At 33.5% G+C, this 62,580-nt stretch overlaps 3 protein-coding genes across 3 annotated transcripts; 1 reads left to right on the top strand and 2 right to left on the bottom strand.

Annotated features, from left to right (window-relative positions):
* Positions 1 to 15,114: 15,114 nt before the first annotated feature.
* Positions 15,115 to 15,939, bottom strand: LOC106102957 (mpv17-like protein). The gene has a single exon (XM_013282578.1). The coding sequence runs from the start codon at positions 15,875 to 15,877 to the stop codon at positions 15,233 to 15,235; it is 645 nt and encodes a 214-aa protein (XP_013138032.1). The 5' UTR covers positions 15,878 to 15,939; the 3' UTR covers positions 15,115 to 15,232.
* Positions 15,940 to 20,264: 4,325 nt separating this feature from the next.
* On the bottom strand, positions 20,265 to 21,645 carry LOC106102936 (homeobox protein Nkx-2.1-like). The gene is made up of 2 exons (XM_013282556.1): positions 21,045 to 21,645; positions 20,265 to 20,812 (listed from the first exon to the last, which is right to left on the bottom strand). Exons 1-2 carry the CDS (start codon positions 21,643 to 21,645, stop codon positions 20,265 to 20,267), a joined length of 1,149 nt encoding a protein of 382 aa, XP_013138010.1.
* A 14,389-nt stretch (positions 21,646 to 36,034) lies between these two features.
* On the top strand, positions 36,035 to 39,591 carry LOC106102958 (homeobox protein bagpipe-like). Its single transcript, XM_013282579.1, has 2 exons — positions 36,035 to 36,345; positions 38,604 to 39,591. Exons 1-2 carry the CDS (start codon positions 36,072 to 36,074, stop codon positions 39,518 to 39,520), a joined length of 1,191 nt encoding a protein of 396 aa, XP_013138033.1. The 5' UTR covers positions 36,035 to 36,071; the 3' UTR covers positions 39,521 to 39,591.
* Positions 39,592 to 62,580: the final 22,989 nt, after the last annotated feature.

The following is a 62,580-nucleotide window of genomic DNA, read 5'->3' as shown; positions in this document are numbered from 1 at the left end:
CTTCATTAACCAACCAGAGGCTGAGTACTGCTGTATTTATTGTCCAAGAGTATCTAATTACATGGACTTGTAAAAAACAACAAAGAAAAAAGTACAGACAACTAGTAATTACTGGAACTGTCTAGAACTTTCTAAATGTCCATCACTTTTGATCAATTCTCCTATTCCCCTTTGAATTCTTTTTACTTTAATCTAAGAGATTCTTTTCTGTTCGTACCATTACAACGAAAAGTCGTGAAAGTTTATAATAAAAACTTAATTGCCACACATTTAAGACGTCGAAAGATTTGATAATCGGATCACAAGAATACCATTTTACATCCAACGAAAATGGCGTCGAAACAATAAATACGATTAAAATAAGCGATCGCGGCATAATTAGCGGCCAAAACGGAATGGTGCATTCAGAAATATGTCCTCCGGAGACCCATAAATCCAATTACAGCTGAATTAATTCAAGTAATACGCGACTGGTTTTTTTTTATAGAAATAAACAAATGACAGAACGCCGCGCGGGTTTGAGGGAGTTTGTTTTTTAAGAACTGGCCGAAAGGCTACGGAACTCGCCTAATTGGGATTGTATAATGCGGCCAGACGAAAACAAAATGTTGAACTTTATGGAGTATTTTCATGTTGTGTGACTTTTGTTGAGCGAAAGTTCATTAGTTAGTTTGAAAATTATAAACTTCTTCAGCCTTACAAATAAACTGACTATCAGCAAATATTGGTACAAAAGTTCACTGGTAATTAGTTGCGTTTACCGACTGAACATAGATTCACTCAGCAAATTATGAATCCTGGATTATTATGTGTTGTTAATTTTGATTTGAACATAAAAAATTTGAAAATCTTCCCTTTTATATTTACAATTTTGAACCATTATAAAAAGGAGAACATTTTATTTTTGTATGTATTCGATTCACGTAAAAACTGGGCCGATTTTAAAAATTCCTTCATCATTAGAAAGATAATTTATCTGTGAGTAACATAGGCTATATTTTATTATTACTAATGTTTAGGAACTATTAACAAAGAGTGTGTTTCTAGATTTATACATCCATACAAAAAAAACTTCAATGATCGTTATCATTAATAGATTAACATTTTCGGAAATTTTAAAACGTTTATTGACATTTAACTATATAAAGTATCCTTGACTTTTTTCTTAATTCGTGCCGTAGAATGCAGGTAAAATATATCGACGGTCGTGTCCCCTATAAATACTGGCTACTGGTTAATTGAAACATTATGAAAAAGATCTTATCTCGCTTCGGAGCAAAGACACCGCGCGGTATACGCTACCTTGTTTTAGGAACTTGATGTCTTCTTTTTTTTTGTTTTTAATTTATTATACAAGACGTTTTCATTCGAAAAACTCGAAGTGTAGAAAACAAATTAACGATTTTAAAATTTGGAGAGGTTAAGTTGGAATACGTTGTTTTTGAATTAAGCAACCGCAATTTTAAAACGTCACTTTTGCTTAAAAATGCAAATAAACCAAGCTGACTAAAAGACTTAACATTCTTGTTTAGAGAGTCTTAAAACCTATTCGTCACCTAATCACGGATTAAAAGAAGAGAAAAGAAGAAACGGAAGATATCAATTTTAAACATAATTCGAAACAGGAAGAGAATGAAACAAGAGGACTGGAAATAACTCCATCGATAAAAACAAACATAGTAATTAAGTGAGAGAGATTATAAACACCGTAATCATTTTTATATACAGTAGGACCTCGATAAGTTAAAGTCTAAGGGAAACACAAAATATTTTAAGTTATTGAGGTTTTAAGTTATCAAGGGTCTATGTTAGTGATAGGTTTATATAGAAGTAGGTACATATGTATGTAACCTTGTTCCTTGTTTACTCGAATGCGTCAGATTGATTGGTTGATACTGAAATTTGACAATCATTTTTAATTATTTACATTGCACATTGCAGATTTCTACTTAAAAAAGTCTGTGATTTTTTTTTTGTTTTAAACAATTAACAGTTTTTAAATCGATTTGATTTTCAATGACAAATAGAGAGAATACATTATCTTTTATGTTGTTACATTGATCTATCATACTTCATACTAATATTATAAATGCGAAAGTTTAGATGGATGTTTGTTAGAGTTTGTAGTCTAAACGCCTGAACGGATTTCGATTATATTTGGCATAGATGTAGGGAATAGTCTGGAAGAACACATAGGCTATTCAATTTTCTTTTTTTTTTATTTCAAGCTAGTAAATTATAAATACCGAAACCTTTTGTTTTACACACTCGTTGTAAATGACTCATTGACACACAGTTTTATGTTTTAGAGGTCGTGGAAACATTTCTTTAAGTTACTGAGGCCTACAGAGATTACTTCTTTAAGTTAAAGAGATTGCGTATTTTAAGTTGTTAAGGTTTTGAGGCTCTGATGAGAATGGAACATGCCATACGTTATACTATTTTTTATAAGATATGAGAGCAAACGAGCATTATCATAAAGGAGCCAGATGCGTTAAAGTTCTTTATATTAACGACCTTTTTAAACACCCACCTACTAAAACACGAAGTCAATAGGTAACAAACGCAAAGCACCAAGTAACAAGAAATCACAACAAAAACAATGTGTACCTCTCCTAACAAGCCACCGTGCGAAACATACCATAACTATACAGTCTACATAAACTTTATTACGTTGTAATAAAAGCGATTATCAACTAAACGAAATGAAAATAGATATTTGATGTTCCATTCTCATAACCAAAGACACTGTCACTATCAAAAGCATGTAGTGCAAGTTGCAGGGAGAGTCAAGTTACGCTGGTTATAATTGTGTTTGAGATAGAATGGCGCAGGCTTCGGCGCGAGGAGTCTCGCAGTATTCTAATAGGCTATTAACATATAATGCCGCTGATTGGACGGATGTGAAGCGGCAGATGTGACGTCATATGCTGCACAGAGGTTGCCAACATTTAAACTGCAGTGATGCATTTATTCATATTTTGGTGTCGTTTTTGAAACGAAAATGACAGGAAAGAAAATGTGCCCACACCAGTATTAAGTCAGTGAAGTTATTTTAAAAGAAGTTGATGATGTTTTTCGCGCGTATGTAAGTTTTATTTTATTTTTGTGGGTTTGTTATGTAAATTCGAATGTGACAGCCTAGAGCCTAAACGACTGAAACGATTTTGACGAATGACGAATTAATCAATTCGTCTTCTTCCCTGGAGTGTCAGGGTATATTATAACTGCACAAAACTATTACAAAGGACGTGAGAATTAATATCTCACTGGCCATAACTTTTTTAGGTTCTAAATCTTTTTTAAAAGTAGAAGTACATTAAATTCAGTCAATCGGTTATTTTTTTAATTAACGTTAGTCTTTCTTTTGTTTGTTGACATAATTTGTAGGGAAGGGAAGGTTGGTGTTCGGCATAATTTTTAAACTTTGGTGACTATCTTCGGTCAAAACATTCAAAACAAGCTTTATATTGCCCTCTTTTTTAGTTGTCATTAATGACAAAATTTAATTGATTTAAAAACCAAATAAAACACTGTAAAAAGGTTAGGATTCCGTTAAATCGATACGGTAAACGTTTTATAGGCAGATTATACGAAATATTTTATAGTTTTGCGGCATTGAACAACTATTTATCTATGTTATAAAAATGGCTGCGCATTAGCGTAAAATCTTTTATAGGTTATAAATGTGTAATAAAATTATATCAAACATGATTTCACTTTAATTCGTTTAGGATATATTTAATTATAACGATGTATTACAAACGGGAATGACAGATGGTGTGTATTTTTTATTTATTACCCACAATATTTATTTAATGATGATTTTAATTGTACCTTTTTAACTTGTCGACATAACATGAATTGGTACAAGTTTTTTTATAGTATAAGGTGGCAAACGAGTATGTAGTCAACTAAATTCGCCGAAAAAGCAACTACCTAACCACAGTAGATGCGTTACCTACCTTTGTTTAGTAGTGTGGACACATATTTTTATTATCTTTTTAAACACATATGCAACATTACGACACAAACAGATAAACATTATTAAACAATAATTATAGTAATAAACAAAATTAAATATAAATTCTTAAAGCAAGTCCGAGGCAGCAGAGATCCGTAGCTATTGGATATTTGGGTGTAACTGCTGTCTAGACGAAGAGCTTTGTAGCTATACTAGGACTAAAATTAAATTAGGGACACATAGAAAGAGAATATATCTTAATATATGTTATGTCCTGACTTCAAGTAGATTCACCTCTCTTCATCGTCCGTATTAGATAAGGGGGAAATGGTAGAGGACTAAAATTTGGCCTCTCGTAGACATACTGTTTCCAGACAAAAACCGGAATTACAACCATTTCACACATGTTGTTGTATGGAGAGTGTATTTCTTGCATCAGCTATTGCTGCTGTAGATTAAGCGTGTTTATTAAAGTGATGCTACTTGTGCCAAATGTTGCACATCCCTGTTTTGCGATGGTGCGCGATACGGTAGCAAATAGCGCTACTTTCCAGCGATTCACGTTACCTCACACCAGCTAGTTTCCGAATTAACCTTCCCTACGTCTTTCAAAGATAATACAATCGAAATTAAACCCTATTTACAATAGCGTACAATTTAAATTACTTGTACACAACGACAATTGTTAAGTCGATTTAATAGGAACTCAATTTACAATCTCTAAATCGCTACACTATATACGAAAAGTCCTTCGTCTTGTACAACATTAAGTAAATTTGAATCTTAACATAAAGAAATAAAGATGAGTTTAAAACTTCAGAAGTTTTGCAAACACATCTGTAGTAAGCTGAAGAAAATTGTAAAAGTTAAGGGAATTGTATACTTATTTCTTTGCAGTTATAGTTCAATTTCGAATAGAGAAGGGCTAGAGAGATTATACGTTGTTTCGACATAAATAGATGCATGAAAAGCGACACAAACTGCACAGTTTGGTGCACCACGCTTTTGTTGTTCGAATAGGGGACGGTTGGATTGTATGGAAAAAGAATCAGCAGATATTTGAATTCTTTACAATAACAAAAATTACAGTCCGTGTTCAATAATGAAATTTAAGCAAAATATCCCGCGAACTCTTTTTATAACGTCTATAATTTCATAAAATCTTAATAGTTTTGACATTTATTATCAACCTAATTAGGGTAGGATGAGGTGTGGCGACACGTCATGGGCGCCGAATATAAAAGGCGCCTTAAAAGGCGCCTCTTCGGCTTATATTGCAGTAAGGAGGCGCCTTAGACATACGCCTAGAGCTCTGTTTATGCTAAAATCGGCCCTGCGTATCATTAAAGATTCATTTTTAATTTTATAACACCAAAAGATTTAAGTAAAAAAAAATCCTACATTTGAAGTCATGTTTAATTCGCAGATCTCTACATTTTTAGGTTATGTTTCCACATTGAAAGACTGGTATTAAACTAACATAAATCTCTAATTTAAATTAAAAAAACAACTTCGTAGATGCAAAATCATCACTTAAACCCGGTTAAGCCTGAGGTATATGTGCTATAAAAGGCAATAATAATTTCTAATTACAAAACCCGATTGGAATTAAACAAGTACGGCAATTATCGACTTGTACATTTGTAATTGGTTATAAATTAATATCTTAGCTGTAAATAGCATTGCAATGCTCACAGAATGTATAATCACTTGTTAGCCTGTGGTATTTTAATTGATCGAGTATGTTTGTGATACTAAATTAATTCAATATCAACGATTCAGCCTTTGTTAGGAATCTCTATTTTATTGTTTACTTCCTTCTAGAATTGTCTTTCAATTAACTAATAGAATCGAGAGAATGTATCAAAAAACTGTGACTTATCAAAAGTTATTGTCAGTTCTTATATTTTTTATCTTTCGATGAGCGATAGCGATAATCGAATGTTACTTTATCTTAGGAAGTTGATTTTTTTTCAATCTAAATATTTCGTACTTTGTCCATAAACGTTCGCATTTGATGCGTTGCAAACCAATAAACAACATAAGGGACACACAAAAAACGCATATTTCCCTTACCTATACGTCCAAGAAAGCAGGACACTTCCCCTTCCATTTGATATATAAAAAGATCCATCTCCATACTGTGAGGCCATTTGGAAGCGCATCGTGTGGGACTGAAATAATAGGCTCGCCTACAGGGAGGTATTGAGACATCAGCCTGTACTAACTGCCTCGTGCCACCCCGCGACCCCACGCCCCTCCACCCTCCGCAAAGCGAACCTCGTTAGGGGACCCTCCGAATAAGGAAGCTACGACTTAATTTCACACTAGGACAGAACAGCAATGTAGAGCAATATACAGTGCAGTACTGCCAGTGAACATCTACAACAGAATCTCTACTATTGCTATACATCTTATTCAAACATTCGTTCCTTAACAATATACCCATAATTACTTGAATGTATATATAGTTACAATTTCCGCTGAGTCTGTTTTGATAGTAACTATGTATTTGAAAATTAGTACTGCATAATGCTACTCTACATTGCTGTTCTGTTCTAGTGTTAAACTAATATTACATAGAATTAGGTCTTGTTCGAATGTAATTGCGCTGTCAATGATCGTCTGCGATTTAAATTGCTTAATAAATTAATTAATTAAGATAACAAACGCTATACACGACTATGTTAGGGTTATGCGATTACTTTAGTAATAATACTGAACGTTTTTAAATTATGAGACATCGAACTTGATTGAAGTCATAAAAAAAGTTACAGCGGCAAATGTTTTTGTCACCATTACTTAATCAAAATTAGTACCGAGACGTTTGGCAAAACTTTAAAACGCTGCTAATTTTGAGCGTAAGCGCATCTGAAACAAAATTATCGCACAACTGTTTAGTCGCGCTATGATTCCTATGAGCTTATATGCGCACACTACTCGATTTTTAGTTGTGCAACTAAACAGTTGAATTGGCTGCTAAACAATCGACAATCGAGCAACGGTTGCCGCAATAGTTCAGTCAAAGGAATAATGAATTACAATAACGAATCACAACAACAAATTATAATAATAGCGGCGTGATACAAAAACTAGATAGAACTGTTATCAATATAGTTTCTAATCGAATATACTCGGAATCGAAAATCGATTTACAATTGACATATAAATCGATTAACCTGCACCCAAACGTCTCAATTCCGAGTGTTAATTATTCAAAAGCCATTAAGCTCTCTTAAGAGCCACTAATCGCTTGGTTTCCGCCACCGGCTGGGCAATTATCGACGGTCTTAAACACGACGTTTTTTATACACTGTTTTAATACGATTTATTTCGTGGGTTTTTTCTAGCTAGCACAAGCGTGAGTGCATAAGAGTTGGCTTACATACCGTCTTAAATAATTATACAATTTAGGAATAAGCTTAACTTTTCTATAAAGAGCCTTTTGTCCACACTCATAGAGATAAATGGTTACTTAAATCAAAATGGTTAGTAGTTCAAAATGGTCTAAACAGTTATTTTTTCATACTAAGTTTACATTGTAGGTATCCCTTAGCGAGTGCTTAATGAGATTGAGGCAATGAAAATTACTGCAACTTTTTTTTTATATGAGAAGGGGGCATACGAGCGGCGGGAACACAGAGGCGGTCAACGACGCCCATGGTCATCCGCAACACCAGAGCAACTATAATGCGTTGCTGGCCTTTGAGGAAATTGTAGGCTCGCTTCTTGAAGGACCCTAAGTCGTATTGGTTTGGACAACTTAATACAAAAACCGATATTACATTTTCTGTCTTTACCAATCAAGAAAACTAGAGAATATTTTTGTGTACTTTTTCAGCTGCATGTAATCCCAGCGTATATCTATTAAGGCGCTAACAGCATTAGTGAAACGGCTTAAATATATCCGTTTTGACAAAAAGCGCACGAGTGGCGCCCCCACTAAGCGCTTTGTTCTAAACATAGCATTACTAGATATATCGCTTCCTCTAAATACAAATCCGTTCATCATTAACTTTAGCTTTTGTCTATGGTATAATGAAAGGGCGCATAAAGATCTGTCAAAATGTTCCTACGATTTACATGTGTCATTTTTTTTTAATTCTGTAAATGTGTTTTTCTTTCCTGCCCTGTTTTTATCTGTTTATTATTTTTTATATAGTTCCTCTGTAACTTATTCAGATATAATTATATGGTTATGATTTTGTCCCTTGTTTGTCCTTTACTTTTGCATATAAGAGTAAGGGACAGACTGAAGTATTCAATCAAAGATCATGGACGCCCATCCTCAACACAACACCACATAGTTTTTAGTATTATAAAATAGTATTAGGAATTTTGTGATAATAGAGTAATTTAAATGTGATATTAGATTGTAATAGTAGTAGTAAGTAGTAGTAAATATTTTGGATAAAAACCCTTAAGTAGGAAAGAGACCATAAGTTGCTGCCAACATCAATTGAGCAAGTTTGTAGTACACAATTATAACAAGTAAACAATAAAATTAAATTTTCATAATTTCATGCAGATGAAGCCACACAGCTAGTGAAGAAATAAAGTCGTACCCAAAATTCCTGATCCCACAAGTCTGGGGTACAAGAGGGCGGCATGGTGCCGCTCAAAAAAAACACCATAGGAAATTTTATTTGTAGAACCTTGTACTGCTGGTATAGAAACAGAAATTATTTAAAACTAGCTTTCGCCGGTGACTTCGTCCGCGTGGTATTATAAAACATACGAACTATACCAATAACAAAAAGCTACGTATCCCTCGGGAACCGGACATTTCTCGGGATGAACCTTATCCTATGTGTACTCCGGTCTTTGTTTTATATTTGTGCCAAATTTCATTGAGATATGTTGAACCGTTGCAGAATGATCGAGTAAACATTAAAAATCTAAATAAATGAATCTCGCAGGAACGGTAACTATTCCCGGGATAAAAGGTAACCTATGTGTTCTTCCAGACTATGTTCTAAACCTGTGTCAAATTTCATGGAGATCCGTACAGCCGTTTATTCTACAAAACAAATATTTGGAAAGACTATATGAACACTATGATAACGCTTTACCCTATTAAAAAAGTTATAAAAAATCTTGTCTGTGCTATCCATACGTTAACCATATCGCTGTGTCAAGTCCTATCGTGAAACGAATCAACGTTATTTAATGGCCGTATTACTTTTCATTACAGTTATAACGATTAGAAACAGTTTTCGTAAACGAGTCGACCTATCGTCACCTAATCGTTCGATGTAGTGCCGTTAAACCTTTGACTTTTAAGAGACACGAACTGTCACGCATATCGATTACATCAAGTAAAAACGATTTGTAACTAAATTCTAAAGTTTTTGCCTGATTTTTTCATTTTAATTCCGATTTGCGGCTGTACAATTATGCCATCGCTTTTCATAAACCAATAGAGAGCTATTAAATTGACATGTCCTTTATGAATAGAAATCCAAAATAAGTAAAAGAAAAACTTATTAACTTTGTTACTTATGTGCTCTTAATGTGAGTAATTTTGAATAAATACGCATCAAGTTTACATACATGTGATCTTTATCCTACCACGAAGATTAGCTTAATTTATTTAGCTTATTTGGCTCTGCTTAGTCCGTATCTCTATAGTCAAAGTTAAACATAAAGCAGTTAAACGGAAAAACGACACGCGTAAAATGAAACGTCTCCGTTTATGACCGTGTTTGACCGCTGACTGACAGCGCGGTGACATGTGACAGTGACAATTAACGCGCGCTAATGACGTCACGGATGTAGTGATGTACCGGACACTTGTCAACGATGTTCTGAAAGATCGGTGACGATTCAAAAGATGCAAGGAAAGATTTATTTATGGATAAACACAGCGCCTGTTACTAAATGTCTTTATTCCATTTTTTTTATTTTAAACTACGCTTTAATATTCTCTTTCACTCGAAAATTAATAGATTAATATGGTAACTAAAAAAAAATATCACCACAGACCTTGTAAAATTATAATTATGAAATTATAAAATTCACATAGGCCATTAGGTCATTATTTTGAAAACATAAAATGTTGACGTTTTTCAAATTCAATTTCAAATTAATTACATAAAATGATTTATTAAAACCAATTTGCCAAAAGCAATCACAATAATTTTTATTTTTAATTATAGTCTACGTCATCCCCGAAACAAGGGTATAGATGAAATGTAATAATTGAATGCAAAGAAAACATTACTGTTCATATAAAATTCATTCACCTTATTCAAATAGAAATATGGCTTAAAATCGTTTGACATATACTTTTTTAAAATGGTTTAATAACTTGGCAGAACACAATAACGTTATTTGTCAGGTAACTGGCCGGTAACACCCACTTTAAAAAAAGAAAATCTTGATTAATGTTTTAGTTTTTATTATTATGAGAACGAGATTGCCGAACGATAGCGGCTACCTATTTGAAAATTTAAAAAAAAAACTTGGTTTTGTTTTTGTGAACAATAAAAAAGGAGACTTGGGTTATTACGGAATGTGAATTTTATGATTTACCAATCGTAAAATGTCTGCATTTTATTTTAAATAGAATCTAAAAACCTAAATAGGATGTATTAAAACCAAGTATTATCAAACTAATTGAAATACAAAAAAAAACATACAGACGACTTGAGTACCTCCTTCTTTTGGGAAGTCGAAGTCGAAGCGATCAAAATTATTTATTGTTTTTCGTTTTTTAACAACAAATTAATCTAAAAAATCCATTAAATTCAACTAAATTAATTTCAATTAAAAATAAAACTCAACACAAGCACACTAAAGATCCATGGTTCATGTTATTTAATATTTACTTGTGGGAACAAAATTTACGATTCTCGCAAAACCGCATCGAGAAAGTACTTATTTTATTACACGCATTAACTTTATTTATTCATAAGCAAGACGACTGGTACCAATCTTAATGGCAATTAAAAACGTATTCTGAATTGAGTTGTCAATACGTAGCCCTAATTGAGATATTGACTTTTGTTTTTAAAAAATAAAATCTCTCTAAATGTTTGCTTCGGGAGTGAGTAATTTTTATAATTTAACTTAAGGCGAAGCATAATTTGGATAACATCTTTGATATGGTTTTGATTAAAATATAAAGTAAGTTACGTTAACATTTAAAGTTTATGTTCATTTTTAATGAGTTAAGATTCAAATGATAGTTGATAAGTTTTTTTAATTATGTTTTAAGAGGTTAAGTGCACTTGATTAGGCCACCTGGGAACCGGATAAAACCTCTCTCAAAACGAAGATCATTTATCTATCTTTCTCATTTTTATCTTTGAAAAGATTGAGATAGCAATAGTTATATTTTTATACGGGGACAATATATATCAACTTTATACTAAGCTTTCTAACATCTATTTTAAGACTTGATCAAAAATATTTACAGTTTACAGCCGCCAGGTTTGTTTAGGGCTGCCACGCTTTCTTATTCCTTGTGGGATCCACTTTAGGGCCTCCCTGGGAATGTGACTGGGATCCCGGCGAAGCGTATGGCCAATCCATAACTTGCGGCGTTTTATTTGCTGGCCGATCGGCTGCTCTCTACAACGTGTTAGGAGTTGTTCGTTGCGTATCGTTGTATTTCCTGATAGTACCAATGTTAATTTAGAATATCACTGTCCATTATTGTATTAATACATATTAATACGTATTCTTCGTTTATGTTTATGTTAACTATTGCATTTGCAATTCAAACGGAGTATAGTCGCCTTAACATCGTAAAGTTTATAATGGCCGCGTGTTTATATTAAGAATTGCATCTCTGAAGTCGGATTTTAAACTTTGAATTTAGTAAATTGATCATAAAACAAGCATTATTGTTGCCTCCGGGTGCCCATTTCGGTCTTTTATTGCCCACACCGTGTACACTTGTGTTGTAATTATCATTTCGTGGTAAAACCATTCCGATATTGTCTTTACGCCGTCTTAATTTGATCGTTATATACTCTTATCCACTAATTTTGTCATTTAAAACATCTTTTAAAAACAGGATACGAGGCGTGGTATTGTGCGCATTTGATTTTCACCGTTTGGCGCTGATGGTTACGTTTCGCGGTGGTGAGAATCCGAACTAATAATAGAGATTTGAATTGCCAGTATTAACTACGCGTTTAAATCGACACGAAGCAAGGAATTTTATCCATTTAGTACATAGATAAATGTTTTATTGTCTTCAATTGCATTCAAATATTTTTATTGATATGTTTTGTCCCTGTTGTTGTCAACGAGATTGTAAGAGATGACATTAATGACAAAAGAAGAGTGCTGTTTTTTTTTCTGCTTTTTTTTAACATCTTAACATGACCCCATGACCCCTCCCCCTGCCCCTAGATCCGTCGTTTTATTGAAGTGTCTATACTTATGCAATTAAAAAACTGTGCGCAAATCCGCCTTCTTTTCGGATAATCTCCGAAACGGGTGAACCGATTTTGACAGGAATTTTACTGGTATGTAAGGGAGTAATTCAGACTACTTTCCTGTACAAGAAGCAGGCGGGGATATAATTGTCCAAAAAATTAAAGCATCTATTTGAAACAAAACAGTTTAAAAACATAATTACGCCTATTTTCTGATCTGAATTCCGAATTGACAATACATATATGTGAGGGAGTAAGGCTTACTTGTGGTGTGTTGTAAAAATCCAAATTATGCGAAACTATTTCTTTGTTCGACGTTCGTATCAAAAATCTCTTGAGATATTCTTTTCATTATCAAAAAGCATGGAAAATCATATTTCACGGTAATTATAAAACGTCAAGGATCGAATCCATTACTCAAGCTACCCGTACTAAAATCAGCGACCGTGTGTTTTTTTTAAACTAAATAACAATAAATAATGTGTCACAGCAGGTGAGGAAAGGTCTTTTTGTACGTTTGTTCGTCCGGGGACGGAAAAAAACGCGCGTCTTGTGATTCTGGTCAATGTTATCTTTTAACAAAATATAGTCCTATCCTGTAGCGTGAAATAGTTCATTTATGTAATCATATAGAGCTGCCACTACACACGAATAAATTAAAAACAGCATATCATCAACATCATCCTGTCAAAAGTTCTCTTCATACATCTTTATCAATAATTAAAAATAAAAATAAAATACACTTTAATTTATCAAACCAGTTGCACAATAATCATTGGGCTCTGCTTTCTGAGCTAGGTGAGGACCTATATTACAGGAAGCAAGACCTTCTTCACAGTCTACTTTCATAGTAATTTTGTAAAAAAACAAGAATATTTGCCCTTTTAAAAATATGATATTTCTTCAAAGTTACTATGTCTACAGTATTCTTCTAATAACAATTTAAATTTAAAAATTTAAAAATGCTGTGTGAAAATAATTTCTAGTGGTAATACAACTCTATGTTAGATATCTCTCTTGCATCAGGTATAGGAGGTGTTTTTTAGCAATTTTTTTGGTAGCGAACGATGCGAGCGCAATCGTTAAGTGAAAAAGGACCTGTTTCGGCGCTTTTGTTCCCAAACTTCGAGCGACGGTAGCGGACGACCGTACAACATATTATCGCACTAATTAATCGTTATATGTTTTTTCACGGGCCAATTTGGATCTATATATCGAAAGGACTATAGGTGTTCTTCTCAGATCTGCCGGAAACATATTTTGATTAAAAAACAGCCAATAAAAGAAGCAATCACTAAGTGTACTTGATTGTACATGACAATTGAATAAGGGTATACAGGAATTCGCCGAAATAGCGAAATGAATGCTGCTCATATTCATACATTCTCAGTAGCGTATTTCAGAACACCTAAACATCAAAGATGTTGCTTCGTGTGAATGTTTCGTCAATGAAAACGATAGTTTATTAAAAAACAAATGAACCCCGACCCCATATCGTTGACAAAAAATGATTAATGACCTCAATAAAAATCTCTCATAAAAATTCATTCACATTATTAATTCTAATGCTCATAATTCTTTTTGTTGTTTTTTATTCGAGAATCATGAAGAACGCGTCGAACAACGCTGGAGGCCTTTTTTATGTAATTTATGTTGAATACTATTATGAGAAACGGTCGACGGTGTCTCGCTATATCGATTTAACTTTATTTGTATTAATGAACATGTCATCATCATCATCATCATCATCATCATCATCATCATCATCATCATCATCATCATCACCGGCAGCAGCAGCCTTTATCTGCCCAGTGCTGGACATAGGCCTTTCCCAATGCCTTCCATAATGCGGACATCCGCTTTACGCATCCAACGATTAAACATGTAAAAAGTAAATATTAGTGCATTTCGATTCTGTCGAGACAACGATAACGTTGAATTCTACGGTTAAACTGTTACTAGCTGTTGCTCGCGACTTCGTCCTCGTAAAATAAAAAAAAAACAATAAAAAAGATGGCGTTTACTCAGTGGTACCATAGCTATTTAATGGTGCAAGAATTTTTAAAATTAGTGTACTATTTTTAGATATTTCAATACATAAAAAAACTCACAAATACAAATCTTTGTTCTTTATAATATTAGTTTATATAAAAGCGAAAGATGGATGGATGAATGTTATCTCCAAAACAGCTTAATGAATCTCGATAAATTTAATAGAGACGTAGTATGTGGAAAGCATAGACCACTTACATTTTTTAATTCCCCGCAATCACTGGAAAAATCTATAACACTTCTAAAAAGAGAACAATAAGTTTTTATCACATTATTTTGGCTGCTGTTCTCCTAATAAACTAAAATAAATAACAGTTTCTAGAATAAATGGTGTGAAAACCTATGTACTTATTTATTACTAGCTGTTCCCGTGCGGCTTCATCCGCATGAAATTAGGACATGACAAGCCTTAGCAATCTTACTTTCTTGATGTTGGCAGCAACTTATGGTCTCTTTCCCACATTAGGGATTTTATCCAAAATATTTACCCCCTAAATTTATGGCGTGAAAATATATAGCCTCAAGCGTGACGTAAGTGCAGGGTTTTTTATTAAAAAGAGAATCATTCAAAAATATGCTGTAATTGCTGACAACTTAGGCAACAAAGAAGTGTGTGTTTACGCTTTATTATAATAGTATAGATAATATAGATTAATGTATACTATTTAATAATGTTATTTTAATAATAAAACAAGTTAAATTATCCAAGTATGTTTTTGTATAATGAGTTATAAATCACATAAAAATCTTATAAAAATAACGTTCTGTGAATAATTGAATGTGGAAGCAAGAGATGTAGGCCAGGACCGTTAAGTCCCTGGTCTGCCTACCCCTCTGGATTACGGACGAGTGTCGATATGTTTTGTTGCTTTCTTTGTTTTTGTGGCATAATAATTTCATCAGTCAATTCAATTTCTTGAACATCAGGTTCAATAAATTTATTTCTAGATTTCACATGAGCTAGGTACACAGTCCAGACGAAGCTAGCAGCGCTTACAAATACTATACGATTCTTCTCCGATATGAAGTAGAAATTAATAGTTTGCGTTGTCGGCCAAAAGAGGGCGCCGATCTTATAAGTCGGCCAGAATTTCTCTCTTACTTCATCAACGCATTCATTATAAGATTTCCCTTCTAAAGCACTCATACCGAAGAAGAAATAAGCCATAGCTAATGGGGAATACGATATTTGTTCAATAACGGCTCTTGTGATAGCTGTTATTAACGTTTTCCCCTTGAAGAATCTACTCGTATATTTCATCCAGTTGTAAAATACAGGAGCCATGAAAAACGTTCCAAATATGCCATATCTAGCTGCTCTGTTTTTGTCAGCGTTTTCTATACTTGTACCATGTTCCAAATACTCCTGTACTATGCTGCAAGTGGGCCATATGATGGCGTATGACACCATGCCTCGTAATAAAGGAAATTGCACCGGCAATCTACATACTTTAGTTATTATGCCGCTCATTATAATTATTTCTGAATAATATTTTATTTTAGCATTATTGTTTTTCTATCACTGTTTTGTCATTGTCAATTTTTTGATATAGATTATAAAGAAAAAAACATCATTTAAAGATAAGAAAAATTGTAATTAGTTTTAAACAATGGAAGAAACTTGTTGACCATACTTTTGGACGCGCGGGACGCGGTAATACGGCATTTTATTCAAGCTTCTACGTGAATTATCGTATGTTTGAAATATTAATATAATAGACAACTAAAATTTACTTTTCTATCAAACGTTATTTCCAAATTCTTGCGAAAATTAGTACAGTAAAACCTCGATAAGTTAAAGTCCAAGGGAAGCATAAAATATTTTAAGTTATCAAGGGTCTATGTTGTAGAGGTTTTGGGCTCTGTTGGGAAGGGAGCATATTATTTTTTGAAGTCATAGAGGTTTTTAAGTAACCGAGGTTTGAGTTATCGAGGTTCTGCTGTAATAATAAAGTTAATTTAATAAACATAAAACAAGGAATAATCGCAAACTGTGACTTGAAATCTAAGCGTGTCAAGCCAACTTGTCTGTTATATATATTTTTTTAATCTTAGGTAAAGGAGGATTTTTGTCTTGGGAGAGACATGTCAATCCAATAGTGTCAAACTTATAGTAGACTTTAAGAAACGAGCTGTCATAATCTGGCATAATCGTACAGCCGCTTGAGATGCTGGCTCAGCCAATATTGACATGATTATGCCGACGGGTTGAGCTTTAACTCCCGGAAAAGTAGCTCGCGCTCCCAGTCTATATAAGTATAATTTATAACTGCTTCGAAACTGTGGTATTTAATACTAATATCTTCAATTTAAACGCAATTTTTTAAATGATCTATTTAGTATAATCTAGGCGTGCAATCGGCCACCCACAGCGAAGCGCTAAGAACAATAGAATACTTTTAGTTATTAATCGAATAATTCGGTCATTATTCGATTATTTAGCTCGGGTGAATCGATTCGGAGATCGCTTTGTGATAGATGACGTTGCAACATCTCGCGTGAGGTCCGCTCACGTGATCATTCAATTGGACACAAATTAGCTCCAGATGTATACTTTAACCGTTAGGATTTGAAAACTTTAAAAATTGTTGGCGCATATTGAAAGTGAATATAAATAAAAAGGCGAGTAAAACTCTAGCATTCTAATGAAATAAAACAAATTAAAATAGGCCCGTTGATTTCCCAAAGTACCCATTCACACATTTTGTCAAAACAAATTTTGCAACTTTATAAATAAATTTTTCATTATTAATAAATATTAAAAAAAAAAATATTTTATTGGTTGGTTTTTCACTCTTCATGGTTCTTGCCATTACACTTATATAGTTAATAATACTTTTAAATAAAGTCTCATAAAAAATTTGTTAGATAATCCATAAAGCGCCATCTATTAATTTAACGACGCCTTTTGTCAGTAGGGAAAACAAGCTTTGTGCACAAATGTGTCAAATAACGAAAACAGTCCCACATAGATGGCGCTATAACATAAACCATTTTTTAATACTGCTACTCACCACAAGATGGCGATTATCACCCTCGTAGTAAAGCTTTTGTTTTGAATAAGTTTGGTGAAAATAGTTACAAACCATTGTAATGTAGAAAAATAAATTAGGTCACATAAAATAAACAGGTTACTGTTACTTAATTAGAAAAGTTACTTAATTTAATTCAGCAACTTTAAAAAAAATATTATGAAGAAAAGATAATAGTTTTTATTCATTATTTGATAATTAATAAATTATTACATTAATTCCGATGTCTTTAAAAAGCCAGATGAGAGCTTTTTAAAAGTCATTTAAATCTTTACGACTTTAAAAAACCTAATGATTTTATCATAAAAATCTTTAACTGCGTCGAAATTTTAAAAAGTTAATAAAAAATACAGTATAGAAGTAATAAAGCTTTTAGAAACAGGTGGCGTGCTTTCCCATAATACAGGTTCCCTATTCCCATATTTGAGTATATCGGGACACGTGTTTGGGGATCAATATCTCATATTGGCGCCGGCGCCTGCGCCCGACAGATAGGGGATGGCTTACACTAACGAGCGGTTGAAACGTCGCGTTTCGAACGCTGCGTTTTTATAACACATTATTCCGTCATTTAAATTTACATATGTATAAGACTCTTTTAAATTCACACAGTAAAACTAGGAATTTTGTTTTATTTTTTTCGATTATATAAATTGCTCATGCTTAATTTCTAAAAAAGTAGTTTTTTATATTTGTTTATAGTATTGTTGTATTCCATATATCTTTTATAATAATAAAAAAAAATTGATAACAAGTAAATCCTTAAACACAGAGCTATTTAGTAAAACATATTTCAGTAATAAAAAAGGGAAAAAACAAGTATAGAGTAAGCGTGTAAACGTTCGTTTGTGTGACCCCACCCTCAGCGAGGTATGGTAGCAATTCAGATAAAAGCGATCTTTACAAATTGAACTGAAAAACTGTAACGCAGCTCTCATGTAGACGTTTTTTGTTTCACTCGCAGGACTAATTTTAGTACATTGAACGTATACAATAAAAATCTGATAATTTAAAAAGTACGAATCTGTACACTAGCGTATACTAATATTACAAAGAAAAGGTTTGTATTTTTGTATGTATTGAAAGAACTCAAAAACTACTGGGACGATTTCAAAATTTCTTTCACCATTAAAAAACTACGTTATGAATAACATAAAGAAAAAAAATGTTTTTTTTTTTAATTACAGCTAGTCTAAAACATTTTTATGAAAATATATTATAAAATTTAAAACCATAAGGATTTACTTAAATTTCGATTCGAATACCTTTGTTGTAATTTCATAGCCAAAGTGTACAAGCGAATATTATGTGTATTTGTACACGTAATTCATTCAAATGGCATAGATAGTATTATCTTGTAGCTTCGTTCCTTAGAAATTCTGTATTAATTCATATTAGTTAACTATATTGTTTACAAGAAACTAAAATTTCGATTAGACAAAATATAGCTGTCGTCCGCGATTTGTTCCTGAGAGTAATCTATCACTGCCCCAGATTTTATTCAGATATGTTCAGCCGTATTAAGTTATCTGCTAACAAACATCCATCCAAAGATTCGCATTTACATTATTAATAAATTAATTATCTATACTAATAAAATAAAGAGGAAAGCTTTGTATATTTTGTATGGATTGAAATAACTCAAAAACTACTGGGGCAATTTTGAAAATTCTTTCAACATTAAAAACCTACGTTATCAGTAAGTAACATAGGCTATAGTTTTTTTTAATATCACGCGGGCATTAATAAAAAAAGAAAACATTGTCAGACACTTACAGAAAGACAACCAACCGAAATATATTTAACATATTAAAATTTAAATTATATAACTAGCTTTCGCCCGCGACTCCGTCCGCGTGGTATTAAAAAAAAACAAAACCAAGTAGCATATATGTTCTTCCAGACTAACCTTTACATCCATGCCAAATTTAATTGAAATCGGTTTAGCAATTTAGGCTACAAACTACTACGACTAATATTTTTATAATATCAGTATGATAAATGTGACAAAACGTTTTACACTAATCGAATTTTGTTAACAAATGTAGGATAAGAAAGAAGATTAATCGCCCTTGTGCCTAGTCACTCTATGGAGCGTCCACTCAAGCGATCTAAGAGCTCGGTGGCATCCCAATCCGGTAATCATAACTAGTAACAGCTCGTACCGAGGCTTCTTAGGGAGCCCACGAGCTCAGTTACTCATAAACGAGGTTTAGGCTAAGCGCCATCTGACTCGGCCACCTCAAGCCCGGTTAATCTATAAATGCCTCTTCAAGGCAAACAGTGACTTATTAGTAAAAAAAAAAAGAAAATTGAATATTAGCAATTGTCTGAGGTAAATAAAACCCATTTTAGGTAATACTCTTTATTTACAAATTACTGACTAACTTAATTTAAAAAAAAAAAAACTTATGTGAAAATATATAAATTGCACGGAGCGCAGTCGAAACTATTTTTTTATTTCAATAACAATAATACTCTTTGGTTATCAGTCTATTTGTATATAGAAACAAAGAGATTCAAAAAACATAGAGGAGGCAAGTTGACATTTGAAACACTTTTTTCACACTAACGATATCTATTTATAGATCCTCAAAACTACATTTCAATATAATTTATTGTATTTAAATTAACAGTTTAATTTATTCATCACTCTTTAGTTTATTTAAAAAAAAATGTAAAATGTTTTATTACATGTCAATATGCACACGAGATGGCGTTGAACTAAACAACTGATTTAGTAATTTCCAAAGAAAGTACCGGATGGAAAATTTTTGTTCATTGCCTCCTCTATTTATTTTTCAATCTCTTTGTATACATCGTTTATCAACAAACATAATTCATAGTATAAAATTTCTTAATATCATTTTGTTCCGTGTAATCTGTTTCTCTAACATTCGTGTAATTCGATGTTATTTCAACATTCTGTTCCAAATTTGAATTTCTATAATATTTATCATCTACATTATCATAATTTAGACTATCGTCGAAATAAATCGGCATATTCGTATCACAAATTGTAGATTCAGTTTTCGTAGTTTCATAATTTTCTAGTTTAATTTGATTCACTTCAGTCTCTGGTTTGTATAACTTTCGTCCAGTGGAACTTTTGCTTGGCTTCGCATCAGTTGATGTTGACACTTCTGGTGCAATTACTCTTTTACTTTTGTACCTTCTATTTTGAAACCATATCTTCACTTGTGTTGGTGATAGATTTAAAGTTTTTGCTAATTGCTCCCTTTCTGGCGCTGTTAAATATTTTTGTGTACGAAAACGTATCTCCAAAGCATGAACTTGTGTTTGAGAGAAGAGAATTCTGGGTTTTCTTTTCGTATTCTTATCCTTTTTGTCTGTTTTCCCGTTAGGTACTGCCTCTGTAAATTAGATAACACTGGTTAAAAAAGTAAACAATAAAAAATTATCACTGTTTCTTAAAAGGACTAGAGATTGTCTTTGGTAAATTAAAGTCAAGATTCATTACAAACCAATAGTCTACCATCTTCTAACATAAATTTAAGTTTTTTTTATAAAAATTTAGTACCAAAAACAATTTTCGAATAGGATATTTTTTTAATGTACAAATACGTAAATAGACTGAAACCTTACTTGTTTTCCTCGATATAGCGGTGAAATTTTCTAATACATCCGTTTTTGGGTAGTTATTGAAATTCTGAATTATTGGTTGTTGAATTTTGTCTGATACTGGAGCTAAAGGCATCACACTGGGAGGGTTTCTCTCAACACTATCATGTTTCGAACTTTCTCCTGTATGAGATATTGTTGGTACTTCTTGATATTCATGAGGATAGAAGTTGTGGTAATACTGATTATAATTGTAATATTCATCTCCTTTATGCTCGTATACTTCTGTATTCCAATAATCCATGTTATGTCCTGGTATGTTATGGTACACTTGCGTGACGTAATCCGGGCAATATTGGTTCTGATGGTATACAGGTTCGAAGTCACCAACTCGATTTTCTCTTCCATTCTTCCACATATCGTTTCGTTCGTAGTAATTTTGATTTATATTTAATATATCTTTCACTGAGAATGGTGTTGTTAAATTAGTACTATCGTCTATTTTCAATCTGTAATTTGAATCGTCAGTTTTTTGAGTTTTCGAATTTGTTTCTTGATAATTGTAGAAATCGTTTTTTAATTCGTATTTCAAATTGTTGTTGTAAGCTTGTTCGTAGGACTCCATAGTTTAATTCACTAACACTTATTCATTATTCACTGTGACAAATGGATTTAGGGTGCGCCTGGTATAGGTTGGTGTTTAAACGACTTTCAATGGAAGACTGATGGTGCTAAAGATTGTACTTCCAAACCAATCCACGCCCGTTGTGGGCGGAGCTTTCGGTTATATTGTTGTCCTTTTCTTTCACATGAAACATGCTTGTATATCCTTCCCGCTTTAGCATGTCTGTTTACTACGCGGCGTAAATAAACGGGTGAGTGATTTCATTTGGCGGGTGTTCGATCCCTTTTCTCTGATTTGGATGACGTCATTTTATTATTGGTCTTAACTCGTTCATTTGTTTATTTTGCGGCTTAAATTGTTTTTAAATGGATTTGAAACAACCAATCAAATAAAATAAACAATGTAATACTTTTTACAACGTTTTTTGCGTTAAGATGGAATCAAAATTCTTTGTAATACGTACATATCTTTTAATACTCTATTAGAAACGTAATAAAAAAAAACAAATAGGGCATAAGAAAAGGCCTCTAGAGGCTATATTAAAAAAAAAACTAATAATCACCGAACACTGGAATTCAAATTATGTTTACCTATTATATCCACGGTGGTGAAACCGTATAAACAACTTCATAGTTCTGTCAACGTGCGTTCAAGTACTGCGTCGGCAGCTCAATCACCTCAAACCGATGACAAAACGTCTATACAAAATTATTCACACCTTTTAAATTGACTTAGGTAAATAAACAGATAAAAAAACTTACTCTTTATAAAATAAATTCCTTCCTTCAGTTTGATAAAGAAATAACAATTATAATAAACTAATTGTTACTGGCGACTGGGTAAGGAATTAAAAAAATTGCCAATGTTACTCGTTACTGACCTTTTTAATGGTGAAAGAATTTTTGAAATCGGCCTAGTAGTTTTTGAGTTATTTCAATTATATTTTTAACCGTGCACACAGTATTAACTTATCGATAAAACGAAGATTTCTTCCCCAAATAGTTAAAAACACATTTTATCGTTTCAAGATTAGTTTGAGCCCGCGACTCCGTTCGCGCAGAATTAAAAAAATCAAAGTAAGTAGCCACGTGTTCTTCCAGACTATTCTCTGCTTACGTCTATGCAGAATTTCATCTAAATCAGTTCAACATTTTAGGCTACAAACTCTAACAAACATCCATCCATCTAAACTTTTTTTATTTATAAAATTAGTAAGATTACTATCATGCAAAAAAACGCATCAACTGTTCCAATTCGTATCTGTCAAAGCGTAGACATAAAACCGAAGAGACAGTGGTAAAAACATTTTTTTCTACATTTCTTTTACATTTTTTTCTAACATTGTCCGCCACTGGAGGTCATAAAACCCGAACACTTCCGTACGGAAACCCGACACTTCTACACTGTCTGTAACACGAGATATTTGTAACAAAGAACTATTTTGTTGATACAAAATACATTTCTAAGACACGTGGCGCTTGTTCTATATCTCGTGGTACATATGCCAGTCGCTGGCACACTTGTATGTAAGCTACTGGCAAATGCCATGCAAGTAGCTGGCACGATTTGTGATATTGTGACAGATAGGGCCAATTAACGTCCCTCATAACACTATAGCTAGGGTAATCCCGCCTTTATAACCCCACTTATTAGCCACTAAGGGAGATCCTTAGTGTAGGTGATTTGTTTTATATCTCTACCTAAAAATAGTTAACTAAAAAATATTTATTATCTTTACACATAGTTTAACTGATCTAAATCTGATTGTATTCAAAATTCAGTAATCAATACTAGTAAGTAATTACTGAATAAAATGGAAAGAATACTGGTATTATTTTCCTTCTAGAAACATCTGAATGCAAACTGTTTTATCGACATCTGTGACGTCATTCGATGATTTATGAAGTGTAATTAATTTGAAACTGAGCACGCAAATAGTGTCTGGCTGGAACGGGGTCCCCTCCACCATATTACGTATTAAAACAAATAATTTATGATGCAAGCAGTTTAGAAACACAAATATAGAATAACTAGCTATCGATTTGATCTATGAGTGGAATTAAAAGAAAAGTTCACCAATACTCTATGCTTTCCCCCAAACCATTACGTATATTTAAAAATAAACAATTTTGAAAAAAGTCATAATGTTACAATAAAATATATTACAAAATTGACTAGTAAGTTAATTGACTTCTTTGCGATTAAAATAAGTGTTTATGCTTAGTGACATTTTAGTAAACAACAATAAAATGTTAAGCACTAGTTTGTCACACCATAAATTATATACTAAATATCCACAATTTTTAAGTGGCAACTTTAATGTTTTTTAAAGTTACGGGTTTAAAAAATGTCATTTCAGTAATAAACTTGAGAGTTTATGGGAAGACTCGTGTTTTTAAAAGTGGACAATTTCGGGAAAATATTTTTTTAAGTTCTAAAATGTTTTGTTTTTGTTTCATTTAAGATTTATGTAACTACTAGCTTTCGCCCGCTACTCCGTCCGCGCGGAATTAAAAAAAATCAAAAGCAAGTAGCCTATGTGTTCTTCCAGACTATCCTCTACATCTATGCCAAATTTCATCGAGATCCCTTCAGCCGTTTAGGCTACAAACTCTAACAAACATCCATCCATCTAAACTTTCTCATTTGTAATACTAGTTTAGGATACAAACTTTTTTTTTTATATAACAAGGTGGCAAACGAGCAAGCGACCACCTGAAACCGCCAAAATGGCGAAGCGACCGCTGCCCATAGACATCCGCAATTGCAGATGCGTTGCCTACCCTTATACGACGGAGGAGGAGATGCACATATAGAGGATATTTCCCCTTCCTACGCATCTCCTCCACCGTCAAATCCACTTCCTCTTCCCAACCTCTCCTTATAAGAAAAGGGTGGTAAAGAGAAAGGGACTTAAATTAGGCCTCCTGCACCACACTCATCAGACGAAACACGGAATTGCTCCTATTTCACGCCTGTCTTCTGTGTGGTCGTGGTATTACACCGGGCGTACCGGCCCATTCGTGCTAAGATGTTAAAGCGGGCACTACCACTGTTAAGTTAAGTTACAAACTCTAACAAACATCCATCCATCCATCCATCTAAACTTTCTAATTTATAATACTAGTAAGTTTAGCTTTCGCCCGAGAATAAATAACCTATGTGTTCTTTCAGACTATTACATATACATTTTTTTATAAGAGAATGAAAATTATTTTTTAATTTCAGGCAACGAAGTCGCGAGCTTGCAGTCGAGATATTTATTGCGATTAGAGAAAACTTTGTAGGAACGGCGCCTAAACAGAGTTGGTTTTGCTCATTGGAAATAGATTGAGCCCGTCTCGTCCGTCCGTCCGTCTGTGATGAATGTAGTGCACGTGGGTGTTTGATGTATTAATATTGGTAGTGCTTTTAAGGTTATCTCTGTATAGAAGGTGATCTGGCCCGATAGTCCGATACCGTGCCACCCGCGAGTACACTCGCTCGAAACTCGTGTTTGAATAGTCATTTTTATTTAATTTATTTCAACAGTGTCACAATTTTGTAATAAAAGGTAAATGCAACTATAAGTATTAAAAACAAAATAATAGGTTGTATTGAAAATACGTTTTTATTACAAACTAGGTTTCGCCAGCGACTCCGTCAGCGTGGAATTAAAAAAAAGAAAAGTGAATAGCCTATGGGTTCATCCAGACTATATTCTACATCTGTACCAAATTTCATCGGAATCAGTTTAGCCGTTTAGGCTACAAACTCTAACAAACATCCATCCATCTAAACTTTCGCATTTATAATATTAGCAAGAGTAAGATGTTTCACAAACAAAAACTTAAATATCGCACAATTGACTAGTTGATGAACATACTATTGAAATTTAATAACTTCTTTAAGAAAAATAATACAAGAGCAACGGACAAAATGTATAGATTTTTTAAAGTTTCTAAATAATACATGTAAAATTATTATAATTTGACTGCATTGCGACCGTCTGTACACCATTACTAAGCCCGCGCAGTACGCACTCGTTAGCTTTTATTTGGACGCCGGACTCCTGTTCCAGCGTCTGTACACTTAAGAGCAACTTTATTGGGCATTTCTTACTAAGCATAATAAATGAGAAATGTAGCTCAATCTTTATAAAACAAACAGTATAGAAACACTTTTATTGAGTTAATAACAATTTTTAAAAGCATAATCCCTATTTAAATTATAACACGGCTAAACTCACGTGATAAAATTCGGTGTAGGCACCGACAGTTTATACAGTTTATCCGTGTTATAATTTAAATAATATAATGTCTCACGAAAGCTTTAATAACATAATGTTTTTTTTGCATAATTTGTAATAAACTGGTAATAAAGAAATAAATCAATTAACACTAATATTATTGTACTAGCATTAAAATATTTTGCATCTTTATCGATTTAAATTATTCATAAAGTTTCTTCAACATTTTAAAAAACATACTAACTACTTATTAAAACAAAATAATTCTGTATATTTCAATTCATATTAGAAGACGTTGAGATTTAATTCAATTCGAATTTTTAAAAATAAATGCATGTACCATTATTTTGTCCTAGAGTGTAGGAGGGAATCTTTCTCAGTGCGTTATCAGTGTTCAGTACATGTGCACAGTTTAATGTTCCCATTCTGTTTTATTCAATTAATTGCCGGCGGGCCGATGATGTGGCTCACAAACGTATAAAATTAATTCATTATCCATACAAATAGATGTTTCTTAGTCATTTTTACATGAAAAAAAACTACTTCAGTCTTGATATGTGGCAGATTTGTTGTGTGAATCAGAATTAGGGAATTTATTTGGAGTGAAAAATATGAAATCTATTTTAACCATCATCAGCTCACTAAATGTCTCCACTACTTCTCCACTACTACTCCACCACCACTCCACTACTCCACCCTAGGATAAGGTGACTATAGTCAACCACGCTGCACTGCGGGTTGACTTCACACATATGTTTGTATTTCTTCGCCGATATGTGCAGGCATCACGATGTTTTCCTTTACTGTAAGAACGTCTGGTAAAAATATGTACCAAATAGTCCCTATTTGGTACATATTTTTATAACCTATTTGTGTGTCTTTTGTAAGCGTAAAAATATGATAAAACAGAATATATTTTGTAACAACAAATAAAATCGATATATTTAACATGTTTAAGAACTTCAGTTTGTACTTTATACGTGTTTATTTTACTGATATTTTAATGTGAAAGTTTGGATGGACAGATGTTTGTTAGAGTTTGTAGCCTAAAAGGCTAAACGGATCTGGATTAAATTTGGCACAGATTTTTTTTTTATTAAAATTATTAGTAGATTTTTGTTAATTTACTATTATTTTCTTTAACCATTCCAACTAAGCTCTAGACTTATGCTAGGATATGGTTCACGACAATAGTCGAAAGAAGATTCGAACCCTCGACCGCAAGACCGGTAGTCCGTACCCCAAACCATTGACTATTGGCGCTTTAAATATATGTAAATGATAGTCTGAAAGATCACATAGGCCACTTTGTTTTGTTTTTACTTTAATTCCACGCGGATGAAGTTTTGGACAAAGGGTAGTTTTAATCATAAAATATCTTTTTTATAAAAGTAATAACGCTAATGGCACTAGACCACTTTCACACTAACAAAAATAGTTGAAACCGTTTTTTAAACCGAAATAAAATACGAAACCTATGTATTTGGGAACCTTATCGACGCATTGACAAATCTGGGGCCCCCATCTATCGGCGGTTGGCAAAAAAACCGGCGCCTGCACGCTAATAAATAACATTGGCCGCGTCAACATCCCGCCTACTACGCCCCATGGCAAAAAACGCACAAATTTGTTTAGATAAAACACGACCGTGAACTTAAGGGGTGGGCAGAATTAACGAACTCTGCGACATAACCACATTTCTACTCCCTTACTTACGTTATGCATTTTTGCAAGTTAGAACAATTACTAAGGTCCAGTCCCACCACTGGCTGATAGACTCAGATAGCTTAAAAATGACGTCACTGTCAGATAAGGTAACAAAAACTGATATTTACATTGCATATTTTACACGTTGGATTGTTATAAGACCATTTACAACTCGGTAGGACAGGCCCTAATTGTTTTTAATTTGATGTGTAACTTTTAGTATGTCAGTTTCAATTGCTGAAAACGTACTAAAACTATTGTTATCTCATTTTTTAAAATAGATCTAAGAGGGATGTCATGATTGTTTTGCCACGTAGTTAGGTATAATTACTACACCTAAATATTTGTCCGAGTAACATGCAATAGAAAGAAAAATAAAGTAATAAAAAAGAATTACCAAAATCGGTCCACTGGCGGCGGAGTTATGCCGTAACACATATAAAAAAAAAACAAAAAAAATATATCGACGAATTGAGTACCTCCTTCTTTTGGCAAGTCGGTCAAAACTATAACAAATAAATATGGATGGATGTTTGTTGCCACGTATCTTCAAATTTGGCCCAGATGTATGGTCTGGAAGAACACACACGGACAAAGTCCTGGATAAAACCTAGTTAATAATAAAATTTACAGATATGAATCAATATTAGAGAAATCTATACTAAAAAAAGCGTAATCACACAGTACTTTGTGGCGTAAGATGTCTGTAATCACAGCATATTTATGAATAATTCTTTCTTTGATAAAAAAGCCTTGCACTTACGACACGTTTTAGGCTATATATGTTCACGCTATCAAACTTAGGGGGTTAATAAATTGAAAAAACCTTTGTGTGGGAAAGAGACCATAAACTACAAGCTGCTAACATTAAGGAAGCAAGGTTATTATGGTAACGGTAATTTTGACATTTGCAATTGAGAATTTGACAAATGTAAACAATTAAATAATTATAATTTCATGCGGATGAAGCCGCACGGGAACAGCTAGTATTAAAAAAAATCGAAACTAAAACCAACAAACCACGAACCTTTTCTATATTGCAAGAATGAAGGAAATAAAAAAAAATGCCTAAGGGTCATGCTGTGAGGTGACAAAAAGTTGAAGGGTCAGGGTCTAAGTGACATGTATTGCGTAAAATTTGGCAATGAGTTATGCGAGCCATGCGGCGACCGAGGCACGGTGGCGCCACCGAGTGGTGACAACCGAAAATGTGCAAAAAAACATACCGAATTTCATGCACTATTTGACATTTTAAATATCTTAAAGAGTTACCTGTTTTAATAAATTTGTATACCTAACTAGTTTTAGCTCGCGATTCCGTCCGCGTGGAATTAAAACAACACTTAAGTAAGTAGCCTATGTTTTCTTCCAGACTATCTTATACATCTATACCAAATTTCATTAAGATCCGTTAAGCCGTTTAAGCGACAAACTCTAACAAAGATCCATCTACCATCCGTCTAAACTTGTACATCTATCTCGATATGACATGCGTAAAAAGTCCTAAAACCGACTAGACTGGTTTCATCTTTTTTCTCGTACTTATTTTCTCAAACATTAATCAATACTATTCTATCCTAATATTATAAAGAGGAAAGATTTGTATTTTTGTATGTATTGAAATAACTCAAAAACTACTGGGACGATTCAAAATTCTTTCACCATTAAAAAACTACGTTATTGAGTAACATAGGCTATTATTTTTTTATTGTTTTTTTAATTTCAAAGGGACGAAGTCGCAACAGCTAGTAAATTATAAATTAACATAGAATAGAAAACTGTCCGGAAAAACACATACCTATGCTATCTAACATTTTTTTTCCGCGCGGAGGAACCGCAAGCAAAGGTAGTATTATAGAGTTTTAATTAGTTAGAGAAAGAGAGTATTAATTTTAGCAAATCCGAGTAGCTTTTGTTTTACTAAATACACTTTGTTACTTTAATATAATCTAAATATACTGGTATATGTACTTGTAATTTGATATGACGAGGCTATATATTCGCAACCAACTCTTAAAAGATCGATGACCTCAAAATTATGCCACGAAGTTTAATGAGGTCACATGTTCAAGGTCACCGGGTCCTGTGACGTGTGATGACGTCACAGACCACTTCACGCCTTCGCCACTATCGACAGTTATCAAATTTATTCGGCGATCATTAAACTATTTAATAGCGATAGAATTTTATAGCAGAACCGTCTTGTCTATACGATTTTAGGTGGCTATTCAGAGTTCTTAAGATTTATTAGAAGCCAGTTTTATTGAGAAAAAAGAAAATAAAAAAGAAAATTACCCTGTGTGTATTTAATTCGTGATTTCTGCCAATGCGCGCTAAAATATTATTTTGTTGTTTAAATGTGTCAGGTTATCAATTGCATATGTCAAAATTTTATTGTGACAATGTACATTTTATTTTGTAATGGAGAATGAGTTTGTTTTGTGTAAAACATGTGTGCCATCTATTTTAAAAGCCACGGAAGATCAGCACATATGCTGAGTGGTTATCACCAATTAATAAATAAAAAAATAAATAAAATAACAATATTAGGGACAGTGGCATAATACATTTTCATTGTCTGGCAAAAGTTTAAAACTACTGGCTAGTAACGATTTTTTCCAAAACGTTTCTTTTTTGTTTTGAATGTTTTCTTTAAGGGCCTGTCCCACCACTGGCTGATAGAGGCTAAGATAGCTTAAAAATGTCACTGTCATAGAGTAACAAATCCGATATATCCATCACACATTTTACTCGTTCCATTGTTATGACTATTTACAATTTGATCGGACGGGCCCCGTTTTAAATTACAACAAGACGTAATAAATAATATATTTCTTAATATCAAATATCAATACAGTACATGGATATTTCTCACCGCAATCACTGCTCCGAGCTCCAAATAAACGCATTTAACATTAAGCGATTATCGTATCAATTACTCTGAGATCGAACCCGCGTCCGATCTGACGGACGACATGTGGTTCGTATCAAACTGAGGGTGCAAGCCCACCTTGAATAAGACGAGTCATCTCATAAAAATATACCTTAAACGATTACAACGAAAGCTATGTCATATCAACTCTAAGCAAGGTTCATGTCTCTCTTTTGTACAGTCAGAGAATTTGACAGTGTTCGAAACAGTCGTTGGATTTCATACGCATTGACACTACGTGAAATAACAACCAATAGCACGCTGCTTTTTGCAAAAAAGAGTGGTCTTCTAACGTTCTCGGTTAATAGATTTTTATTATTACCCCGTCGTTTCCCTTATCGATACCTAATATGTTATTTGTAAGACGCAAAGATCTCGTTTCAAGAAACAAGGTAACTATTCTATTAGTGTGCACCGCAAATTTCTGCGACTGTACCTCTTTACAATCATGTTTTGTTCTCTAGGTTACAATATGCCAACAAAATGTACACCTATGGTGCCCGTTTGTCCCGTAATATCATAAACTTGGCAAATTGAAAATCATGTTAAACTAAATAAAAGTGACGTTTTTGCTAAATATAAATGTTTCATATAAGTTTATAAATTACAATTTAAAAGCTCGTACAGAAATTATTTACTTGTTTCTAATTCACTCACGACATCTGTCGTTCAGTTTCCCAAATAATTTCTCAAGACAGAGCCATCTATTGTCCGAAAGCATTATGTTGTCTAAGCAATGTTTTTTTTATTTTACTGAACTATATAATTGTTTTCCCTAAAAAATAGAAACACCCGAATTATTTGAAAGTTAATAAAAACTGTTCAAAAGTTATTATTTAATCTAATAAAAAAAATGACTTCGTCTTTAAAATCAGCGCCATCTACAGTGCAGTAGCGTTATTTAAATACTAAGAATGAAAACAGTGCCATCTATGTTAAACATCATTAACTAATACAAAATTAGCCATTTAAAAATTAACTTTGGAACGGTTTGAAAGAGATATTGACATCACTCATACTGTAAATATTGTTTTTTTTTAAATTTCATCTTCTCCCAAATCTTATCTGATTTAAACACATAAAAATAAATGGTTACTTTTACATCGAACTTATAAATTGCCTTAGTTTAAAAAACAAAAAGATGGCCATTTTATTTGGCAATAGTCCCATTGACGCGGTCAAGGGCCTTAACTCGTGCCCTTGTTACGTCGCTCGTCGTACAAGACACAATTAAATTCAATCGTTCAATCCAAACCGCATTAACACAATTATAAACCAATATTACTTCAGGTAGACATAACATATTTTAGACAGGAAAAATAATAAAAAACATAGGACATGAAACAACAAACAGATAGTTCAAACATCTTACTAATGTTATAAATGCGTAAGTTTAGATGGATGGATTTATCTTTGTAGCCTAAACGGCTGAACGGGTCTCGATGTAATTTGGCATTACGTAGCGTATGGTCTGGAAGAACACATAGGCTACTTAGTTTTTTTTTAATTCCACGCGAACGGAGTCTTGGGCGAAAGCTAGTTAGTTTTAAATAGCTTTCGCCCGCGGTTTCGTCTTCGTAGAATTAAATAAAACACAAGAGTAAGTAGACAATATGTTCTTCCAGACTATCCTCTACATCTATGCCAAATTATCGAGATCCGTGCAGCAGTTTAGACCTCAAACTCAAACAAACATCCATCCACCTAAACTTTCGCATTTAGGTACCTTTGATTTATTTTTGACTATTTGAAAATTGAAATACAATCAATTTTATGCTGTAAAAAATATACATTGAGTGTGGATTCGTCAAATACACATGACTACATAATTTGAAAATTCAGGTGACCGTTTGCTCATTTCTCATCAAATAAAAAAGACGTGTCTAAAATATTCTTAAGTCTACACTATAGCACTTTAGTTATGAGCTCTTTCATGTTAAGTGGCTCCTTCTGTTACGTTTGTAAACAGCCGCCGCTTTGATTGTAAAGCGATCGGAAAATCATTCGGTTAATAATAAATCGATTAATGATCGATTAGTGATCCAATACGTTCTCTTTATTCGTTTTTTTTATTTCAGAATAAATGCGCTTTGTAAACAATTATAAAAACAACAGTAATTTTTCTCATCAAAATATAATGTTTCCAACACAATTTTCATACAATGAGATGGGTGGGAAGGAACGTTGGAAGTTGGAATACCACTTTTCTGTACATCCCCTCCTCTGTACAGCAACGCAGCTCCTTTGACTTTAGCACACTAAAGCAGGGCTTCATAGGCTTTTTTAGTAATATCTGGTAACCGCTCTCTTATTAAATAACAACTGTACAAAGTTATGACATACAACAATAAATAAATAAAGACTAGTGCCAGCGTTAGGTTAAGGCGCTGTTGAGTAATCGCCCTGAGCGCAGTTGGGCAATCGCCCTGGGCGCAGTTGGGCGACCGCCCAGGGCATTGGACGTAAAGGGACAGCACGAGTCAATGAACTACATTACACTGTCTCAAATAAGATTGTAGAAATCATTGGCTTTTTACATCTTTTTACAAAAAAAAAGAAATAAAATACTGTTCGCTCGCTATATATAATCTCTGTATAATATCGCGAAAACTATTGGTAAGAGCTAACTAATCTTCATCATCCACTTGCCCTTAATCCTTACGGAGGGTCGGCACAGTATGTGCAGCAGCACAGAGTGAGAGAGAGAGTGGAAGAGCACTTCCATACATCTCTATCGGTCGTCTTATCTGATAGCTTCAATCAATCAGAATTTAATCATAGAAAGGAGAAATATCCTCTTTATTTGCGTCTTCTCCGTTGACTTAGGGTAGACAACGCATCTACAATTTCGGATTTAGGCGGCCGCTTGCTCGTTTTGCCACCTTATTGTATAAAAAAACACGCATGCCTAGCTTTGATTGGTTGTCTTACATGTCTTATTTTTTCCAATGTGTACATAGCATTATAATGTTTCCCTTCTACGTAAGGGCGTCGTTGAAAAAACAAACTAATTTTAAAATGATTACTAATCGATTAAATATAACTCGATGTATATCTTATTTATAGATATCGTTATAATCGTAGATTTACCGCTTGGGGTCAGAGCGTCGACCGCAAACACGCCACTTAACTTCACCGATAGCCACTTATGATGGCTACAGACATAAAAAAGTTATAGACAGCAAATAAAGATAAAACGTAATATATGGTGGATATAACATAATGTTATAAATGCGAAAGTTTAGATTTGTTAGAGTTTGTAGCCTAAACGGCTGAACGGATGTCAATAAAATTTTGCATAGATGTAGAGGATAGTCTGGAAGAACACATAGGCTACTTACTTTTGTGTTTTATGTCTCAAGCAGACGGAGTCGCAGCCCGAAGCTAGTTAAGAAATAAAAGCATAAGAGGATCGCACTTGTGATAAAAAGGTGTTGGATCTCGACATGTAACAGGAAGTTTTAGTTAACAAGTAACTTATTAAAAAGTTTCTTTTATAATTTAAAATCAACAAAACACAACTACCTAAATATATTATAAGATATGCTACACTTTAGCATATCTAGCATACAATTACTTGGTATTATTTGTGTCACGGAGAAGTTAGCCGATACAAGTTGCGTCAAATTTAACTTTTAATGAACGCATCTATACATTCTTAAGGCTGTGGCAATCCACTCGATGGCATACGATACCGCCTCTTCATTGAACATCTAAATGAAATACGAAACGTATCAGCCCTCAGTGATCAACTTACTAGAATAATGCCATTATTGAATACAAAATAAACGCTTTATTATTTACTAGCTTTTCCCGTGCGGCTTCATACGCATGAAATTATAAAAAAAAATATATTTTATTGTTTACATTTGTCGATGTCAAATCAATCGGAAAATGTCATAATACCGTCACCCTAATAACCTTGCTTCCTTTATGTTGGCGGCAACTTATGGTCTCAACATTAGGATTTTTATACAGAATATATACCCCCTAAGTTGAATGGCGTGAAAATATATAGCGTAAAGCGTGACGTAAGTTTAGGGCTTTTTATTAGAAAAAGCATTATTCAAAAATATGGTGTAATTGCTGACATCTTAGGCAACAAAGAAGTGTGTGTTTACGCTTTATTATAATAGTATAGAAGTATAGATTAACAGGAATCATAGTCTCTTAATATTTATTATTTTATTATAGTAATCAAAGGACATTTACGGAGTACAATTATCAAATATTTTATGTTAATTCTTACTAATTTTTAAAATGATTGATGGATGTTTGAAATTGTAGCCTTAACAGCTGAATATTCTCCATGAAATTTGGCTTGGATGTAGTCTGAAAAAAAAACACGTGATTTGTTTAGGTACTTTTATTTATAATTTCATGTGGACGGAGTCGCGAGCAAAAGCTAGTTTTACATATTTAGAACTCCGATTTATAAAGGTTCATTTAATTTTTGATTCTATGACAATAAATAATAACTACAGATTATCATATATTCCAACAAAAAAAAAACAGCCATTTAATCTCAATTAAAAAATAATTTATTTATATAAATGTCCGTAACTAAATAATCTTCATACATCAAATACATAAATAGTGGCAACCAACTTTTCTCAAGACTCAGGTGTGAATTAAAAAAAAATCTTATCCGACACAGATAAAAAACTTTAATTTATGTTGACATTTCCACTCAGAAATAATTTTATTGGTCGACCGCAAGCCCGCGCTCACCTGATTGGTCTATTTAAATGTGGAACTAATGGGCGAAAGAGATGTTGAACTGTGGCTGCCAGGTTGTGTACCAGAGAGAAAAGGACGGCTAGACACTTGTAGTGCTTACCACTAAAGCGGTGCGTTAACGCGGTCGAAGTACGATGCGACGTGCAACGAATGAATAGTGGGGTTGTCACGAATTGGCACTCAAGGATATTTAATACTATTTCTATTAACATTTCTATTTTATTACCTCAACACATTTCATTATATTTGAAAATTATTAGACAGATCAACTTTATAAGGAAGGATAGACAATTTGTCTAAACCTCTCAGATTATGACAACGACAAGAAAAATCAGAGTAGATCTTTTTTATTGAAATTAAGCATTCACTGAATCGGAAATTATAATTAGAAATCTAATGTAGGTTTGTACGTTTAGATTATAAGTTCACACAATTCATTTGCACAATTTCGCTAGGAGTGGTAATCCTAGAAATAATAAAAATTGTAGTAAGTAAATTAATTAAATCTCACGGGCCAATATTAGTCGATGCGACAATTATCTAACGACGCAAAGCGATCAAACGGCATTCACGTAAACATCTTCAAGAAAAACTTCAGCGATCCCCACTATGCGCACTTCGCAAGCTTTTTTAAAATTCGAACGCCCCTTACCGTTCTATCTCACTCCCACACAAGCTAACTTACCGCACATTGTCTATTGCCGTCTCTTACTAAAGCTTAAGGCAATCCGGGCAATCTATCAGTTTATTCGTTCAGTGAACGCTTTGCGGTGGGACGTATCTAAACGCGTTGTTGATGTGTTACACGAGACAGTTAAAATGGATACTGGCAATTTAACAACACCGTTTTCTATCAACGACATATTAACAAAAGAGAACGAAACAAAATGTGACTATGAGAATTTTTCTAATTCCAATTTCAAAGTGAGTTTTCTCGGGAAACCAGCCAGTTACAAAGATGAAGGTTTTAGAAAGGAGGTTGTGGCAAAGAGTATGAAGTACTATGATGACTGCAGCGCGTACAGAGACTACGGGGACGATGGTGCCTTGGATATGTCAAGGAAGAATAATTTTCCGGTCACAGAACTGTCAGGTGTGTAGAAATTTCAATGCTTATTTCATAGCATTTATAACTTATATCATCAAATCTAAACTAGCGTTTGCAACAGAGATAGGAATATGGAAATGATATTGGCAGAAAAATCTAAATATTTTAATTCCTGTTTGATTCATATTTAAACTATGACAATTCATTGCTTTTCTATCTATCTTAACATTTTTATAATACTAGTTTTTGCCACGACTTCGTACCCTCGGAATTAAAAACCAGCATATGTTACGTAGCGATAACATTTTTAATGTTAAAAGAATTTTGAACTCTGTCCAGTTTTCAAGTTTACTTGTTACATACAAACTTATAATTCTTTCCTGTTGGTAACATAAATAATGGATGATAGATCGTGTAGGTATTAAATGTGATAATAGTAGGAAAAAGCGTTTAAATGTGTAAAAACGTTGACACAAATAAATTACTTAATAAAAGGCTCTGTTAGAGCCTGTAATAGATACTGGTAGAGCTGAAAATACTAGTAATACAAACATTTCAAAAAAAGTAATTTTCTAAAATGTCAGTACAATCACAAAATTTTCGAAACAGCTAAATCGATTTTGATTTTTTTTTATTCTACTTTTCTATAGGTCATATATATCTTGAACCTTAGAAAAAGTAGTGAATACGTAGGTTTTCGACCTTAACCTAAGTTTCGACTACTAAATTGCAATTAAATTGCATTCCCGCCATTTTTTCTAGCGCGCGTAATTACTATGATTTCCAAAAAATTTCAAATTTCGAATGTCCTTCAAATGTCATTACATTAAGGGTTCATTCTAAATTCAAATCGCGAACAATGTAAATGTAATGGCGCGTACACACTGGCGGTGCCGGCGCGCGACATCTCGCGGCCACTTGCGTCACTACCCCTCATTATGACACGTCACTTACGCACTATACGAACATTCAATTTAGTAATTACTAATGTGCGATAGACACGTGTCGGACGAATTTCGTTAATTTTCTATAGTGCTTTGTAGAAGTTAATTGCCGACTTGATATTTGAACGGTATAAATTGAAGACTCCAAAGACCTTGTCGCATCGTCTCTTTATTTTTAAAAGTAAAACATTTTTTGTTTCCTCCTAACGTTTTGTCAATAAAATTTGTCCTGTCTTATCTTATCTACCAAGCCTCTTTTTGTTAAATATCATAAAAATTTGGTCATGCAAAATGATGAACACTTACTCCTTTACCTTTCAGAGTTGCTAGCCGCTTTGTGTCACGTAAATGTAAAATAAATAAATAAACTTATAGGTTAGCTGTTGCTCGCGACTTCGCCCGCGTGAAATTAATAAAACTAACCTATGTTACTAACCGACAAATTACCTATCTAATGGTGAAATAATTTCTAAAATCAGCCCAGTAGTTTTTACGTGAATCGAATACATACAAAAATCCAAAACCCATATCATAAAAAAATCAAAAAATCTTTATAATATTAGTATAGTTAGATTAACTAAGCATTACACTAATACCAACGTGTCGTGAAATCCACAAAACTCTAACAAAAGATTGCGCACACGCGAAAACATTATTATATCTATTCAAAAAGTTTCGACTGACTAATGACTGGCGACAATTTATGTAATGGATCCATTGTGTATGCTCCTTTATAAGGGAATTGCGTGTGACTGGCTGACTACATTGAATACATTTGTCATTAAATATTAACTTTATTTGACGACCTTCGTATCTCTTTTGTTATAATTTAGCTTCTAGAGCATTCTGAATTTATTTGCCTGATATTAAATTTCAATTACCTTTGAATCATGAAAATTTGCAAATTACAAGAGGAATTATATATCTATAAACTATTGCAAAACTGTTTAGTCTCGCTTTGATTCCTATGGGTAAATATATGAAGGTGACACTACTCAAATTTTAGTTATGCAACTAAACTGTTGAATTTCCTATGAAAGAATCGACTACACAATAGTTTTGGGATAGTTTAGTAAAAAGGTGTGCACGCTTTAATCGTACATTTTTAATTAAGAAACTTTGTTATTTAAGCTGCCTAAAACATTTACTTCAGATTCTGTGGCAACAGACATCGATAACTTTAATAATTTGTATTAGACTTGCTTTTTCCCACGTCTCCGTGCGCGAGGAATTAATAAACAAAAGTAACAGTAACAGCTATGCCAAATTTCAACAATGTCCGTTCAGCATTAGTAAGATATTATACTCGTATATTAGTAAGATATGTTATATTTCAAGTCAATTTTTCTATTGTTTCAGATGACTACGATTCACGATCATCAAACACCGGCTCTCCGATACGTCGCAGCAATTCCTCACCAAACTCAGACATCGGCTACAAGCCTTTCAACTTACATTACGAGCCACGAAAGTGCACCACACCTCCCCCACCCGACACTCTACACTCATCAAATTATAACATCAACGAATACACTCAAAACGGTGGACGAAAGAAGCGATCGAGAGCGGCATTCTCACACGCTCAAGTATACGAACTCGAGAGACGGTTCAGCCAACAAAGATATCTATCAGGTCCCGAACGCGCCGACTTAGCTGTCAGTCTAAAACTCACCGAAACCCAAGTGAAAATATGGTTTCAAAACCGACGGTATAAAACTAAAAGAAAACAAATTCAGATGCAAGAGAGCGGAATGCTAGCTGCCGCTGCTGCAGCAGCTAACCATGCTAGAAAAGTAGCAGTTAAAGTATTAGTCAATAACAACGGACAACCAACAATACCTGATTTAAAACAATACCAAACACCTATAATTGGTAAAACACTGAATCCTTTCACACCACCGAATCTTCTAGAAGGTTCGCCTTTATTGAAACATTTTGCGGGTGTTTATGGTGTCGATTTTGCTAAGAATCCGGAATATAAAGCACTTTTACAAGAATCGTATAACCAAGCGGTTTTGCAATCTTTGTATGGACCCCATTTAGGTGTCAATTATCCCAATATACCCTTATCGTATATGTACTATCCTAGTCATTCTTCCTTCGGTATGCCAGTGCCTTGCGATTTGGATAGAAATCAAGGAGAATCGAGTATTGATGTAAAGGATTTTAGAGAAAACGCAACGAAGACTAAAGAGAAAATCGATAAAGGCAAAATGCATATCGATGACGAAAACAGCAATGAAAGCATGGCCAGTAATATTGAAATAGAGAATTAATTTAAAAAGAATATGTTCCTTTTTCAAATTTGAATTTCGTAGTAATTTATATTCAAGTCTGTTTTCTAAAATAGTGCGTTAATTTAAAATGAATTCTTTTTGAATAATTGTTAAATGTAGATAACAAAAGTTATGGAATGTTTAAAGTAGCAAAATAGAGATTGTTTATTTTTAAACCAAAGATTAAAATTGTAAACCAAAAATCTAATACCAAAGACAAGTTGAAATTAGATAGTGTAATTGTTAATGTTAGTTGTTTATTTTGTTGTAAATAATAATGTTTTAACAATTTTTAGATTATATCGTAATTTAGTTGATCACGTTTGTAAATATGTTTGTGATTAGTTAATTCAAAATTTTAAATAAAAGTGCAATATACGAAAATGTTAGATTGTTTTATTGAAACACTAGATTTCGCCCGGGACTCTGTCCGCGTGAAATTAAAACGTTAGCCTATTTTTTTTTCAGAGTATCCATCTATTGAAACTTTCGCATTTATAAAAGTAAGAAATAGTAATTAGTAAGATTCCTAGCAACATGTTGATGAGTTACGGTGATGTGTTTGAATAATATACCTATACTAGTAGAAAACAAATCATTCAACTCTATTTAGTACAGTTCCGTTCTTTAGTTTTATCGAACAAGTCTACAGACCTATCACATACTAATCACCAGGGGTGACAAACAACTGGCACGCGTGCTATAAATGGCACATGAGATAATATTTTGGGCACGTCGATGATGTGGTTTAAGATATTTATATCCTCTCAAGAATATACAATTCATTCGACGAGAATTTTTTTTTTTGGTGTTTACATTTTACATCAGCAGTCTAGTATGTTATCATATTCATTAAGTTTTTATTGCCTCTACAACTTTTTTTTAAATTTAATTTGAAATATCGACATTTTATTTTCATCTCTGATAAGTCTAGGTAAAGTATTACATAACTGTACTCCCGCAAATTTTATAGTTTTTTGACCATAATATATTCTAGGTTAGTTCATAAAAACACTACGAAAAAGTATGAAGTAGGTATTATATAAAATGCGAACGCGATGTCATTACCATGCAACATGGAATTGACGTAACAAGTCAAAATTACTTGATAGCACGTCTAAGACATTAAAGAATTCTTTAAAAATGGCACTTTGTTGATAAAGGTTTGCCACCCCTGTTACACACCATCTTGATTGCAAGCAATCCTGAATTGTGCGGTTTCCGCTATATTTTCTACCACACAGACGTTATACATAAATGCAGTGCAAATATTAACGGTTTTTCCTCTTTGTAGGTAATGTACTAATCGATATAAAAGCAATCCAAGACGATGCTAGACTCGAAGAATGTTCTCGAAATCACCTAAAATGCTAACACGAGGAGCGGAGAGCAGTCTACAAAGTATAGAATTGGCTTTTTTATTTCCTCATATCTACGTTTGAAGATTTAATGGTAACGAGATAGATTTTGTTTATTACTGCTGTATAATATAAACATATAAACAATATAACTACTTAAGTATTAATGTTACCATAGTAGAGTTTTAAAAAAGATAGTTTTGAAACTAAGTTGCTACAGGGGACAATAGAATAGATTCTGGGATCCTTTTCCATACTATACGAAGTAATCTCAAATAAAATTACCATATGAATAGTGAACGAAGGAGCGGTGCAACATTATGAAAATTCCAAGCTTCGACTTCCGGGCGAAGAATTTTCTAAGACTCAATGCTGTTACACTTTCGGCACGTCCCGATAGCTTTGAAAAGAGCTGTTTTACATTTTAAGAATTACGCTTTGAATATGAAGTATTATTTGATGTGACAGTGCAAAATAAAATTAAGAACTGGCGTCTTTTGACTAAACTATCGCACAACTGTTGTGCGATTGTCGATTGTTTCGCCGCTAATTCAACCAAGGACTAATTTTAGTCCCTTTACCTTTCCGACCTTTCTTAAGAGAAAGGGATGGGAAGGAAAAGTGGATTTGACGGTGGAGAAGACGCATAGGGAAATGTCCTCTGTGCGTCTCCTCCGTCAATGAAGGGTAGGCAACGCATCTGCAATTGCGGATGTTTATGGGCAGCGGTCGCTTTACATTGGTGGATTCAGGTGGCCGCTTGCTCGTTTGCCACCTTTTATTATATAAAAAAAAAATAGTGCGCGCACATAAAGCTCATAGAAATCAAAACGCGGCTAAACAGTTGTGGGACAGTTTAGAAAAAATTGTGCGCGCTCTAAGTCGGCTCGAAGGACCATAAATATGACAAGAAAGATCTATAATTAAGTTGTAACTTAATAATAATAGAAGTGCATACGATTATGTTACTGTTTATAAGATAAATAAATACTATTAAATACAAATATAAACTAAATCATGGTCTTAAAGTTTTCGTCCAACAATAAATATTGATTTATGTGATCCGTTTTACATTTCCTTGTATATCGCTATTCCAATGATATCGTAAACGTTCCTCTAAAAACATCCTGATATTTACGGCTGAATATAATAAAATTAATGTAAACTACGTAATTTGGAGCCTTTTTCTGACGAGATATCTTCAAAAGATACCTTCTAGAAGAAAGACTAACACAACTACTCACAAATAGCATTACGGTGACAATCCTAGAGAGCGACTTGAGGAATGAAAAGATATTTTAATGTACGAGGGGAGATGAATTAAACACCAGTGACGTATCGATTTTATAAAACTAAATCTTTATTTCTACATACCTGACAAGGAAATCCTAAGATCTGCAAAGGAAGGGACGGGATCTCTGCAATTGGAATCTCAATGCAATGGACAGAAACTCCCGTCTTATTTACATTTAAGCTTTACCCCCTGACTTGTCCACGTGAAAATATAGCCTTGTTACTCAGCTACAAAGTAGCTTTTTAAAGCTGAAATTTCACTGCAGGGTAGCTGACATGGATAGATATATTATAGACGTTTTTTTTTAATTTCGAGGTGTTAAAATAGCGTAACGGGTGGTCCAAATTTGCACTAACGAAATTGTGACGTTTCTTCGTATACTTTGTATATAATTTTACTCGCATTGTTAATTGTAACTAAAACTCTTACTTAGATAAGGTTCGCATAATAAAACCAAGCAATAATTTTTGCTAAAATTTTCAATACAATCGATAAATCGGAAGATAAGAAACCCTTCTTTAAAGATCTAAATATACTCAATATCCTAAGAAGCCGTCAATATACCTGCAATCAAAGTTCGAAGGAAACGTTTATTTTAATTCTATTGGTTCGCTTTAAAAGGGCCAAAGTGATGAGTCGACAATTACCGATTGTCGATGCGTTAGTGCTCTAAACATTGCATTACCGCCCATCCTCTCATTGGGATGCAAAGAAATGTACCCGTTATCGATAAAATTGTATCGATTATCGAAATTCGTGTTTCATTTTAACTAAAGTTACATATAAGTTACTTTGTTTTAATATAATAATTTAATTCTCCACATATAACCATAATTACGGTTTACCAAAAATCAAGAGGGAAAAAGAGACAAAGAGTATTTCAATCTACTTTTAGACATAAAAATACTGATCATGTTGAAAATCATGTAAAAAAATAAAAAGACTTACCCATTGTGATGCAATTTCCAGCCTGTAATCACTGCCAAGTAAAAAAAATAACACGATAAGTAAATATTAACTTAGACCTTTCTTAACTAGCGTGCTGCTAACTACATCATTTAACGACGGATGGGATAGAGAATAAGCACTAGTTTGTCCCGTATCCACAAACTTATTCTATCGATATCGATAATACATCACAGTAACATCCCTAGCAGCGTTTAGTGGTGACGCTCGCTGGGCTCGTGTTTCGGAGCACGTGCGCCGGAAATGTCATCAGGTAAACAAATACGCCTACAGCACATCACTAATTACTGGCTGCTCATATAAACATCGGTCAGCTCCCGACTGAATTAACCATTTAATTGTTTTTCTTTTATAAACTTTTTTGTACTCTGTACCTCTTTAGTGCGGCACGTGATACATCGGTATGTAGTGTATGTAGTCTAACTAATATTATAAATGCGAAAGTTTAGATGAATGGATGTTTGTTAGAGTTTGTAGCCTAAACCACTGAACAGATCTCGATGAAATTTGGCATAGACGGTGAGAATAGTGTGGAAGAACACATAGGCTACACAATTTTGATTCTTTAATTTCCACGCGAACGGATTCGCGGGCGAAAGCTAGTGTAATTATATATTATTTGGTAGCTAAACAAAATACATATTTTTTTTCTCCATGTGTTTTACATTGTGAGATAATTTTACTCCGGTGTTTTAAAAAAGTTCTCATTGTTACTGGTTCTGATTACTCGTACAAAATTATTTATTTTACCCTTAATAACACTAAAACGACAATACAAAGGGTGTAGCGACGGTGGAATTTCATAATTTACAAATCTTAATATCTACATTATAAACTAGCTTTTGCCTTCGACTCCGTCCGCGTGGAATTAAAAATACAAAACTGAGTAGCCTAAGTGTTCTTCCAGACTATCCTCTACGTCTTTGCAAAATTCCATCGAAATCCATTCAGCTGTTTAGGCTACAAACTCTAACAACTCTTTTGTTTTTTTAATTATACGCAGATGGAGTCGCGGGCGAAAGCTAATAATATATATATGCATTTAAAAACCATTACAAAAATAGATCGAATAGTAAAGTTCTATCGCACAACTCCAAACTCGAAGCTTTTATTTCCGTAAAACCTGATTAAAACTGGGACTGCTTGCTAGTCCATACTAATAATATAAAGAGGAAAGATTTGTATTTTTATATATATTGAAATAACTCAAAAACTACTGGGCCGATTTCAAAAGTTATTTTACTAATAGAAAGCTACGTTATCAGAGAGTAACATAGGCTTGCTTTTTTATGTCATATGACGCGGGCGAAGTCGCGAGCAATAGTAAGTCTATACTAATATTATAAAGAGGTAAACTTTTTTTGTTTGTTTGTAATGAAATAACTCAAAAACTACTGGGCGAATTTCAAAAATTCCTTCACGCTATGTTGTCAGTGAGTAACATAGGCGATTTTTTTTTTGAGTTAACGCTGAATGAGTCGCGAGCTAAAAGCTAGTAATTTAATATTACATAAGTGACAACACTTGCTCCACATGTAGACAATCAATGTTGCGTAACGACAATGTTCGTTTGATGGCGTCAGTAATGGCCGACATTCCCAGAGCTTTGTTTACGTCGCCACATTTGCTACGGATCGAAACTGCGGCCGGTTCTCATCGGATATACTAACGTTCTATAACAACTTGTAGTCACCTTATTGCATAAAATCTTAATTATTAATGCGAACGTTTAGATAGATATTTGTTACAGTTGCCGCTTAAATGACAGAACGGACTTCGATGAAATTTGGAATAGATGTAGAGCGTAATCTAGAAGAACACACAGTTTTCTTGGTTTCCTTTTTTCTAATACCATGCGGATGGAGCCGCTGGTCAAAGTTAAGTAATACAATCTAAAAAAAAATACTCTAGCTTTCCTCATTATTTTAGACCTACTTCTGTGTAATACTTATTCTTTTCGTGTCGATGTATATTTTTATTTTCTCCTCTCATTACTACTAATAATTAATAAATTAATTATTTAACTTAAAAACAAACCGAGAAGGCAATGTTGTTATAAGGATACTCCGGAAATATTTTAAAAGAATGGCATTAGAGCAACCTTTTAAACCTTTACCCCTTTGAACAAAAAAAGGTATGGTAGAAAAAGCAAATTAGTACAATTTGCCACGCCACTTAACTAATAGGGAAAACAATTTTAAATCAGTCGAGACGTCAAAAAAATCGCACCAGATTTTGTGCAACTGTTATCCCCTACCATTAACAAAATGCAAAGTCGAAGCAATTTTTTTTTTATCAACAATTTAAGAAGTTTCATCTGATTATCAACAAAAAAATTTCTTTAAAAATGAATTTTAACTATCGTTTATTTATTAAAGCCTTATAAAGGTATTTTAACATTAGAATGACTGCCAAATTCATTCTACGATTAATCTAAATATGATTAACGCAAGAAAAATAGGATTTAAGAGTCATATCGCTCACATTTAATAAAATAATCTTAACTTTTAAGTCTATGAGAAAAACTGTTGACTGTAAAATCTAATCACCTTTAATTTATGGTATACGAGGCTTTTGATAGGAGTCTTCGATAACTCGCAGAAAACTCACTTCAAATATTCGAGTTTGCATAGTATGGGTGTTGTCTAGACGAGAGGCGTCGCCCACCCCGCGGCGGTCACTTCACAGGCGACAGCACTTGCGTTGTCTAGTACGTTGGTGGCCCTTCGTCAATGGACTTGCGATTATTTTTTCTAATCCATGAGAAAGTTGTCTATGGTATATTTTTTTAATACAATGCGACAGCTAAACTATTATTCCAGTATTAGATTTGGTGAAAATTAACTTGAATTATGCATCTGATTTTGAACTTTGAACAATCTTACTAATATTATTTATACGAAAGCTTAGATGGATGTTTGTTAGAGTTTGTAGCCTAAACGGCTGAATGGATTTCGATAAATATAAGTATATACGTATAGAATAATCTGGAAGAACACATAGGCTACTCACTTTTGTTTTTTTTTTAATTTCACGCGGACGGAGTCGCGGGCGAAAGCTAGTAAAAAATAAAACAAAACCATCAAATACTGTCCTCAATTAATTGAGTAGAAAAAAATGTAGATTACCGATTTTTTAGAACATCTAAATTATTGTAAATAAAAAAATTCTAAGTTATGTTAGTGCGGGCGCGCACTTTGACTAAACAATCGCACAACTGCAGTGCGATTGTCGATTATTTCGCTGCAAAATCTCCATAACAATTGTGCGGTAGCTAAGCAGAGGTGTGGGCACGCACTAACAATAATCGAAGTACAGTAAATTGTGAATTTAAAATAGGTCAGCTCTTTAAATCCAGATGGCTATTGTTCTGAAGATATAAAACCATCGATTTAGTACTCATCTAGTAAAACAAAACCGAGAGCACACGTATACTTTGCCTTGCAACTAATTATCCGTTCCCCTTTACGCGCGTAAAAAATACGTAATTATGGATATAAAACCTCTTTCGTCGTAAAACACCCAGATAAAAAGGTCGTGAAGGCACTTCCTTTCATTTAATCTCTCATAAAATGGTTCCTGTAAGACCATTAACACTATTTTTACGCTTTTTTTTTTCAAATTCATTGAACGAGCCGTCCTCAATGAGGCTCATTTATATTTTAAAAACATCGAAAATAACACTTTGTTTACATTAATTTTTTAGTGTAATACGTAAACTGTGTGCCGAATTTTTCTAATTTAAAGTCCGCCCCGATGTGAAATAGGGGCGAGAATGGCGTAATAGAGGAAGAGTCATCTGTTAGGATGTTGTGCGAGGAAGCGATATTCAATACAAGCGATTGACGTCTTTAACGAAGCTCTAATTAATTTATTGGCGCTTGTTAAACGGAAGTGCGAGGGTGTAGAGTCGTCAACTAACATCAATTTTAATTAAATTTAAATACGTATTTACTTCGTCTACAAAGCCATAAAGAATGTTAAATACATTATTACGATTAATATTTTAAAACAAAAAATATTGCATATGTTGAGTTAATACGCGTGAATTCCTGTATACACTTTTTTTAATAAGCTCCTTATGTATATGGTGTAATGAGGGAAAAAATATTTAATATTTTCTCTATTTTGCATTGCGTTATTCCGTATTAGTATTTTTTAATCCTAGATATAACCACTTTTGTTTACTATACAAACTAAAATTGTTAAAAAAAATGAAGACGACTCCATAGTTTTTGTGTGCAAGCTATATGCGCGCGATATTTACAAGGAGCATCCGGCGCACAACTATTACTTGATAGCCGCTTGCGACGCACCGCGCTAATGTCTCAAGAACGCTCCTCAAACTTTATGCGATCCTGGTACCCAAAATTATACTTTATAACGAAATTTGTATGAAAAATAAAATTAAAACAATGTATTCAGTGTGAGCTATTTGATATTGGTCGTTATTCCTTAGATTATATTAAACTAGCTTTTGTCCGCGACTCTGTCTGCGTGGATTAAAAAAAAATTGAAGTACCTTATGCGTTCTTCCAGACTACGTTCTACGTCTGTTCAAATTTCATACAGATCCATTCACCCGTTTAGGCTACGAACTCTAACAAACATCCATCCATCTAAACTTTGCATTTACAATATTAGTATGATTATATATTTGATATATACAAAAACAAAGGTCACTAGCAGTGACATAAACCCTAAGTTATGTTACGATTGTGACAAACTGACATTACCATGATTTGTACAAAAGTTCTGACTTTAATTTTACTGATCTTATAAATGGATGGATGTACTCGCATTTGTCATAGATGTAGTGTATGTGAAGAACACATAGGCTACTTACTTTAATTACAAGCGAACGGTGTCGCGGGTGAAAGCTAGTGTATTTTATTAAGTCGATAAAAACAGTATCTCAAAGTATTTAATCCGTTCTCGACTTTATTGCCTGTTTGAGAAGCGCATGCATTTTGCGGCGGAGCGCGGATTTTTTTTACCAAAGCGTTGTAACACGATATTAAAATTGAGTTTACACAAACAACCGGCCCAGAGATGAACTGCGAGGCAAAAGGGCTTTCCATATTACACAACCAACACATAAAAGGGTTCATTAAAACGTGTTTTTTTTATTCATTTCGGTAAAAATGCTTTATGTTATTCGATAGTTATGCCTTTTTCAAAAATATGTTTGCGTAAAATTTTCTTATGCCCAGACAAGTCCAATATAAAATTTGGTCTTGTCATACTTTTCTAAACGAAAACGTTATATCGAAATATTGCGCATATTTCACAGTTAAGTAATCAAAATAACATAAAGTACATTTTAAATGATGTTATAGGCAGAAATACATAAGAATATTCTCACATAAAAGTAAAGTATACGAAACTTAAAAACACCTTCTCTGTACGTTGATATTAAGAGCTTATAATTTTTTTTTTAACATAAGGTGGCAAACGAGCAAGCGGCCAACTGAATCCATAGAAATGGAATGCGACCGTTGCCCAAAAACATCCGCAATTGCAGATGCGTTACCTACCCTTAATTAATTGACGGAGGAGGAGACGAATATAAAAAAGACATTTACCCATCCTATGCGTCTTCTCCACCGTCAAATCCACTTTTTCTTCCTATCCTTTCCTCTTAAGAAAAGGGTGGAAAGGGAAGGGACTAAGATTTGACCTCTGGCACCACACTCATCAAACGAAACGCGGAATTGCTTCCACTTCACTCCCGTTTTCTGTGTGGTCGTGGTGATGTTAAAGCGGGTTCTACCACTGTTCAGGCACACTACTCGATTTTTAGTTTACTAAACAATTGAATTGGCTGCGAAACAATCGACTATCGCACGATAGTTGTGCGATTATTTAGTATAGTTGTTCGCCCGCTCTCAATCCAAAAGTGAACATTTCTGTGATGATATTTTGTACAAAGATTTAGAGCACCGGCCAAACTTCGTTGCAGTGCATTAAAGTGTTGTATTCCACTGCGGAGGGGACAGACATCCCGCTTGTCTATTCATATAGTACAAGAGACTGCCATATTAAACTAACCTTATAAAATATATGGTAACTAAGTAAATGTAAAAGAAATTAGAAAAAAAATACACAAAGCCACTGTTGAGTGTTAGATAAAGTAGTTTTTTTTAATTATAATCTATGAGAAAAAGATATAAGTAGAATATTAGAAAGCAAGATTTCTTTCGTCTTTCAAGTAAGACAAACAACGTTGTTTTATCTGTTTATTGCGTCTTGATAAATCTTTAAATTATCTAGTTTTAATTAAAGTGATAACAAACTTAAGTGTTTTTGATTTATTTATGTATAGTTTTCTTCATAAATAATGCACATCTGTAGTCTTTACCCGTAATTTCGAGCAAAAATAAATCTATTTAAAAGCAGCAAAAGAATTCTATATATAGCTCCTAGTCTAAATCAATTCTCTTGATGGATTACGCTAAGCACACAGATTTGCCTGCGAATAAACGTTAAACAATCACTTGACTCCGTTTTGGCTTTTAAGAGGGGCGCGGGATATACTAGCCGTGAAATTTGTGCCTATTTACTTAGTGTCGTTTCTCTATACTAATATAATAAAGCGTAAACACACACTACTTCGTGGCGTAGGATGTCAGTAATCACAGCATGTTTTTGAATAGCTCTTTCTTTAATAAAAATCCCTACGCTTACGACACGCTTTAGGCCATACATTTTCAAACTATTAACTTAGGGGGTAAATAAATTCGAAAAAATCCTTCATGTGGAAAAAGGACCATAAATTACAAGCTGCCAATATTAGAGCAAGGTTATTATGGTAACGGTAATTTTGACAATTTAACATATGTAAACAATAAAATATTTTTTATAATGTCACGCGGATGAAGCCGCAGGGGAACAGCTAGTATTTTGTATAGCGGAATAGCTCCGGGAATGCGCGAGCACATCTAAACTATCGCACAATTGTTTAATCGCGCTTTGATTCATATAAGCTTATATGGAAGAGCGTACTATTCGATTTTTAGTTGTGCAACAATCGAATGAGCTGCGAAACAATCGATAATCGACAATCGCACAACAGTTGTGAGATGGTTTGGTCAAAGGTGGTCCTTTTAACAATCTACAATTAAATAATAAAAGATTTTAAACTTTATTTCATAGTAGTTTGGGTTATTTTACAATGTTACTAAAAAATTAGTCAAGGGTTCGTCACACAAGGCCGTATTGAGATGGTCAGGCTCCCACGATGATTTTTGACATGTCATAGACTTTAACTCTATTAGACGAGACGAATCATTTGTCACGTATTTTAGCCGAGAAAGAATGCAGTATAAAGTTAAGATACGATTTGCATGCTACATACAGATAGACAAACATCGTTTACATAAATCTTACTTCTTACTAATATCATAAATGCGAAAGTTTAAATGGATGTACGGATGTTTTTTTGAGTTTGTAGCCTAAACGGCTGATATATACGTAGAGGATAGTCTGGAAGAACTCATAGGCTACTCACTTTTGTTTTTTTCTTAATTCCGAGCGGATGAAATCGCGGTCTAAAGCTAGTATTGCAATAAAACATTGGCATCGAATCAAGTGTTCAACGCTTAAACTGAAATAACATGTTACAATGTCAGAACACAAGAAAACCGATCTTACTAAGGAAACATATTAAAATAAACGCGATTTTACGAAAAACGAAACCTCAGAAAACATGTTTATAAATTTTATTTAATTCCTAACAATATCATAGATAAAAACTAATATCGGTAAAACACAGACAGTAATATCTGAATAATGTTATTTGCTAAAAGTAAAATTATTATTAATATTAACAGTAAAATTTAAAACATGCAATTACATTGGTCTAAACTTTTATGTAAAAATGTACCAAGTAAAAAAATAAAACATTTTCATCAGTCTATAATTTCATAACTCTTCATTCTCATTTGTAAGTATTAATGCGTCTTAAGAAGGCCTGATGACCCCCACAAGTCACTTATCGAAATGCTCTTATCTTTATTAATTTTTTAACGGTAATTGACATGTGTTACAATAAACAGTGGCCATTGATTTGTATAGCGTGTACTGAGCGAGGCATTAGGGAAGATAAATTGGCACTTTATCCAATTTATCTCAGCATGCATTAAATGTTATACATATTGCCCGGTACTTCTGTTAGAATTGGACCATTTCTAGACAGAAACATACAAGTGTACTTTGGACAATTTCCAATAAACGAATCTAGAATAAAATGTATTTAAACGTATTTAACTAACTTAAAACGTAGTTACCTGAATTAAAACATCTAGTTCTATTTTATTTACCGACTTCCCAAAAGAACGAGATAATCAATTCGTCTCTATATTTTTTTTTATCTTCATTGTTTACCCAGTAATAATGCAAAATAGATGTCAGTAAAAATCGCTTTTAGCGCTACTAACGCCTTGAGCAAAATTTCTATGGCGTCCAATTTTTTGACATTAAGGGCCTGTCCTACCACTGGCTGATAGAGGATCAGATAGCTTAAAGTGACGTCACTGCTAGAGAGAGCACCAAAATCTGATATTACCATCACATATTATACGTTGGATTGTTATCTGACAATTTCCAAGAATTGTGAGACAGGCCCTTAGGGATTAATCGTTAAACTATAAAATATAGATCTTGGGTGGTGTAAAATAGTTATCAATAACTAAGTTACGTACTAAAATAGTACAAATCAACCTCGAATACATAGTATACCCTAATCGCTGGAACTATTTGAGTCTAGACCAATAGCCACTTCAGAGCCACACGTCCGTACTTGCGTAAGCGATGCAAATAGATAAGTAGCTATAAAATCGAATCCCCCACTTCATCGGCGATGGCCCGCCTTGAACGCACCGCAATCGTGTATACCTTTTATTCGAATAACAAATCGATTCATCGATTCAATAGCTTTCGTCTTTCAATGACATGGAATCAATTCATTTTTTTATGCAGCAGTAAGTAGCATAAGAAATTACACTACACATGGAATAAACCGTTATTGTAATTAACAATTGCTCCACACATTCTTCTATAGGGTATTTAAAGTAGGCTCACATAACAAGGGTGAATGGATACCTAATAAATAAGCGCGTATCATCCTTCGACCACTTAGCTACAGGTGAAATCGTGGTCAAACGCTGATTTAAATCTCATTAAAAAAAAAATCTCTTATCACTCAAGCACAATTTAATCAAAAAAAATTCTTAACTCGGTTATTGAAAATATGGAAATTCTTTTAAAATGCACATCTTGCACGTTACAAAGGAGATTAAGCGAGGCAGCTTCCCCCTCTCTAAACTATGAATGGTATCCAACCGTTTAAATACATAACAAACATTTTTGAATTTACACTTTTAATATTAACTCATTTTAATTAAATTCGATTAAAAATTAACTAATCAATGTATGGCAAAAAGCTTCGGGTTAACGATAAAGTACTCGTGTATCAAATAAACCACTTCGAGTTGTTACTTTCGTTGTTGTATTGCATATATATGGTGATTTTGACAGAATTAGGCACATTTTCAAAAAATAAATCTATCGAGAAAAGTTTGTCCAATCGTGATTCTGTTCCACGAGCCTTTAGTTAAAGGACTGAAGTTACACATACTAAAATATCACGAATCAAATATTTGTAGAAATCCTGTTCTATGCCTCCAAAAATGCGCAATTTGCCGTAACCGCCCCTTAAGTCGCGACACTAATTAAACCAGCGAAATTTTGAAAACGTTAAGCATTTGTTTCTGCAAGTCATCTAGTAATTAGAGGTCCTACTCAGAGTTACCCAACGGACATGTTTCTCAAGATACCAAGCCACTGTTGAAGTTGTTCTCTTGAGATGTAAACATCAAAAGTACACGCAGTAGCAGATAACGGTCAATGGGTTAACCACTTAAAGGATAATCCATTAGTGTTGTACGCATTCAGTTTTCGCTTTATCGATATTTTTTATCGATTGATAAAGAAAGCTATAGACTTTTAATATTTTTGTAATTTTAATTTAATAAAAAATTTCCGTTGTGATCTTGTTTTAATGTCGTTCATAATTGTTCTAATATTTTTATTCAATTTAGATGTAAATAGAACAGAATAGAAGTATGCATACTAAGAGATGTATTTAATTAGTTACATTTGTTTTAAATTAGTGTGCTTAAAGCCAATTGTGTTTTGGTGTTTCCTCCATTTTATTATTACTTAGCAAGAAGTTCGTAATTTATATCGATAAATTTATACAACATCGTTAAGTCGTTGGTACATCACTATCGAAAAAGGACATACTTCAATGGTGTAGGTTAAAGCACTTCACCTTATATTTATGTTTTGTGTTATCTGTTAGTGACATTAGACAGAAGAAGCAGTGGCGAAATAGAAAGTACAGAAGTTGTCGAACACTCGATATAACCACTTAAAACATCACTAAACGCAAATTATAAATAATGTTATGTTACAATATGCAATGCCACACTTTTCTTTAGATTACAAGAAAAAAAATCAGTAAAGAATAGTCACTTAATAAGGTAAGAAATTACCTATATGTTACGCAATATTGAAAACAAAACAAAAACCGAAAACAATTGCAACGCTCAGAAGCAGTATTCTGAACGTAGATAATGCTAAAGACATCTAAAAGACCGTGCCAAAACTTGCAACACAAAAACATTATAGTTAAATGCGAAAGTTTAGATGGATGTATGAATGTTAGAGTTTGTATCTAAAACTACTAATCGAATTTCGATGAAAGGCATAGATGTAGAGCATAGTCTGGAAGAACACATAGTGTAGTATAATGTGGGTAACCGAATATTATATACCGACAGTTGACGAATAATAAATCAGCCCAGTACCAACCGCCGTTTCATAAACACCCCTGCATTACAATTAAACTATATGGGAAGCATTGAAATCGATATTTAAGTCCTCGGTTGATTAAATATCGCAATACGTAAGCTAAAAACCGCAATTTAATTATCATCGGCTACCACTACAGATTTTACTGTCTGCAACAAGTGGTTTGTTCCACACGGGGCCGTTTAATTCCGACCTCCGAGTACGAATGATTTACGATAACGACATCGTAAGTGCGTCGGAAAAAGTCCCGAGTGCAGTACGGAGCGTGCCGTTGCCAAAAGAATCGGCAACGTACGATCGAGTACAAAAGTGCTTATCGATTTTTTTTAAATCAATATCATTTCTTTATTAAAACTTTATACACAAATAAGATAAGAATTTAGTTGAAGTTATGCAATCAGCCCAAAATTGATTTGCGGCAATAAAAATCTGTTGCTCGAGACTTCGTCGGTATTAAATTAAAAATATAACCTGTTACTGAAAACGTAGCTTTTTAATAGTGAAAGAATTTTTGATATCGATCTACTAGTTTTTGATTCATATAATACAGACATACTCGTAAATAAAAAACATAAATCTTTCCTCTTTATAATATTAGTATAGATAATAAATAAATTACCAATGCAACATTGCATTGTCGAAACACTTGTATAAAACATGTTATCACTCTGTGGGCCTGTCCCACCAAATTGTAAATTTTCTGATAACAATCCAACCTATAATATGTGATGAAAATATCGGGTTTTGTACTCTTTTCTGACAGTAGTCATTTTAAACTATCTGAGCCTCTTTCAGCCAGTGGTGGGACACACCCTAATTCTTTTAAAACAAACCAAGGTATTATAATGTCGATTAGATCTTACGACTATAGGATGCATGTAAAAACCGGATAACATAAACACTTTAGTTATTGACGGTACCGGTAAAGAAGTGCTGTTGAATTGGGCAAGCGAAACTCAAGTGTACTATTAGGGCCACATTTAGACCACATCGGACGTTCGGGTTAATGCCAGAGTGCCTCTACATCGGTACTTCAATGTACATCATCTAAATGTAAAAAAAAACTTTTATTACAAAAAAGCACTCATTTGTTTTATTTTTACGATTGAAATCTATTCATTTGTAATCGAAATAGATTGTAAAATTTTAGAGCGGGCGCACCTTTGACTAATGTCGCACAACTGTTTTGCGATTGTCGATTGTTTCGCAACCCATTCAACTGTTCAGTTGCACAACTAAAAATTGAGTAGTGTGCGCACCTCCATAAGCTCAGAGGAATCAAATCGCGACTAAACACGTGTACTATGTTTAGTCAAAGAAGTGCGCGCGCTCTCAGTTTACATTCACACGAGCGATTTTTTAACACTCTCGTCCATACGAAGATTGTAAAGTCATTCTTGTTTCATTAGCACAGCTCTAAATGCAACACTACGCGTTAAAAAAGCGTCGTACGTAGCGCTGCCGTATCAAGTTACATGGAACTGCATTTGTTTTTATGCATCGATAATAAAAATTGGTGCAAATAAGGGTTAATAAAACTATTATTATATCGAAAACAAGCTGCCCCTTATGCCCCAAGGTTTTAAAAGACAATGGGCAGAGACATTTCTGCGAAATAATATATACGAGTAGCCGCTTGTGTTTACTATAAAAAAACTCATCGTGAATCGTGTCGTAATCTAAATTCTCATAAAACTCTAATCGAAGACAGAAAAGAGTCCACACTTATAAGTTGAATTCAATACGATTCAAGATTGCCCTCAGGACGTGACGGAATTGAAATCAATTTTGTCACAAACGGGAAAGAAGGCTAATCAAAAGAACGGAGTCAATAGGCGGAAACCGCCTCGAGGAATTACGCTGTGAAAAGAGTCGATACTGGATGAGAGAGGGTATGCGGGGTGTGCGGGGAGATGTGGGCGGTGGAAAAGAAAAAAAGTGGAAATAATTCGTTAATCCCGTAATTGGAGCCCGCTACCGAACCGGAAAACAAATTTCCTATTATTTTCTGATAGGGCTCTACAAAATTATTTACATTTGCGATTATATTAAAGCTGTGTTGTTTTAAATGTTTTATTGTATTAAATTTGTGTAGTCTATTGATAACTTTAACGAGAAACTAAAAAACTAGGGAAAGCAAGAATGAGTTTATAATTAAATATTTGCTTTAATATACAGTTATTATTTGAGGATAATTTGAACTTGTGAAGAACTTTTGATTGATCAACAACATTTTTTTTCAAAACGACATAATGAAAAAATAAAATATATTTTTCTATCTAAAGTGACAACCCTAAACAAAGACCAGTTGGGAAAAGTCGTAGCAAAAGTGTAGGTAGATAATTATTATTAAAGCGGGACTCATTAGGAGGCGATTGTCGTCCCCACCCCGGTACAGCGCCCTCTGACATCCCCCTTGCCCCACCCGACCCCGCGCAATCGAACGGTCACCATCACACCTGACCGAACGATTTGTAAGCCATTGGCGAGGTACTTTTTGTGTACAGGATGATTCTTTTATAGTAAAATAATTAATCATATATTAAAACTGTTACACCGCGCCCGCAGACAAACTTATTGTATGTTGCGTGGCTAAATTTGTCCATTATTATAAACTAGTTATCCGTGACTCCGTTCGCGTGGAATTAAAAAAACAAAAGTGAGCCTATGTGTTCTTCCAGACTATCCTCTATAGCTATACCAAATTTCAACGAAATACGTTTAGCCTTTTAGGCTACAAACTCTAACAAACATCCATCTAAACTTTCGCATTTATAATATTAGTAAGATAGTGTTTTTTTTTAAAGATCTCAATTTAAAATAAAACATTTTTTTATTATTGATAAGTAAGTAAGTACGATCAGCCATGAGGTGACGCATGGGTCTGTTAAAAATAAATGCTAGTAACTAGATACATAGGCTACTAATCTACTACTAACAGCTTGAAGAAATATCGTAACCAAATATCTAAAAAGAAAGATATAAAAAAAAGAAAGAGAATAATAACTAATGAACATTGAATTAAAGTTACTATATATTCTTTATTGAATAAAACATGCTATAGCCATTAAAGAAAAAACAAAAAAGAAACACCCTATAGCTGTGCGCTGAGACGCTATTGGAGGACACTAGCTCAGCTTTTTATTTGTCAGCGAGTGAGCACTAAACGACGCGTCCAACTAAACGGAAAGCACATTAATTAGTGAAAATGGGTACTAACTATTGATAAAGTTTAAAAAAACGATTAGTTAAATCAAGTCAAGGTAGAATTTGATAGGTTACTAACAACTAACTTAATGCTTACTATGGTAGCCACTAAATATATTTTTTAAATAATCACGGCCGTTTCGTATTCGCCCGCTTTATACGTATAATTTAAATATTCGTCGAATCGCATTATACTACGAAATTAAAAACGATTTCAATTCAATTCACAGTCTCTCGATTGACCGGAAACGATTATTGAAACACATTAGCATTTTCGACCGATTCACGTCAAAACAGTGACGTAACTACCGGTTATAGTCAAAAGTCAAAACATTGGTTTCTTTGCTCAATGAAAGGTTAATTCCGCATTTACCGATGTTTGTTTTGATAATATGATTGATAGCTGATTTTCTTCTAAAGCATTGATGGATTTGAAGAAGAATTGCATATGCTTGTTTATTCTAAAGTAGGTTATACAAGCGTTTTATAAAGAACATTATATACAAGCCTTCAAATATCTTTATTAAACAAATCAACTCTTAAATATCTAAATAATTTCCGAATTTAATATCCAAGTTTGCAACTAATAACTTCAAGGCCTTATACTATTACTATCCCTCTTCCTTTGTAGCCATCCATGTTCAATCTTAACACTTTCCGGTTTATGTCCCCATCGTCTCATCGCATAACATAACCAAAATCTACGCAAAAGTTTAACTTTTAAAAAGTTGAAAAAAAACCCTTAATCATAAGTTCCGTATAAACTCAGGCATTTATTATTGTTCTGCTAAAACAATACCTCGGTGCGGTCGGTCGCTAATCAACGTCCAGAAGTTTATACGCTGTCCCGAACAATGATATTTAATTGTAGACAATCCTTAAGCTGCAATTCCACTGCGGACCAATGAGAAGTTTAATAAACATCTCCCTGATAATTCGTTGTGTGATGACTATGGGCCATTTTATTTAATTCAATACATAAGAGAGGGCCCGCACATTTGACTAATCTATCGCAGAACTGCTGTGCGATTGTCGATTGTTTGACTCCCAATTCTTCTGTTTAGTAGCATAATAAAAATCAAGTAATATGCGCACTTCCATAAAAGCTCAAAGGAATCAAAGCAAGACTAAATAGTTGTGAGATAGTTTGGTTTCAGATGTGCTCACATTTATATCTATACTATTATAATAAAGCGTAAAACACACACTTCTTTGTTGCCTAAGATGTCAGCAATCACAGCATATTTTTGAATAATTCTTTTTTAATAAAAAGCCCTACACTTATCTAACGCTTTAGGCTATATATTTTCACGACATTAAACTTAGGGGGTAAATATTTTGGATAAAAATGTGGGAAAGAGACCATCAAGAAAGAAAGATTGCAAAGGTTTGTCATTTTGACATTTGCTGTTGATAATTTCACAAATGTAAACAAAAAAATAAAATTTTCATAATTTCATGCGGATGAAGCCGCCCGGGAACAGCTAGTTCTTAAATATTCAGAATCCTCGGTTACCACCACAAAAAGATCTACAGACCAATTGAGGCATAAAAATTATAACTAATTAATATAATTAAATACTAAATAAGAAACACTTGTACGATATTACATTTAATTGTAGAATTCGATAACACAGTGAAACTACACCTTAAGCGAGTCGAGATCCACCGGTGCGGAAGGCGAGCAGTAAATGAGAGGAAAGCAAAACAAATATTTCACAGTTAAAAAAACGACTGTGTAACTGTAAACAAGCAGTTATAAACGTGGCCGAGTGCTGGAGTTACGTGCCGAATGTTCTTTGTGCATACAATTATCTATTTCAGACGTTTATTTCATACATTTTTTTATTAACCCGACTTCTTATTGCAGACGTTTCTAGTTTTGAGTGTGACTGTACAGATGATGTAACCCTTTCATTCTACCACTTATTTTAAATCATTAAATAAGTTTCCGTTGTTTATTAATAGTAATTTATGCCTAATTAAATGGTCCAAATCAAATTTTTCGCAACACAGTCTGGCCACAGTTTAAAAATTTTCAAATTAAAAAGAACGTAAACAAAAGCGTTCCAATTTCAAAACAAAATCAATACGTACTGGCCAGTAATAAAAATATCCACCTGAAACAACTCAATAGTGACGGTTGCGATAATCTGTGGTCATTATATCGTGAAACGTACATATAGCAGGCGTAGCATTTTTTAATTACCGACAATTATGTTACGGCCACAACGTTCGCATAAGCTTCTGTTCGTACGTTTACTGTTGCCGTAAAACAATAAAAAAAACATGTTTAGTGACACGCACACATCGCTGAACAAACAAACACGAAACGCACGTGTATCGGAGCTCACATTTTTAATCTGTATAATTTTTTTGGCGCAAATGATCAATGGTATTAAACCATTATGATAAGTTTAAAAATAAAGTTTAGAAAAAAACTTTTACAAAATTTTATTTCAACGTGAAAATCCTTTAATTTCATATGCCTTTTAATTTTTATACAAAATTAATGTGGGTTTTTGCTCTATTTCTTTCACAAGCATGTTTATAGCATAATTGTTGAGTTTAAATGATTTTAATTTAAATAATTTTAATTATTTAAAAATTCAACTTTTTTTCTTTTTAACTGTATTTAACTTAATATTTAAAGTTATTTATTTGAATATTAAATTATATTATTTTAATTAAAACCTACACTAGGATATGTAAGAACATAATGTTTTTCAATTATGACGTCGTAATAGAAAACATTTTTCTTCAAAGATCACATTGTATCAATGTGTACCGGAAATGTCAATATACACATACCAATAAATACTGCTAATAGAAGTTTATTTTGTAATTTTTCGGCACGAACTGTGTATTAGACGCGTTTGTAGAGAATATGTAAACTACGAATACAGACATGTGACTAGGGTTGACACTGCAAAAAAATATTTATGAACACATATTGCCCCAAATCAGGAGATTTTTCACACGCATATATCGCATTCAAATTATATGACACCTCGTAATATCATCAAGAAAATCTCTCTCTCTCTCTCTCTCTCTCTCTCTTTCTCTCTCTCTCAAAAGAAAAGAATCGGTGCATAGAGATTCTACATTCCTGCGCATATTTTCTTATAATTATAAAAAACAATAACAGGACAAAATTTAAAGAAACAAGTTTATGCAATTAAACGTAATTGACAACCCTGCGTAAACGATAAAAACCCATTTGAACGATCGAAAAATAGCGATGATTGTAAAGTTTACGCTAAAGTCGTTTTTATCAAAACGCCGGAGTGATTGCGCGAGTGACCGCACGGGGGCGTTGCATTGTGCGCTAATTAATTGCAAAGAAACTAACGACGTAATACTAAAACGAATCTTAAATACTTCATTCGTTAGCACCGCTTACAATTTAATGACGTCATTTGTAGAGAGATGTTACATGATTGGGCCCCGTGAGTTTTTATTAATTTCCCGATATCGGAATTTTTATATTTCTCTTCAATATAATGTCAAAAATAATGTAACGTCAAAATCCATAAAGGGCCATTGCACATTCACACTTTTCTACATATTTTGTAAGAATCATTAGAGAACGTAAAGCGATATTAACTATTGTTGGTAAATAAGGTAATACAGTTTTATATAAATACTTCCCCGCGACTCCGTCCGCGTGATTTAAATAAAAATCGTACCCTATGTGTTCTTCCAGACTATCCTCTGCATCTATGCCTAATTTCATTAAAATCCGCCGTTTAGGCTACGTACTTTATCCAACATCCAACCATCCATCTAAACTTTCGCATTTATAATAACCACTATAAAAAATACAATCCGCGGATTAGTAAAGTGATACAAAAGATCAAAACAATTGTCAATGATTGAAAAAAAAAACAAAAACATCGTTATTGTTTCTTATAAATTCTGATCTAAATCTATCTTCGGAAGAAATCATCTTAATCCTTTGATGTCTTACAAGACAAACGGATATCCAAATCTTTGGTTCACCGTTACCATTTCCGCGGATGTTTAATTTCTGTACTAAAGAGGCAAAAGAATTACCATAAACGCACCAATCAATCAAAACGCATCAACGTCTCAATTAAGGTACCAAATGGCAATAGAGGCGGCCATTTTACAAAACCGTTTAGAAATCAATTATCGTACCACAAAGCGTCGTTGCGGACCGAATTAACCTCATCCGAGGCGAGCGGCCGCATGTGTGTTGCTATAAAAATAAAACTGAATAGCTGCTGGCAAGACTATGCTCTTCCGTGCACCGTTTAGTATGTAGACAAGTTAACTGCTAATTTTTAAAATCATTAAGATATCAGTTGGTAAACACTAGCTAGATGAGTTGAGGTACGGGTGTAAGCGAAGATCTGGATGAGATCAACAAGCCGCAAGGAATAGAATTATAAAGAAGAGGCATATATCCAGTAGTTGATAATTAAGACTGGCATAATGATGATGTTCTTAAAATAAAAATAAACTGAAAACAACATACGTCTCATGACACCTATCTGTAAAAAACCTTCGAAACACCCACCTGTCAGGGGGTACACCACTATTATGTTATAATTCCTCAATACTCATACATAATGGAAAATGGCGTACATTCTTCCATCAAGTGTAGTCAGCACTAACCGTTTTGATATTCAACGTCTTACGTAGAAACGTTGCCACGTATATTCTCCAATGGGGAAAAATAATTAAAAGCAAAAAAGGCAATTATTTAATATAATTGACAATATTTAATCTACTTGTACAAGTATTCAATGTCGACTAAACGCTCCTTCAATACTTCCGAGCACAGTAAACAGGTAGGGGAAAGATATGAAAAGTTTACGCTACTGAAATGTAAATGTGCCTCAATGAAATCAAATGAATGAATACGTACAATTTATTTAAAGATCAAATCTTACATTAAAAAACTCATTAGGACACATAATATTGGTACTAATACGATGAACTTTCTCGTAATCTCATTTTAAATACTTTTAGATAAGGTTTTGTAGAAGTAAATAAAAGAATAATTTAAAATATGACAGAAAAAATACTATGTTCTCTTGTTTAATAATCTTTACAGTAAAAGATTTAGGTCGATATCTTATTTTGTTAATATAACAGAAATTCGGTAGAAGCAGCCAGCTCGGCCATTATATTTAAACATGCTTCCAGTATAATATTACGTTTTATTAGTTTACAACAGATAATTAACAAGTTTCCTAGAACATGCACACGTGACGTCGTCTATTAATTTTATTTTAAAACTTTTTTGTCGCTTCGACTAAGACAATGTTTACGTTAAAACTCTGGCACGAAAAGAGTTGGGTTGCTTTTAATAGGTCTTTAAGATTTTTTTT

The sequence above is a fragment of the Papilio polytes genome, unplaced genomic scaffold (genome assembly GCF_000836215.1).
Source record: "Papilio polytes unplaced genomic scaffold, Ppol_1.0 DF823890.1, whole genome shotgun sequence".
NCBI lineage: Eukaryota > Metazoa > Arthropoda > Insecta > Lepidoptera > Papilionidae > Papilio > Papilio polytes.
The sequence above is the reverse complement of the archived record's forward strand: the minus strand, read 5'-3'. Positions and strand labels throughout refer to the sequence as shown.

Bases quoted from the DNA above. Each gene is read 5' to 3' on its own strand.
- LOC106102957 (XM_013282578.1), bottom strand. From the start codon at position 15,877: ATGAGCGGCATAATAACTAAAGTATGTAGATTGCCGGTGCAATTTCCT.
- LOC106102958 (XM_013282579.1), top strand. From the start codon at position 36,072: ATGGATACTGGCAATTTAACAACACCGTTTTCTATCAACGACATATTA. The intron at 36,346-38,603 runs GTGTGTAGAAAT...CTATTGTTTCAG, and splicing joins TCCGGTCACAGAACTGTCAG to ATGACTACGATTCACGATCA.
- LOC106102936 (XM_013282556.1), bottom strand. From the start codon at position 21,645: ATGGAGTCCTACGAACAAGCTTACAACAACAATTTGAAATACGAATTA. The intron at 20,813-21,044 runs GTAAGGTTTCAG...TCTAATTTACAG, and splicing joins CGCTATATCGAGGAAAACAA to AGGCAGTACCTAACGGGAAA.